This window comes from Cornus florida, unplaced genomic scaffold (genome assembly GCF_030987335.1).
Source record: "Cornus florida cultivar Cherokee Brave unplaced genomic scaffold, ASM3098733v1 CherokeeBrave_3.0.0_Hap2_Chr06, whole genome shotgun sequence".
NCBI classification, from domain to species: domain Eukaryota; kingdom Viridiplantae; phylum Streptophyta; class Magnoliopsida; order Cornales; family Cornaceae; genus Cornus; species Cornus florida.
Window position 1 is genome coordinate 47,444,670 of NW_026775576.1, and position 72,089 is coordinate 47,516,758.

At 36.0% G+C, this 72,089-nt stretch overlaps 1 long non-coding RNA gene and 1 pseudogene across 3 annotated transcripts; one reads left to right on the forward strand and one right to left on the reverse strand.

Annotated features, from left to right (window-relative positions):
* The first annotated feature begins 25,167 nt into the window (after positions 1-25,167).
* LOC132314048 (disease resistance protein Roq1-like) lies at positions 25,168-28,857 on the forward strand (annotated as a pseudogene).
* Positions 28,858-37,270: 8,413 nt separating this feature from the next.
* Positions 37,271-56,107, reverse strand: LOC132311435 (uncharacterized). 3 transcript variants are annotated; one of them, XR_009482999.1, is made up of 3 exons: positions 55,248-56,107; positions 50,234-50,441; positions 37,271-37,493 (listed from the first exon to the last, which is right to left on the reverse strand). It is a non-coding gene; the product is annotated as an uncharacterized LOC132311435 (long non-coding RNA). The 3 variants fall into 3 exon arrangements; XR_009482997.1 differs by having other exon boundaries at positions 50,234-50,436; positions 55,248-56,106; XR_009482998.1 differs by lacking the exon at positions 37,271-37,493 and adding an exon at positions 49,949-50,114 and having other exon boundaries at positions 50,234-50,436; positions 55,248-56,106.
* Between the last annotated feature and the right edge of the window lie 15,982 nt (positions 56,108-72,089).

Genomic DNA, 72,089 nt, shown 5'->3' on the forward strand with positions numbered 1-72,089 from the left:
AGGCAGTAGTGGCTCTCTTCTCTGCAGTGTCAATATCCTTTTCCAACTTCTTGATGGAGAGGGATTGAGCTTCAGCAGTGGCGCAGAGGGCCATGGTGTGGTATAGACTCTGTTTAACAGGGAAGCAAATATAAGCATAAATAGAAACACAAGCAAGCAAGAGTAACATAATTCTGAAGGTGCAATGCGAACCTCTATGGCCCGGACTTGGGCAGAGGGGAGTAGTTGCTCCAACCCCATTTGGCTGATGGCTTCCTCGTCCTTTGGGAGCCACATTCCTCGAGCCACCGCCAGTGCAGCTGAAGGGTCTGTAACCATAGAATCCCCTGAGTGTAGGACTGACCTGTCAGCCCTGGTGAAGGAAGAAGTCCAAGGAGCCCCAGTCTCAGCAAGAACAAAGGCCCTGAATTCATCTTCAGGTTCGGCCTCTCCAGCTTTTTTCCCTCTGCTTTTAGAGGGGACTTTGCCCTTGCCAGAGGAAGAGGGGTTGAGGCGAGATTTCTTCAATGGTGGTTCCTCAACCTCCACCTCATCCTCAGTTGATCCAATGACGACCAAGGGTTGGGCATCTCCGGCTTTCTTTTTTAAAGCCTCAGCCCGCCGTATCTCCTCCTCGGTCATAGGGAAGCTGTCAAAGGATGGTAAAGCCAGATCTATGAGGTCTGCAGCAACGGCACTAGAAGCAATGTCCTTGAGGTTGGAGGAAGTTAGCAGGTCCTCGATAGGCGAGGGGTCACTCCAGACTCGTTCCTCAAGAAAAGAAAGTCTGTTCCTTGCTGCGGAGGCTGGGAATGTAGCTGAAAAAACACCAAGAAATTCATAAATACGGCAAAATATTAAGACTTGGCAAGGAAAACAGCCAGAACACTTGGTATGAAGGGAGGTTAAATATTCTATACCTAATTTCCCGAATTTGCGCGGAATGGGAAGCGCAATTGATTGAGACACGAACCATTTTCCTTTAACTACAACCATCCTTTCTTTCCATTTCTTTTCGGATGAAGGAAGGTTCGTGCATATCCTTTGATGAAGGGGAGAGGTAAAAAAGAAGCGACCAGGCTCGGTCCCATACTTAGATATATTGTAAGTAAGCAGAAGGTCGGCAAGGGTCAAATCCAGAGCCTCTAATTTCCGGCGCACCAACAACGCCGAAAGGATGCGAAGAAATTGGGATTTACTTGAAGGGGGGCAAGACCTAGCTTATTGAAAACTAAATGATAGAAGGGATGAATAGGGAATCGGAGGGCGTTAAGGTGCCCTACCGAAAGAAGCAACTCATCCTCCTCAATTCCCTCGCCGGAGGTGAAATCGGCACCCTCGGGATATTCTGCAATGTCTACTCCTTCAGGAACATCAAATTCTTCCCTTACCGAAGCAATAGAGAATTTGATGCGGTGAATAGAGATGATTGCTTTCTTCTCTTCATGGGTAAGAACGTAATCAGAGCCTGAGGTGGATGTTTCGGTTGGAAGAGGGGAGGTACCTGATGGATTCAACGAAGGGCGATCTGTAGAAACCCTAGGAGGGGGAGCCCTAATGCGAATGGGGGAAGATGAAGGTGTGGATTCAGAATCCCCAAGGTATACACGTTCGGGAGTAGATGAAGTACTCATAATGAAAGATTGAAGAGAGAGATGCGAAACTAACCTGACAAAGCGATGGAAGCGATGGAATGAAGGACGCAGAAGTGCAGCAAGGGCAAATGTAACTCTTGCAAAGTCTTGTGTGACGGATTAATAATGAAAGACCATGAACAGTTTCTGAAGCAAAGTAAAAACCGGTTTCAATTCCCTCTTTAATAGGAGCCGTCACTCAATTAAAAATGGAATCTGGGGCAAAGTGTGGAGGGAAAAAAACTCCCTCCAATAAAAAGCGCACACGTCACCACTACCCATATCTACATTCCAAGGATATATAAGGCCCATCATGCTCAAGCCCAAATTGAGGGTATTTACAGCCCAAGACCATTGTTAGTTATCCTCCAACTTCCATCAAGGCCGAATCAAGAAGTCATAAGCCCAGCTTGTCGTCAGCCCAGCGTATGAGTATTTAACATCCGGCCTGTTACCCAAGCCCAGCCGGATCAAAATATATTCAGCCCAAGAATGCGCAAATCCTACCATTTGAAGGATTTACTGTAGAAGAAAAATTCGGATAGGAAGTTCTGTACAAGGCAATTTCTATGAATGGAAGATTCGACAATGGAAAGAACTCTATTAGAAAAGAATGGTAATATAGAAAGAATTGGAGGGCAAGTAACGCGAGTCCTACCATAATTTTGCAATATTTTGTATATAAATAGAGGCTAAGACCTCCAATAAAGGATCAAGCAATTCTACGCTTCTCTATACACTGTTCTTATTTATTTTTATTACTTTTTGAGTGAGTTGTTTTATTTTTCTCAATCATTATTGGTTGAGCGAAATTTTGCACCTACACACACACTAACATATTTGAAATGAATGTGTAAATTCCCTTAATTTGAAATGAATGCATGTTCTCCTTTTCCACAAAGATTGTAGCAAGAGAACGAGTCAACGATAAGAACCTTCAACCACCCACTAACAAATTTACCTTTTGACTAGGTAGAGGAAACTCTTTATTCGTTTTACACCCTTAGAGGTTCCTCTCTCCTTGTTTCAGACATTATTTAATTCATGTTTTTTTCGCGTGCGTTCTTTTTTTTCACAAAGACCTTAGTAAGATACAGAGTCAATGATGAGAACCTTCAATCACTCACTAACAAATTTACCTTTTGACTAGGTGGAGGAGACTCCTTTATTCGTTTTACACCTTTAGAGCTTCCTCCCTCCTCTCAGATATTATTTAATTCAAGTCTTTCACCATTTGAGCATAGACACATTATTGTTATTTCACCATTAGAGCACAGATGTTATTTCTAGGGCTGCAAATGAATCGAGCTGTTCATGCTGTTCATGAACAGCTCGGGCTTGGCTCGATAAAAGTTCAGTTCGGGCTCGTTCGTGAAGTAAATGAGCCGAGCTTGAACACATTTTTTAGGCTCGTTAGGTAAACGAGCCGAGCTTGAGTAACGCTAAGCTCGGCTCGTTAGGCTCGTGCAGGCTCGTTTAGTAAAATGATTAATTTTTATTTTATTTTATTTTATTTTATACTAATATATGTAGCCCATTTAATATAATGCCAATCAAAATATCTATTCATCAACCCAATTTCATTTAACTTAAGCCCAACTCACCTTAAGCCCAAATCTACTTAACCTATTACCCTATCATCATTATATATATATATATATATATATATATATATATATATATATATATATATATATATATATATTATCTATCTTTATATCAAGGGTTGGTCTTTACAGCAGCCACAACATCGCTTCTTCCTCTCTATCACGCCGTCGCAACATCGCTTATTCTCTCTCTCACGCTGTCACAACATCGCTTCCTCCTCTCTAACACACCATCGACTGTCTCCAACAAATCTCTGTAATATCTATTATTAAACCCTAAACAAATCTTGCAACATCATTGCTCTAATCCCATCCCTTTCAACATCAATACAGCATCACGGAGGGTGTCCAATAGATCTCTTTCTCAAAATCTCTTTTTGGGTCTTGATGTCTCAATTCCATTTTAATATAGGGAAGATCAGAAGAATGATCGGAGAGCTCTTTTGATCCATCGCCAAAACAGTACTAGATCTTAGATCTGAAGCTTTTCGTTTTTTTTTTGGGGGGGGGGGGGGGGGGGGCTTGAAGTCGAGCTCGAGCCGAGCCAAGCCTGAGCTTGCCAAAATATTGGCGAGCCGAGCCCAAGCCCGAGCCTAGTTTGGCCAAGCTAGCCCGAGCCTGAGCACCCTCCTGAAACTGACGAGCCGAGCAAGAGCAAGGTAAAGCTCGGCTCGGCTCATTTGCAACCCTAGTTATTTCACAATTAGAAGCAGATGGATGTTATTTCACCATTAGAGCGTAGACACATTATTGTTTCGATTCCGACATCGAGATTCACAATGAGACGCATAGGGCCTACATGGAACAAATTTTCAAACTTTTATTATGATTTATATGAAAGGAGTTCTCACGATACTCATTAGGTCACTTTCTTCACTGAGGGCCTACTAAGAGAGGAAAATTAACAACTACATGTTTATAAGTATTCTTGTTTGTCATTTCTTTTTTTAAAGATTTAACAATGATAGTAATAAAACACCTAAAATTAAAATCAGTCTACAGAAGATCTTACATAAAACCTGATAGAATCAAAACTTGCACATATACATGGAATAAAGGCTTATGCTTGATTCGTTTGGCCAATCGTGAGTGCAGGTTTGGTACACAAAACACGCCGAAGTTAAGAATCACTCACTCCAATTAACCTATTAGGACAAAATTAATGTGGATATGCAATGGCTAAAACTTTACCACTGAAATGTAAGTTGATCTCATATTCAACAAATTAAATTTATCCCCACATACCCATCAAAAAAAATATAAAAAAAGAAAAATGGAAATGAATAAGATATGCTAAAGTTACTAAGTGGACTGTTCATTAATGTTTAAAAGTGGATCAATTTCTATTTTTAAAAAAAAAGAACCAATGTCAAAATCTATACAAAATAATTGGACTTGAGTAAAAAAAAAACCAATCTTTATTTTTGGGAACAGGATGATAAAAGGCCACTAAACTAGTGTGACCCTATAAATTTAAGGTGTTGGGAAGAGTAAATTGAGTATAAATTTGACCTTTGATAGTAAGTATTTAAACATGATTTTCAGTATTAAATATATGCTCTCAAGTTAAATTTTATCACTGTACTAAACTGTAAAGCTTGTAAGAAACATTTTAAAAAAATAATAATGCTCTTCCTAAAACAAATACTCTGTACCCTGTATATACCAATTAATTTATAACAAATTCCTTTGCATGCATAAGCTTCTTAGAACGAAAACTAAAGATTGAACTAAGGTGAAGTTAATTACAAGGTCATCCTTTAGTACCTCATTATTTAATTATGAGTCACTTTTATTTTTAGTCGTGCCAAAAAATTTATTTTTGTTAAAATATATTATTACCAAGTTTTGTTATATAATATATTTGTTACTATTTATAGGTTTACCATGTAAGATTTAGGTTTTCTTGCTCTCTGTACATAATGTCTCCTATATAAACTCCTATATATTCTTATATTTTATACATCAATACAATATAAATTTTCTCTTTTTCTCTTTTCTATTTGCTACGTAAAAATTTTGAAATTTTCAAACCTTACCTACTAAACAACAATTATCACAATTTATTCCCCAAAAGCAAGCGCATAGAGATATTATTTACAATAAGGTAAAAAAATTATTTTCTTTAACAGAGGGCATCATGACCTACAAGGAGCAAATGTTCAAACAACTTTTTATCATGATATATGTGAAACATGTTCTCACACTTTCTTCACGGAGGACCTACTCACACAGGAAAATTCAAAGTTATTTGAATCTAAATTTTTGTTGGGGAAAATATCAAAGCAACAAATATATGTTTATTAGGGGTCTGTTTAGCGTACAATATGTGTTAGGAGTAATATATGTATATTTTCAAAACTTGCTATATAATAAATTATAGAATAAAATTGGTTCACTTGGCGAATCGTGATTGCAGATTTGGCCCACAAAACACACTGAAATTAAAAATTTGGCCCAAAAAACACGCTGAAGTTAAGAATCACTCACTCCTTTTCAACGTAACATCAATTCCAAGTAACATCATTAATATATATATATATATATATATATATATATATATATACACAACTTTTTATCATGATATATGTGAAACATGTTCTCACACTTTCTTCACGGAGGACCTACTCACACAGGAAAATTCAAAGTTATTTGAATCTAAATTTTTGTTGGGGAAAATATCAAAGCAACAAATATATGTTTATTAGGGGTTTGTTTAGCGTACAATATGTGTTAGGAGTAATATATATATTTTTTCAAAACTTGCTATATAATAAATTATAGAATAAAATTGGTTCACTTGGCCAATCGTGATTGCAGATTTGGCCCACAAAACACGCTGAAATTAAAAATTTGGCCCAAAAAGCACGCTAAAGTTAAGAATCACTCACTCCTTTTCAACGTAACATCAATTCCAAGTAACATCATATATATATATATATATATATATATATATATAACTTTTTCAAACAAATGTCTTTGTGGAAAAAAGACCACTCACACATTCAATTTCAAATAGAGGGAGGGCTTTATTATTATTATTATTATTATTTTGTAATATATATTGAGTGGTCTTTTTTCCACAAAGACATTTGTTTGAAAAAGTTAACAATGAAGAAGCTTCCACACCCTACTTCTTTCGGACATTTTTTTTCTTCCTACTATTTTGAAATTTCATGGTAATTAATTACCACCAACTTCCTTAATTTGTAACAGGTTTCATCATCAATTTCGCTTCCTTAATAATTGCTTAACATTGGATTTTTAGCTTTAGATGTTGGCTTACTTTCTAAAACTGACATCCAATCCTTCATTAAAAGTCCATGACCTTTCTTTGTTCACTTATGTTCTCTCTTCAAATCCCATATTTAAAATTATTTAGCTATATATTTGAGTGCATCGAATCAGCATATTGGAGTTGAGTCCACGCAAACTCAGGTTATACAACAAATTATAAGTGTCATTAGACCATCAGCTGGCACTCAAAAAACAGTGACCACCAACTTTGTTCAGTATTTCATATCACAAAGTGAACTTTGATGTGCTATTTCTTATGCAATCACTATTCCCACACAATAAATAAATAAATAAAAAGAAAAATAATGAATTTCATGTACATTATCATCAGATAAAAAAAACGAAAAAACTCCAAATGCCCCTCCTGCTGTCACTTTCTTGCCCAGCAATAATTCATTCAAAAAGTTGAAATGGAATGCGTGTTCCTTTTTTGGGCAAGGACCCATAGCAAGGGACCACAACATTGAAAACAATAACCTTCATTCCTTCAACGACCCACTAATTAATAGGTCATTTTTTTTTGGGTCCTCGCAAAGAATTTATTTTGCATTTTTCAAGCCTTGACTACTCGCTACTAGGAACAATGATGTATTGGCTATTTTGTGCAATTACTATTCACATTTTACGTGTTTAAAAAAATTCTTTGAATTTTTAAAAATTTATACTTGATGCCATTAACCATAAAAAAATGATGCTAAAGCATGAATTTATCTTTCCTTTTGATGTCAAATTTGCACGTCCCCCATCTAATTGGATTTAATTCCTCTAAAAATTAATAAAATATAATGATACATTCATTTTTTTAAAAAGTTAATGGTACTTTTTTTTTTTTTTTTTGTTACAAAATAAACGGTACTTGAATCATAAACAAATAAAAAATGTTCATATTAAAAAAATGAGTTGATACAAGTTATAATTTAAGCAAAAACTTATAATATATATATATATATATATATATATATATAATTATTTTTTCTTTAGAAAAGCCTATGAATGTTTTCGTATTTAGAGTTATTATATTTGACACATCACCTTCTTCTTTTTTTAAAAAAAAAAAAAAAGTAGATGACTCAATTATCTCTCATAAATGTTATATTTTTTTTCCGGAAGGTTAAATAATTGGTATATTTCATTATCTAATTCTTCAGTTTTTCTTATTCTTATTTTTAGTTTATTATTTAATGACCATATATATATTTTTTAAAATTGTAATTATATTATATTTAAATTTTAAGAATTTTAATGTCAAAATTTATATGTCGATGGTGTGAGGTTTGAAAGCTCTTCTAAAAAATTAATTGTGTAATCCATTTTTTATTTATTTATAATAAATAGTGTATAATTCGGTTAATTTTTTTTTTATTATGATCAATATTTCATTTATAACTTTTCGCTCAAAATAATAAATTGTACCATGTCATGATATCATTTGATATGTGTAGATCTCATTAGTTAGTTTTCTCAGTCCTTCATATTTTAGTTTAGTATATAAGTACAGTTTAATTTTTTTTCAAATTACTTTTTATAGAAAAATTTATTAGTATATGTTATTAATTTTTAGAGCAAGTAAATCTAATTACAAATAGCATATGCAAATTTGACATCAAAAGGTATATGAATTGACGCTTGTGGTTAGTGGCATCAATTGTAAATTCTGACTCTTTCAAAGGGTTTCTCTTAACTTGGAAAATACATGTATTTATTATTAAAAAATATTTGATTAGTCAATACATGGGTAAAAAAATAAAAAGTTCGGACTATATTCCGCCCTAAACAATATGACAAGAGTATAAACAATATGACAAGAGTATCATTACTCAAATTAAAATCAGTCTACTTAATATTTGATAGAATCAGAACTTGCATGTATCTCATCAAATTACAACCACAGCTATTAGTAGGCTGATGGCATTGAAACTGAAGAACAAGAATTATTAAGTAAATGAAGAATTCACAGCATATTTTTAATAAACTAATCCTAGGAATGAGAAGTATGACAAAAATTAGTTTCGAATTCAAGTGGTGGCCTTCTTTTGTTTAGTATTTTTTAATATTATTATCATTTATATTCAGTTTAAATTTTTTTTACTGTACAAAAATAGCTTCTTTTTTGTATAATATATTCATGAAAATTTTAATAAATTACTTAAATAAAATATTGCCTTTGGAGATTCCTCTCTCCTTCTTTCAGACATTATTTAGCATGACAAGAACCTTCAATCACTTATTAATAAATTTACACTTTGACTAATGGAAGTCTTTTTACCGAATAGGAGGAACAACCTCTTTTGGCCCACTTGTAACTTTCTCTTATCTTCTTTACTTCTAATCTAAGTCACATAAAGTGGGAGTGAGAGTCAAATCGATTTCTTGAACAAGAGCGGCAGAATTAAGTCATAAATAATGAAAATTTGAGCGAGAGCGCGCGTAAAGCGTGATAGCAACATCTGTTGAAAAAGATTGTGTGACTTAGCTTCTAATATCTTTTTTTTTTTTTTTTTTTAATATGAACTTTTGTTTGTCAGTAGTGGGGGCAAATACTGAAATTATACCATTATTAACCCACCAACCAACTTACCAGCCACTACTTAATTAATAGGTCATCTTTTATTGTAAGAATTGCCAAACATTAACAAAGAATAAGGTCGAGTCAATTATTGAGTTTTTGTGTGTGGAGCCAAACATAAACAAAGGGCAACCACAAGTCATGTGAGAAGTCCTTACCATATCAATTATTTGTGTCTATGGCCAAACATAAACAAAGACAACCACAAAGTCAAGTAATTATTTGAATTGATGGGGGAAACAAAACAGAGACAACTAGGACAATTAGAATATATTCATAAAAATTAATAAATTACCTAATAAAAAATAAATTATTTTTTATGCGATATATTCATAAAAAATTAAGAAATTACTTCAATTGTTCTAAAATAATTGACTTAAGATTTTTATTTAAAAAATTAGTTTCAAAAATTAAAAGTAAATTTATCCAAATTTAATGGAGAATATGTCATCAAATTAGTATTAATTTTTTGTTCATAATATATTTCAATAAGAAAAATAGATTAAGTGTAATTTAATAAGAAATGGTATTATGATCATTTAATAAAATATAGTTAAGGCATTAGGGCATTGTGCAACTAAATGTGATAGTTCAAGGGGTTTTACGCACAAAATATAGTTCGAGTGGATTATTTATAAATTTCATAGTTCAAGGAGAATTTTTACACTTTACCCTATTTTTTATATCATTGATAAGAAATTAATACACCCGTTTATCTCTACGAACTGCAATCTTGACTTGTGAAATACAGAATTTCCACTTATATTTTGAGAGGCAAAAGAGGTACATTAAGAACAATTTTTGATAAATTAATATGTAAAACTGATCCCCACTTGTATTTTGGGAGGTAAAAGAGGTACATTAACTACAGTGTTTGATAAATTAATACTCAAGTTCCATAAAATCTGTTATTGTAGAAATTGCGAAACATTAACAAAGACTAAGAGCAAGTCAATTATTGAGTTTTTGTGTGTGGTGCCAAACATAACTAAAGTGCTGCCACAAGTCATATGATGAGTCCTTACCATATCAATTATTTGTGTTTGTCGGCCAAACATAAATAAAGACGAGCACAAAGTCAAATAATTATTTGGATTGGTGGGGGAAACATAACATAGACTACTAGGACAATTAGAGCTACAATATATTCATAAAAAATTAATAAATTACCTAAATAAAAAATAAATTATCTTTTATGCGATATATTCATAAAAAATCAAAAAATTACTTAAATTGTTTTAAAATAATCTACTTAAGATTTTTATTTAAAAAATTAATTTCAAAAATTAAAAATAAATTTATCCAAATTTAATGGAGAATATGTCATCAAATTAGTATAAATTTTTTTTCATAATTTATTTTAATAAGAAAAATAGATTAAGTGTAATTTAATAAGAATGGTTATTATGATCATTTAATGAAATATAGTTAAGGCATTGGAGTTCAGGGGGTTTTATGTACAAAATATACTTCGAGTTGGTTATTTATAAATTTCAACATAGTTCAAGGAGAATTTTTACAATTTACCCTATTTTTTATTTCATTGATAACAAATTAATACATCCGTTTATCTCTACGGGACTACAATCTTGACTTGTGAAATACAGAATTCCCACTTATATTTTGAGAGGTAAAAGAAGTACATTAAAAATAGTTTTTAATAAATTAATATGTAAAAGAGAATCTTCAGTTGTATTTTGGGAGGTAAAAGAGGTACATTAACTACAGTTTTTGATAAATTAATACTCAAGTTCCATAAAATATATTAGGGTCGTGATAGATGGGCCGATGACTTTGGTAGAACACACCGGCACACATATGGCAATTGTCACAGGGGTAGATTCTAAACACAAATCTAGTGCCCTATGATGGCACTGAGCCAGAAATATGAACAACTTTTCTCTGAATTTCTAACTTAGCTCGGCCAACTCACACTTGCTGCCTAGAACACACAGCAAGTAAAAAACTCTCACGCACAAGTATAATTGCAAGAATGTAAGGACAATAACACCAACGAATTTTACAGAAGCACAAGACTTCTAACCTTTTACTATTATTCACAAAACAGTATAAGGAAATGCCTCAACCTGCAAAAGCATACAAGAGTCTCTCATAACACAACTCTGTGTCTCACTCTCAATCTGCCCTCTCTACGGAACCCACATTAACAATATATAGGCAAACTCTCAAAACCGCTCACAACTGCCCACTAAAGTGGTGGATGACACCCCCATCCACTCACAACTACCCACTAAAGTGGTGGATGACACCCCCATCCACCTAGGGTCATGTTGGCAACTACTAAGTGTGCCAACACTACATATGTAGTTGACAAGCCCAACTACTAACTTGCTGGCACGTTCTACTTATGCCACCTGTCCACACGAAGTTACACATTATCTGCCACCTTCTATATATCAGTATAATAGAAGAAAATCGACTCTAACCACTTGTGTGTTGTCCCCTCAGATCTGTGCCACATGCATGGGAGTTACTCAGCACACCCCACTCCCCATAATATATGCACATGAATGGGAAGTTGGAAAGTTACTCAGCACACTAGTGGGAAGTATTAGTAACTTCCCCCAACCACCTGAGCCCACTTAGCCATCTTATGTAACCATAAGCCATGTCTGAGTCCCCTGAGCCAACCTTGCACGCTAAGCTTTGCCTACGCCCACTGCTTTGTGCCCATGTCCCTGACTTGACTATGTCACTCGTCCATGACTTGTGTGGTCCATGCTTTAAGCAACATCTAAGCCAACCTTGTGAACTTAGCTTGTGCCAAGCTCACTAATCTGCACCCACATATAAATGTCTCAAAGTGCACGACATCTAAATCGAGTGCCGTCTACACCAACCATCTTCTATGGACTCAAGATACCTTCCATACAGATCCTGAACCAAAACTCCAAGTTTCACTTTTTCGCTATATTTACGAAAATGTCATTGGATACCCCCAGTGCACGCTGACAGCATCCTATGGTTGTCATGAGGCTTGTCAAGGTCCCAACCCCGTAACAACAATCCACTAGGCAATTTTAATAATTAAAAAAAAAAAGACAATTAAAAGAGAGAGAAAATGTACATGGGGCTGATTTTTTTCCCAAGTTCATCTTCCCCAAGTTTTTTTTTTCTCTCTAAAAATCTCTCTCTCTCTGTATTTCTAAATCGCATGTTCTCTCTGTTTTGTCTTCAAAGTTCAGATCTCAATTTTATTTTATTGTTTTTTTCTTCTTGAGATTTCATGGAGTCTTTGCTTTCTCTTTCTAAAATTCTTACTGTCTTTGAATTATCAATTGAAAGGCAAGCCAAAATGTCTTAAAATTGACCAACTTAATTCTTTTCACTGGTGTCGGTTCTCTAAATACAGATTCGATAACCACTATGAAAACTCTGACAAAACCCCTTAACCCTTGTTATGGAATCGGTGAACCTATCAAAAACGTTGGGTGAGACCGTGAGACAGCAATCGGAAGGCGACGAAAATATCGGACACTTTTGGTGTTGTCTTCGACGGATTGGTTTGGCCAAGAGCCGAAGAGGGTAACGAAACAAATTAGATTCGGTGATTTCTACACCAATCTGGTGGTTTGTCTCCTCACCTCTAAAGCATGGTTTTAGTAAGAACGACGAATGGCGAATACTTAAACTCTGATTTACCGTGAAATTAATTTGATGATTTTACACATTTTGGTGTGAATTGTGATCTTTCCCTTATTATTTTAACCAAATGGTTATATTGCAACCACAAATTGTCCACAATTCTGTTTCATTGTTTAGGGTTTCTTGGTTCTCTCTCGGTATGTTTCTTTTTTTTCTTTTCTGTACCAAAAGTTTTCAATTGTTACCGTGGAAGATGCCGGAGAAATTACTAAGAACAGTGGAGGACAAAATGGTATTTACGAAGAATGAGGAATCGTCGTACACAGTCGACCCACCTCTCTATCGACAAGGAATCGTCCAAAATTATCTAGAAAGCAAAATCAACGCCGACGTCCTCTCCACTGGTGACACCGACGTCGCCAATCCCCACCAAGAACAACACCGACGCCAGAACCTACGTTGATCGCACCACCGGTGCATGACTATCTGAAATTTCACGATTAAAAAAAAAAAAAATTCTAGATGTTGAAGAAGCCAACACATCGGGAACAACACCCCACCTCTTCACTGATTACCGCCGTTCAATCTTGCTTCTCGTCAGCGTCAACCTCGCGTGCTCTGGCCACCGTGAAATTAAAAGATCATCCAATAGTTCTTTGGACGAGAGATCTGTTGGGTGAAAGCTGGCGAGAGAAAGAGAGGAGAGGGGAAAAAGAAGACCCAAAAGAAGCACCTGTATCATACGTTGTCTTGTCTGGCCTGAGAGGTTAGAGAGAGCGTTGTTTGACCTGAGAGGCTAGAGACAGGGGGTGAATGGATCTGGCTTCAGAGGTTAGAGGACCGATGGATCAAGGCAGAATTCTTTTTGCCAGCTGTATTGACACCTAGGATTCAACCTGACAAATCGACCAAATCCATCTGCATGAATATCATTTTCCAATATATTATTGTAGGAATTGCCAAACATTAATAAAGACTAAGGACAAATTAATAAATAAAAGATTGTCACAAAATGTGATAAGTCCTTACTTACTGTATTAATTATTTGTGTACCTGGCGGAACATAAATAAAGACGACCACAAAATTAAGTAATTATTTGGATTGGTGAGAGAAACATAACAGAGACTACTATGATAATTATAGCTACAATATAGTCATAAAAAAATTAATAAATTACCTAAATATTCAAAAAAAATTAATAAATTACTTAAATTGTTTTAACATAATCTACTTAAGATTTTTATTTAAAAAATTAAAAGAAAATTTATCCAAATTTAATGGAGAATAAGTCATCAAATTAGTATTTTTTTTTTTCATAATTTATTTCAATAAAAAAAAAATTAAGTGTAATTTAATAAAATAAAAAAAGGGTATTATGATCATTTAATGAAATATAATTAAGGCATTGGGGTATTTTGCAACAAAATGTGATAGTTCAGGGAGTTTTATGCACAAAAAATAGTTCGAGTGAGTTATTTATAAATTTCAACATAGTTCAAGGAGAATTTGTACACTTTATCCTATTTTTTATTTCATTAATAAAAAATTAATACACCTGTTTATCTCTACGGGACTGCAATGACTTGTGAAATACAGAATTCTCACTTATATTTTGAGAGGTAAAAGAGATACATTAAGAACAGTTTTTGATAAATTAATATGTAAAATAGAATCCTCACTTGTGTTTTGGGATGTTAAAGAGGTACATTAACTATAATTTTTGATAAATTAATACTTAAGTTCCATAAATTATGTTATTGTAGGAATTGCCAAACATTAACAAAGACTAAGGACAAGTCAATTATTGAGTTATTGTGTGTGGAGCCAAACATCAATTGTTTATTATATTTAGTTTAATTTTTTTACTATACAAAAATAACTTCTTTTTTATATAATATATTCATAAAATTTTTAATAAATTACTTAAATAAAAAATGTCTTTGGAGCTTCCTCTCCCCTTCTTTTAGACATTATTCAGGATGATAACAACCTTCAGCCACCTACTAATAAATTTACATTTTGACTAATGAAAGTCTTTTTACCGAATAGGAGGAACAGCCTCTTTTGACCCACTTGTAATTTTCTTTGTTCTTCTTTACATCTAATATCTCATCTAATTTTTTTTCTTTTTTATAAGAACTCTTGTTTGTCAGTGGTGGGTGGCAAATACTGAAATTACACCATTATTAACCCACCAACAACCAATCACCCACCACCTAATTAATATGTCATCTTTTAATATATCATTTACCTTTTTATGAGTCACTTCTTTTTTTAATGAGCAAATCATCAAACCAAGTGAAATTAGGTGAATTGTTAGGTCACTTTCTTTAATGAAAGATAGGACCTACTCACAGATCAATTTTCAAAGAACTTTTTTGGTTTTTTTGTTTTTTTGTTTTTTTTTTTAATTTGCAATTTCAAAGAAATTTATTTGATTTTATATTTTTGTCGGGATTATTTGAAAAATATCAAAACAGCACATACATGTTTGTAAGTACTCTTGTTTGTCATTTTCTTTTCAAAGATTTAACAATGATAACAATAAACATCTAAAATTAAAATCAGCCCATACAAGATCTTACTTAATACAGAGTACTTGATAGAATCAAAACTTGCATGCATCGAATCAATTTAGTTTTAGCAATAATAACTTATTGCATTGAAACTGAAGAACAAGAATTGATAAGTAAATGAAGAAATGAGAAATATGACAAAAACTAGTTAAAATTAGTTTAATAAAAGATGGCAGAAAGAAATAGGCGGAGAGAAATAGACTTTGTTTAGGATTTTTTTTTTTTTTTCTAAGACTTTGTTTAGGATTCAAGTGGTGGCCATTCTTTGGTTCAGTATTTTTTAATATATATATATATATATATACCTTAACCCTTCTCCCCACTTTAAGGAAGGGGAGATTATTATTTCAGTGGGATATGCTTGTGAACCTTCCCTTTTCAATTCCCTTTTCAGTTTAAAATTTTTTACCGTACAAAAACAGCTTCTTTTTTATATAATATATTCATGAAAATTTTAATAAATTACTTAAATAAAAAATACCTTTTTTCAAGTGATATATTCATGAAAAATTAAGAAATTACTTGAATTGTTTTAATAAAATTCTACTTATATTTTTATTCAAATACTTAATTTTAAAAATTAAAGAAAAATTTTTACAAATTTAATGAAAAATATGTCATCAAATTAGTATCGATTTTTTTTCATAATTTATTTTAATAAGAAAAAAAAAAAATTACTACAATTCAATAAGAAATGGTATTATGGTCATTTAATGAAAATAGTATAGGCAGTGGGTATTTTGCAACAAAATGTGATTGTTTAGTGAGTACCATGCACAAAAGTATACTTCAAAATATGATTGCTATTTTTAAATTCTGACATAATTCAAAGGGAAATTTTTCCCAATTTACCTTAAAAAAATAAAATAAAAAAATGCCTCAGCTGCTATCATTTTCTTGTCTAACAGTAATTCATTCCCAAAAGGAAAACATCAGCAACCCTATGCCCTTTTTCCACAAAGACCTTCAATGACAAGAACCTTCAACCACTCACTAACAAATTTAACTTTTGACTAGGTGGAGAAAACTCCTTTATTCATTTTACACCTTTGAAGGTTCCTCTCTCCTTCTTTAAGACATTATTTAATTCAAGTCTTTTGTTTTAGTTCACTTGTGTAATTTTCTCTTCTTCTACTTTTCTTTTCACAACCAATACTTTCTTCCTACTTATGAATTTGAAGTTTCATGGTAAGTCACCACCAACTTCGTTAATTTCTCATTATTCTTGTATTATTCCCGTATGTATGAGTCAATCATAACGAGTCTATTGATATAATCATAATATATATGAATTAATCTTTATAAGTAAAAAATATATATAAAGAGATGATAAAGATAACAATGACATGAAGAACCTTACCACACACTAACAAATTTAGTCAAGGTGGAGGAGATTTATTCCTTTTACATTTTGGAGCTTCTTTCAGACATTATTTAGTGGAAGTCTTCTGTTTGGGCCCACTTTTAATTCTCTTTCTTCTTATAAACTTGAAAGGAAAGAAATATGGAAAAAAAAATTTCCTCTGTATTAACACACTATTCACAAGTTTACACAGGTTCTCTTTATAGGAAAGAATACACGTACATACCTAGCTGGCCTAATTAATAATTTCCTAATTTATAGTATTTGACAAATATTCTATTTACAGAAAATATCCTCCAAATATTATATTTACAGCTAATAATATTTGGTAGTATTACTACCGAATCTTTCCTTTTCAACACTCCCCCTCAAGTTGGTTTGAAGATATCCTCCATAGTCAACTTGCCAATTAGTCTGTCAAACTGTCTTGTAGGAAGTCCCTTTGTAAGCACAACTGCAACTTGCTCGGTAGTAGGAATGTACGGCATACAGATTAATCCGTTTTCAAGCTTTTCCTTGATGAAGTGTTTGTCTACCTCCACGTGCTTTGTTCTGTCATGAAGCACTGGATTGTGAGCGATCGAAATAGTAGCTTTATTGTCACAGTACAATTTCATAGGCAATAGATTAGAGACCTTTAATTCATTCAATAGTCTCTTAATCCATAACACCTCACAAATTCCATGAGCAACTGATCTAAACTTGGCCTCTGCGCTGCTTCTTGCTACTACATTCTGTTTTTTACTCCGCTAGGTGACAAGGTTACCTCCAACAAAGGTGCAATAGCCAAAAGTTGACCGTCTATCAATAGCACTCCCAGCCCAATCCGCATTAGTATAGGCTTCAACTTGCAAATGCCCATGATTTTTTAACAGTAGACAACTTCCAGGGGTCCCCTTTAGGTATTTGAGAATTTTGTAGACTGCATCAAAGTGTTCTCGTCCAGGTGAATGCATAAACTGACTAACCATGCTGACTGCAAAAGCTATATCTGGACGTGTATGTGACAAGTAGATCAGTCTTCCAACACGTATTTGATACTGCTCTCTATTCAAGACTTCTTCATCGTTAGAAGGCTGCAGCTTAAGGTTGGGCTCAATGGGTGTCTCGACTGGTTTACATCTTAGCAGACCTGTCTCACTTAGTAAATTGAGAACATATTTAGGTTGATTCACAAATATACCTTCTTTGGATCTAACAAACTCCATTCCAATAAAGTATTTTAATGCACCCAAATCCTTTATCTCAAAGTCAGCTGCAAGTCTCTTTTTCAGTCTCTCCAATTCTTCATTGTCATTACCTGTCAAGATTATGTCATCTATATAGACAATTAATACTACAACCTTGCCTTTTCTACTGTGTTTGTAGAACATGGTATGGTCAGCTTGGCTTTGACAGTAGCCACAATTCTTTACAGCTCTCCCAAATCTCTCAAACCAAGCTCTAGGGGACTGTTTGAGACCATATAAAGATTTCTTCAGTCGACAGACTTTATTAGGTCCCAATTTTCCCTCAAATCCAGGTGGTAGATTCATAAAGACCTCCTCTTCAAGATCTCCATTTAAAAAAGCATTTTTTACATCTAACAGGTGTAATGGCCAGCTGAAATTCACAGCCAAAGATAACAAAATTCTGATTGAGTTTATCTTGGCTACAGGAGCAAACATTTCCTAATAATCAATTCCATAGGTCTGGGTGAACCCTTTTGCTACTAGTCTTGCCTTGTACCTCTCTATGCTACCATCAGCTTTACATTTCACAGTAAATACCCACTTACAGCCTACTGTTCTTTTCTCCTTAGGTAAATCAACTATCTCCCAAGTACCACTTTTTCTAAGAGCATTCATCACTTCCATCACTGCTAACTTCCAATTTGGATCATCAAGAGCTTCCTGAATGTTTCTCGAGACAAACAAGTGTGAGATTTTTGAGGTAAAAGCCCTATGAGTATGAGAGAGTTTTTCATAAAAAAGGTATTTGGCAATGGGATATTTTGGATTTGGATATTTGATTCGAATACCTTTCCTAACAGCTATAGGAATATCAAGGTCTGAATGTTCTTAATTAAGAGAAGCAATAAGAACTGAAGATGAGTTAGGAACAGAATTACCTGTGATATCTGGAGGTCCAGTTCCCGGAGGTTGAGATTTATCAATTCCAAAAGGAATAGGCTAACTTTGACTCTTTTGATGAGGTATTCTCCGAGTATAAATCAGAGGCTCAGTATTGGGAACTTTTGTGCCCGGTTGTAATGATTCTTCCCCTGTTTCAGATACAGTAATGTTTGGCACTATATGACTAGGATTCTCTTCATTGTTTTCATTGGTTTTATCATATTGTTCCTGACTTTAAATTTCGGGAATAACAGTATGATGAGGCGAAGGTGTCAAAATCGCATTTGGTAAAGGAGTAGGAGATAAATCCCAAAAAATTTCCTCCATCACCTCATTCTCCCCCTGAAGAGAATATTTGGGAAAGCAGGATTTATTTTCAAAGAAAGAGATATCCATACTTACATAAAATTGTCTTGTTTGGAGATTATAGCACTTATATCCCTTTTAATTAGAAGCATACCCTATGAAAATACATTTTTCAGCTCGAGGATCAAGTTTGGACCGAGTATTATTGGGTATATGAACAAAAGCTATGCAGCCAAAAACCTTTAAAGGTAAATCTGAGTATATCCTTGATAATAGAAAAGTTCTTTTGAAACATTCTAATGGCATGCTATATTTTAAAACACGTGAAGACATTCTATTAATCAAATACGAAGCTATTAAAACAACTTCCCCCCAATGATATTTTAGAACATTCATTGAAAACATTATAGCACGAGCTAAATGCTTATTTTTTCTTTTAGCAATTCCGTCTTGTTGAGGGGTATCCACACATGTAAACTAATGATGAATACCCTTTTCTTTCAAAAAATTCCCCAAAATTTCATTAAAATACTCGGTACCATTATCGGTGTGAAAAATGTTAATTTTTGCTTAAAATTGAGTTTCAACCATTGTGTAAAAATCCTTAAAAAATTTTCCAACCTCAGACTTTTCATACATCAAATAAACCTAACATAAACGGGTATGATCATCTATAAAAGTAATAAACCATTTTTTCCTAGAGATAGCAGTGACTCTTGAAGATCCCCAAACATCACTATGTATTAAATAAAATGGTTTTGAAGAAGTATGAGGTTTTGGCAAATAAGTAGTACGATGACTCTTAGATAAGCAACAACTTTCACAATAGAACGATGAATAATCTAAACCTTTAAATAAAGTAGGAAACAAATGTTTAAGATATAGAAAGCTAGGATGTCCTAGTCTTAAATGCCAAAACATTATTTGTTCATAAACAGAGTTAGAACTAACACTACTAAAGCCCTGAGCCTTTTTATTATTGGAGAAGTCCCCATCAAAGTAGTAAAGTCCATCTATTATCTTAGCACTGCCAATCTTCTTCCCCAAGCTCCGGTCCTGAAATTCACAGTAAGAATCACAGAAAATTACACGACAATTAGATTATTTAGTTAGTTTACTCACAGACAAAAAGTTATAGGCTAGTTAAGGGACATGGAGAATAGATTTAAGATCTATATTCTCGGATAATTTTATCAAACCTTTTCCTAAAATAGGTGAGAAACTACCATCTACAATTCTAATTTTTTCAAGACCAGAATATGGTGAGTAAGTGCTAAAAAGATTGGAAAGGCTGGTCATATGATCAGAGGCTCCAGAATCGATGATCCATGGAGTATAATTTAAACAACAAGAAAGGGCATTAAGTGCACTACCTGTTTGTGCAAGAGAAACATTAGGAATACCAGATGAAGAATTAAATTTCAGCAACTTCAGAAGGTGATCCATCTGCTCCTTGCTTAAGGGACTTGTATCAGCTTCATTGGCAGTAGGAACCGCACGCTTATTTCTGTTACCAGGCTTGCTACTCTTCCAATTCGCTGGTTTTCCGTGGATTTTCAGCAGTTCTCCCGAGTATGGCGGTTTATTGCAGAAGTCGCACCAAACCCGTGGCTTCTCTTCAGGTTTTCACTGAAAATTGACTGCTTTATTAGCAGCAGTCTCGGCAACAACAAGGGCAGAACTCTCAACAGGTCCGCTAGTAGTCTTCTTCCCCAATATTACATGTCTGCAGCTCTCTTCTCTTCGAACCTCAGCAAACACTTCACCAATTGGAGGAAGTGGATTCCTGCCAATGATCCGTCCTCGTACTTCATCAAATTCCACATTAAGCCCAGCAAGGAATTTGTAAATACAATGAGCCTCCACAGACCGTATATAGTGATTGGCATCTTCAGTGGATTTCCATTCATAATCATTGAACAGATCCATGTCCTGCCAAAGACGCTTCAATGAATTAAAATACTTGCTGATCGAGTTTTCTCCCTGCCGAATCTCACCAAGTTTTAGAGTCAATTCGTAGATCAGAGACTGATTTCCCAAATCAGAGTACATCTGATTTACGTTGTCCCAGAGCTCCTTGGCCATGGAGTAGCACATATAGTTGGAGCTAATATCCTCGTCCATAGAGTTCACAAGCCAAGTCATCACCATTGAATTTTCTGCATCCTAGGTCACGTACGTTGGGTCCCCCGATACTAGTGCCTTCTTGTCTCCCGTCAGGTACCCGATCTTTCCCCGCCCTCTGATGTACATCCGAACAGACTGAGACCACCGTAAATAATTGTCACCATTAAGGCGAATATTGGTGATCTGAACCGAGTGAGAATCGGTACTGGGGGTTTGGGTTGTCGGATTTGTTGACTAGGTTGTGATAGGCGAGGATGACATGGATAAAACGTCAGACATGGCTGATCAGTGAAGAAATTGTGCAGAAAAGAATTTTTTTTTTTTTTTTTTTTTTTCTTAGGATGACTCTGATACCATATAAACTTGAAAGGAAAGAAATATGGAAAAACATTTTCCTCTGTATTAGCACACTATTCACAAGTTTACACAGGTTCTCTTTATAGGTGAGAATACCTAGCTGGCCTAATTAATAATTTCCTAATTTATAGTATTTGACAAATATTCTATTTACAGAAAATATCTTCCAAATATTATATTTACAGCTAATAATATTTGGTAGTATTACTACCGAATCTTTCCTTTTCAACACTTCTTCTTTTCACATTAACACATTTCTTCCTCAAAGTTTCACCGCCAACTTTCTGTGTCGACAGAGTCTTACAGGAAGGAAATTGCTTGGATATTATTACACATATACATCAACAGCCATATAATAAAGAGGAGAGAGATTTATTTTCAAGTACCAAAATTGCTTTCATTCATTTTGCACCAAAAAAAAAAAATTCACCAAGTGCTAATGGCTTCTTCTTCTTCTACTCCTCCTTCTTCTTCGCCTCGATGGAATTATGATGTCTTCATAAGTTTCAGAGGCAAAGATACTCGCACGAACTTTGTGGACCATCTCATTATATGTAATACCCCTAATTTTAAAAGGATAGTCTCGGCATTTATTTATTATTTTTATTGTATTTTTGCATGATTATTTGGTTTAATTATTTTATTTAATTGTTTACCTGTGTGACGTGTATTTAATTGGTATCTATTTCTTTGTTTAAATTGCATTCTATTTATTTAATTGATTATTCGTGTATTTAATTGGTATCTATTTATTTGTTTCAATTGCATTCTATTTATTTAATTGATTATTAAAGGTTTTAATTTAGGAAGTAATTTAGGAAGTATTTTAATTAACGATTTTTTCAAAATTGAGGGTTTAGTTTCTTTAGCCGACACAGGATTTAATTAAGTTCTATGGGCCGGTTAGGATTTAGTGAGGGCTTTAATTAATTTAGGGTTTTGGTATAACTCTATTTAGGGTTTTGGTATAACTCTATAAATATATGGGTATACGTCTGCTGAGGGTTTCTAAAACCCTATTCACCATATTCCCGTATACAGTAAAGAGAGAAGTTGAGAGAACAGAGCGTCGTAACGGTCTGTCAAGGAGAATAACAGAGAGGACCAAGGGAGGTGTTTGGTGGATTAGATCAGAACCAGAGGAGGCTAGAAGGTAGTCAGTGGTTGCCAGAAAGCTTAGAACAACGGCGTCAAGGTTCTGTTTATAAAACCGTACAGGCAAGTTCTTCTCTTTCTCCTTCCCTTTGGCTTGTGTTCTGTGCACCTAGACAGTCTCTAGGAGATTAATTGGCCTTAAACTGAACCATGCATGTTTGATATATGATTTGCTTGATCGTTTTATCTGTGCAAAATTTATTTACAAAATAATTATAGCGCGTATGTTTTCTTGACTCTGTTTTGGCATAACGTCCCACTATTCTAATTTTTATTTTGAATCTTACTGAAATCAACCAAGGTCTGACTGGATACAAGATGTAAATTAAGACTTCAAATTTAAATTGGAGAAAGAACAGAGGGGTTGGGATAAAACTGATCTTGCAATTTAGTTTCAGTGCCGTTCTTCAACAACGCTAGTTTAAATGGCTTGATTAAACTCTGTAATTACTTTCAAAACTATTGTAAACAATCTTGGGGAATGCTTCTAGACTAAATTACGAGTCCTAAGATTAGTTTTAGAGACTAACAGAGGGTTAGGAATAAGCCGGAGAAGGAGCACAAGAGCTGAAACGACGCACCGGGGACGAAGGCTCTCAAAGGAAGTGAGAGCCGGCTCCATGGAAGTGGGAGCCGGCTCCCACAACAAAGTGGAGCCGGCTTTAAGGAGTCCTAGAGCCGGCTCTAGGCTGGAAAAGAGCCTGCTCCAAATTCTGGAGCAGGCTCCCTTGGTATTTTTGATTTATTTTACGATTTTTTTTTTAATTTTCTACATACTATGTTCACTGTTGGAGCATGGAGACTGTTTGAATGAATTTGGAACTTTACAGAGGGATCAAGGAATGAATTTTGAGTGTTATTAAGACCCTAAATTGAGTAAAGTTTAATTCTAAGTTGTCGGGACAAACAGTGTAAAAATTAAGGCACTTAACAAATGGAAATTGAATAAATTGTTGAATTAAAATTCAGCAATTTGATGGAACATAGTGTGTTTATAAAACTTGTTTTAGAATGCATTCAAGTGCATGATAAGGTCATTTAATTATTAATTTTGATCTATGCATACTTAGGAGGCTAGTTGCTGAATTATTAAATTGTTTACTGCAACTATATGGTTAATGCTTGGATTTAAACTGCTGAAATATTTAAACAATCTTCTGAATTGTTTTAGCAATTTATTGGTTAATAATAGGATTATTTAACCTATTCACATGCATGATGGAGTCCCTGACATATTAAATTTGGTCTATGCATGCTCTGGATGTTAGTTGTTGATTTGTTAAATCGTCTCCTGCAACTATATGGTTAAATGCTTGGATTTAAATTGCTGAAGCTTTAAATATTTTTCTGCAATTGTTTGGATGGTAGTTTTGGTCTGTAAATTATTGAACTGTTATATATGTTGTAATTTATATGGATATGGAGGATGGTATGTACCGGTATGGGACGATGACATACTAGGGACGGTTTAACTCAAAACGCATAAACCTAACCTAATGGATTAATGGAATGGATTGAAAGATATCGAATCCTAATTGTGACTAAGTCAGATCAGCTGTAAACAAGTTGGATGACTTCCTAGATTAACGGTTGGTAGTTAAGTCATATCAACTGAATAAGTTGAATGACTAACTAGTTGGTTTATTGTATGACAGTTTAATAAACAGTTGAACTGCATACCCAGGATTTGGACGGACTTTATATATAAGGTTATGGTACCACGAGTTGAGCTTGAGTCTCAGACTCGTTGGTTAGGGTGCGTATATGCAGTAGATGCGTAGCTGGTTATAGTAGGTTGAGGTGTACCCTGTTAGGTCTAGGTACTCATGCCCACCTTTGGGTGCGTATTCGCATGTTGCCTTCTATTTAGGTTGAGACCCCTATTATAGACTGGTGAATGTCCCTTAGTGTGGATATATTTATACGTATGGACTAGATAGATATTGTGAAGTGTCTACGGTGTATCTGCGTATCGGGTCACTGTATGGATTGCAGTTAGATTAGAACTTGCTCGTGGGTCTGACCCACTCCTTTATTATTCTTTTCAGGTATAGGACGGTTACAGCCTTAGAGCTTGATCGTGCTTGTCGAGGACAGTCTCACCTTCATCTGATTACGTAGGACTTCTCTCGATATTTCTAGCATTATCTATTTTCAGTTTTCAGTTTCAGTTGAACCTTTGGTTAGGGGTCCATCAGTGGATTCCCAAGTTGTAACCTTGAAGTTTTGGAGGATTGGATTTTCAATTTTCAGTTATACATGGAGGATTTTATAATTAATGTTACTTTCAGTTTTATTCCATCACTTTTGTTTCATTTTGTCATCTGTGTTCGCTTTAAAATACTTTAATTGTTTAATATTCCCTCGGGTTTGGGCCTGGGCCTGATCAACCCGTGTCTCGGATTCGAGGGGTATCACATTATGGCTCTGACACACAGAGGAATTTACACTTTCAAAGATGATGAGAAACTCAAGAGAGGAAAATCGATTTCTCCTGAACTCCTCAAGGCTATTAAGGAGTCCAGAATTTCTATCATCGTGTTCTCGAAAAACTACGCATCCTCCTCATGGTGCTTAGATGAACTGGTGGAGATCATTGACTGTAAAAACACAGTGCGACAAACAGTTTTGCCGGTCTTCTACCAAGTGGATCCCAGACATACGGAAACAAAAGAGAAGTTTTGCAGAAGCTTTTGGGGACGACAAGGAAAAGGCGCAAAGGTGGAGGGCAGCTTTGGTTAAGGCCGCCAGCTTAAGCGGATGGGTTTCAAAAAATACTGAAAATGGGTAATTAATTACCAACAGAGTATTACTACATCAACTATCAGTATTCAGCTTTATTGTTTTATTTTCTACTATTTACCAACACACTTAGTTATATTAACGATTTTGTTGATTAAAGTTCATTTTGATTTTAGATTGAGTAGTTATGGCTATGAATTTTCATACTTTTTCCTTCTTTTAGGCCTGTATGAATCTTCAACTGAATATGCATGGATGTATTGTTCAACCATTGGTTATTTATATGTGCAGAAGTTCCTCGGCCACAATATGCACTATCATATAGTTATCAACATTTTTAACATGTATTATTCGATCTATTTCTATCAATTTGATTTGATTTATGAGTTAGTTGTTTATTACTATTGTCTCATATATTAGTTATAATTGACAGAAATATTCATTATAGTAACTTCAATATTAGTTATAATAGCTTTGGATGGGATTCAAACAACACCAACACAGACTATTACATTTGCTTCTATTGGTATTCAGCTTTATGGTTTTATTTTCTACTATTTATTGACAATTGACATGCACAAGTTATGAATTCTTCAATTTTTCCCTTCTTTTAGGCCTAGTAGTTGGACCACTTTTAACCTATATAAAAGATATTATGAATTTGGTTGTAAGTTTTCCCTTTTTATTTTATAACTATTATATGTTTATCAACATTATTAACTTGTATTAATCTATTTCTATAAATTTGATTTGTATACTGTTATTTATTATTATTGTCTCATATATTAGTTATAATTGACAGAAATATTCATTATAGTAACTTTAGTATTTATCTCTTATTAGAACAATCAAACTCACACAATTGATTTATTTATTTTTTAATATGTTTCGTACTTGATAGGCATGAGGCGCAATTAATTCAAATAATTGCTCAAGAGATTATGAAAATTTTGGGGAAGCATATACGGTTACATGTTGCCCAATACCCAGTGGGGATAGATTCTCGTGCAGACAAAGTGATCACTTTGCTAGACAATGGTTCAAAGGATGTGCGCATTGTAGGGATTTGTGGAGCTGGCGGAATGGGAAAAACAACAATTGCTAAAGCTGTTTTCAACCAAAAATTTGATCAATTTGAAAGTCATTGTTTCCTCACAAATGTTAGAGAAGAGTCAGAAAAATATGATCTAGCGCATCTCCAACAAAAACTCTTGAAGGAAATCCTAATGGAAGAAGATTTAAAGATATGGAATGTTCACCACGGGATCAATGTGATAAAGGAAAGACTCCAACACAAGAAGGTTCTTGTAGTTATCGATGATGTGAATAGTTTGGAGCAATTAGAAAGTTTAGCCGGGGAAAATGACTGGTTTGGTCTTGGAAGTGAGATCATCATAACAACTAGAGATAAACGTGTGTTGGAACAGCGTGGAGTTCTTGAAATCTACATGGTTGAGCTGTTGAATTACAATGAAGCTAGTCAACTCTTTAGTTGGCATGCCTTCAAGAAGAAGGATCCAGAAGTGAATTATTTTAAACTCTCACGGAGTGTAATTGATTGTGCTTTAGGGCTTCCATTAGCTCTTCAAGTTTTGGGTTCTCTTTTACTTAAAAGAAGCATAGAATATTGGGAAAAAGAACTGGAGAGATTGAAAAAATTCCAAATAAAAAAATTTACGAAGTTCTCAAGATAAGTTTTGATAGCCTTGAGGATACAAAGAAGGATCTATTCCTTGATATCGCTTGTTTCTTCAAAGGATATCATGAAGATGAAGTAAACAGTATATTGGGCAGTAGTGGGTTTCCCCCACGGATTGAAGTTCTAAGGGAACGGTCCTTGATAACTATCTCAGACAATCGTCTGTGGATGCATGATTTGATACAAGGAATGGGCTGGGAAATTGTTCGTCAAGAATCACCTGATAATCCCGGTGAACACAGTAGGTTGCACTCTCATAAAGATATCTATAAAGTACTCAAAGAAAATAAGGTACGTTTACCTACTTATAAGTTTCTTTCCAAGTGCAAGTAGTTCAAAACACACAGGTTTTGCTTTAACTTGATCCTTTCCTTTTTTCTTCATATAAGCATATAATCTAATCAGGTTTTGCTTTCCTCCAAAACTTGTATAATTAAAAAAAGATAGGTTGTGCTTTGCTTTAACATAATGTGGTAACTTACACCATGTTCTTGGTTATCAGGGGACAGAAAAAATTAAAGGCATCATGCTAAACATATCTCATCACCATCCACCAGAGGAGTTTCATGTAAATGTTGATGGTGATGTCTTTGTGAAGATGAAGAGACTTAAACTGCTCAAACTCAGTGGCGTACAGCGTCATGGACACCTTACACATCTTCCAAATGAATTATGCTATCTTCATTGGGAAGATTACCCGGAAAGATTTTTGCCATCCAATTTCCATCCAGAAAATCCTGTTCAACTTCACCTTCCTCGTTGCCAAATCCAACAAATTCCAATGGACATCAAGGTATGATGACAGTTTATTTACATATGAATTGTATTGTTGGTTGTATTGAAACTGATTTATTTCTTGCATTGCTTGTTTGCTTTAACAGTTTATAGGGATGTTAAAACATCTGAATTTCAGCTTCTCCCCATATTTGGAAAAAATTCCTGATCTGTCCAATTTCCCACTTCTTGAGGAATTAAATCTTCTATATTGTGAAAATCTAGTTGAGGTTCACCTTTCCAGTGGAGTCCATGAGAGGCTTGTTAGAGTGAATCTCTATGGATGTAAAAAACTTAGTCGTCTCCCAAGAAGCATCAAGTTGAAAATTTTGAAACATTTTGATCTATCATATTGCTGGAAACTTGAGAAATTTCCAGAGGTTGAGGAAGGTATGGATAGTTTGGAGGAGCTTCTTTTATGCTTCACTGCAATAAAAGATTTACCCTCATCAATGGAACATCTTACTGGGCTTAAAAGATTATATCTATGTGGCTGCCATAAGCTTAAAAGTATTCCAAACAACATTTTTTGGGGAATGAAGGATTTATGCTGGCTGATGATGAGTACTGGACCTGATATAAAACAGTTGCCATCATCCATTCTACACTTGAACAAGCTTACTACGCTCGCTTTACACCAGTGGAGAAGTTCATTGATGCCAAGTGGAGAAGTTCAGCTGGGAAAGAGAAAGAGAAAGAGAACATCGACCAATTAAAGATTTGCTCAGACTTGACGTCATTTTCATTCACAAAACCCAATATTACGACGTTGATAAAAAAAGTCCATCGACCAATTAAAGATTTGCTCAGACGAAGACCCATTAGCCTTCCCAATATTCCTAATGATGCCTCTTACATTCAGGCTTCAGTCTCCTACTACTCAAAAGAAAATATTGAGGTCAAGAAATTGGGTGTCCATCTAATTATGAAGGAGGAGCAAGCTGAGACGTCAGAGCAAGGTGTGTCACACGCAAGTATTCAATATTATTTATAATTTCATCTCTCTTCAAACTTAATTTTTCTATACTTAATTAAATACGAAATCGTCATGGTTTGAACCAGGATTCGCGCTTCACAAGTTAATATGTTGGTCTTCTTTCTATTTTATTGAATTTATAATTGAGTTGACACCTAATAAAAAAAAATATAGGTATGAAAATTTTAAAAGAAATTTATGTAGAATAACAAGTTTATTATTAAGGAAATTGAAGTTGCTCATTCTTTTTGCTTTTTCTTTATGTTGTATAGGCCATGTTAATTAGAGATCCTAAGGAGAGGTATTGCAGACCCAAGGCTCCATTTTAACAGAAATCCAAGAAGACGGTTCTATTTTTGTAAAACATGCAGCACAGAATCCTTTTAGAGATTTTTCTGTATGTTGTCAATTTCATTTTTGTTTTCTTATGTAATTAAGAATTTCAATTGTGATGGAAATGTGTTTTGTTTGTATTAAAATTTAGCTTTTTTATTTTTTCAATTGTGATTAAAATTTCGCTTTTTTATTTTTTCAATTGTGATGGAAATGTCCTTTTTTTAATTAAGAATTTCATTTTTGTTTTCTAATGTAATTAAGAATTTTTTTCAATTGCTTTATAATGTAATTAAGAATTTCAATTGTGATGGAAATGTGTTTTGTTTGGATTTATTCTTGTCATGCTTTCTTGTAAAAGACTTTTGCATGTGAATGTTTGTTTAATAAACTCAAATTGTTTTTATTTCAAATTCACTGGAGCCTTAAACTCACTGTATTTCACTTGAAAAAATGAGCACAAATAAGACGGAACTTTGTTTAATTTCATATCATAATGTGAACTTTGGTACTATACATACAATCACTATTGCCAAAAAAAGAAACTAAAACGAAAAAGAATGAACTTCATGTACAGGAATGCATTCTATAACACTTTTTTTAAATCCAATAAAATCCAATATACAAAAAGAACAAATAACGGAATAAGAGATGTTAGAGCGTAAAAACAGCCAAATTGTGAGGAGTTTTACCAATAGGGCATTGACTATTGAAAACTACTTATTTATAATAATAAATAATTAGTCAATTAATTAATAAACCCTACATATATAAGTTATATCATCAAAAATAACCAAATAATTCATTCATAAATGTTACTTTCTTCCAAAAGGACCCGTTCAAAGCACCACCCACTGACAATATATTAAATACCTTTTACCAAACAATACACAGCTTAAAAAAAAAAAATTAAAAATAATAATAAAAAATAATCAGAATTTGTAAATAAAATCTTTTGATGCAATAATTGAGTTGCATAATATATAGAGAGAGAGTTCAGATGTATCTCTCCTATAATCAAGCAAGAGGTACAAATACCTTTGAATCAAACTCATTCATTTATCAAAATGGAGCCTTAAACTCATTGTACACTGCTTAAAAAAGTGAGCACAACAAGAAGGAACTCTGTTCAGTATTTCATATCACAAAGTGAACTTTCGCACATTACTAATAAACAGAAAGAAAATTAACGAATTTCATGTATGATTATACATTCATTAACCACATTTTCTTACAATAATTAATTCTTGAACACATTTACTCATGAAAGCACCTTCACTTTCTCAACTAGATTTCGAAACTGACATCCAAAGTCGCACATTTTTTTGGAGTCTCTCAAATTTATCATAACCTCAGTTTGTTTTCATAACAACATCAATATCAAGGTAGTTCTGCAACTACAAGGTTGGACAATCAAAACCCCTCAGAATAAAATGTGGGAGTAAAATGTGGCCCTCAGAGAGTTCAACGGATTCATTGATGATTGTTTAAGAATAAAGGGGCGGCAAGCCCTCATGTACTCTCCTCACTACGAAAAAGAATTCTTCGAATGCTTCCACCAAATCCAACAGACCTACCAAGTTTAATGATGAATTTAAACTATATTCTGCTTCTATTATCATTTTCGTTTTAGTTTCTATTATTTTTTCATTGTTTAGCATACTGGTAAATGGTAATAATCGAACTGACAAGAGTGAGGTGTTGGCTCCAGACCTTCCAGTATGAGAGCACCGACTTTGTGAAAGAATTTTAAGGGTCAGATCTCTCTTATCCGATTTCTTTTGTGATACTACGAGGAATCGGATGGCTAGCTCTCTAATTAAAAATAACCAAGAACCATTTACGATGAGTGAAAGAAAACTGATGAGCATGAAGGACAAAATGATGGACATCCAAAATGCTTAAAAGAACAAAATAGGTAATAGCATATGACAGACAAAAAAATGGAGACAACAACTCCATCTTAAGAACTCAAAATATCATTCAAAATCATCAACGACTACTTCCTAATACTTGAGTAGGAGCTTAAAAAGAGTAGGTGGAATGGAACAATCCTCCAGCCATTGATAGATTTCCAAAACCAACTACACAAAGACCGGGCAAAGAAAATGAAAAGATACAAGACTTGGTTCACTCACAACTAACTAGACTTGGTTAAAACTTACGGACTTGAAAGTTCACCAAAAGAAGTCCAAATTAAAACTTGGTTCAGTCGTAGATACTAGTGGTATTATATATGTGCAAATACTCAATTAAAATATGTATGAAATGATTAATAATTAACTAGGCATATCTCAGTTTATTTAAATAGGTTTAAAAAAATAAAAACATACCAGAAGAAATGATTCCAAATTTTACTCAAAGTTAAAAACCAGATGGAAATTAAGGAAAATATAAAACACTAAGATTTTAGGGGGGAATTTAATAACATTCAATCTTTCGTAAAGATCATTTTGCTTACTGAACAATAATTGCAAATTAGTCATCCTATTAGATACTCTAAAACAAGTTGGCAACTCAGTTAAGAGTGAAATCCTCAGAATTTCTGTTATAAATAAGCGTGTTTCAATTTAGGTGGTCCTGCAATTGCTTGAATATATTTTAATTTCTAGAATGTATTTCATTCTTCGTATTCTCCATCAAACTGGAATGACTAGAATCAATTCTTTATAACGTTGATTCTTTCTTTAAAAAAAAAAAACTTTTTGTCATTACCAGATTTGAAATTATATGTTCTAATAGATAGGTATATTGAGCTTAATAACATCTGTCAATTTTTTTTTTTTTTTTTTTGGGTGCTTGGGAGGGGGGAACCTATTCATCTGTAATCATATTGGCATTACTTTATTTATATTTTTAGTAAACGTCCCTATCTCATTAGTAGAATCTTGTAATATACTAACTTGAAATGGATTATAGAAGATTAGACTCAAATTATGGTTGCAAAACTCGTTTCTCTATTTTGCTGGACTCAAAGTAGAAATAATAATATTTATAGTTTTGACGTGCACTTTAATTATAGATTAACCAGTTGTATGAATTCTTCATTTTTTTCCCCTCCTAGGCTTACATTCAATTTCAAACGGCTGAAGTTGCATCCATGGAAGATAAAACAAGAGAAAAATCAATTAAGAGAAAATTGGTTGGCCATGCAGAGAGAAAACCAATAGTAGCATCAATAACAAAGAGTGATGTGGTCCATATCGAGAAAGAAGCAAAATATTAAAACTAATACGTAAGTTACAGCCTTAATAGATCTAAACAGTGAAAAAGGAAACATTCAGCTAAACCCCAAATAGTTTGGGAATGTTTTGTCGAATTAAGTTGATCTTGTGCATTTGGTGTATTTTCTAGATTTTTCTCCTCAGTATAACTAGAACTGTATATAAGTTTTCTTTAGGCGGGAAAAAAGGAAAAGGTAGATTGTTTCTTACTCCTCCAAGTTGCTAGATTTCCTCCTATGAAGGTGCAGTAGCCCGTGGTGGACCGCCAATCAGAAGGAGAACCGGCCCAATGTGTATCTGTGTATCCCTCAATCCGAAGATGTCCAGAAGATCGATAAAGCAGACCACATCCCAGAGCACCCGTGAGATACTTCAAGATGCGTACAACTGCCTCCATGTGAGGTACCCAAGGACAATCATGAACTGGCTCACAACACTGACTGCATAGTCTCCATGGGTGTAGCTACAGGTTTCGAACCAAGATATCCAATATCCTGTAAGAGATCAAGAGTAAAATTCCACTGAGAAAGACTAATGCCTTGCTTCGACCGAGCCACCTCAATTCCTAGAAAATACCGAAGTTTGCCCAAATCCTTAGTAAGGAAGCTAGAACTCAAGTGATGGATTAGAACTTCTATCCCATCTTTGTCACTGTCGGTGATAACGATAACATCTACATACACCACAAGAATCACAATACCACGTTTAGTTTTCTTAAAAAAGAGAGAGTGGTCAGCCTGGCTTCTAGTCATACCATGAGCTACCACTGCTTTACTGAACTTATCAAACCATGCACGAGGGGACTGTTTAAGGCCATAGATAGACTTCTTAAGATGACACACACACTCCCCCTTATACTCAAACCCATATGGTTGAGTCATATAGACTATCTCGGTAAGGTCACCGTGCAGAAAGGCATTTTTAACATCAAGTTGATGAAGTGGCCAGTCTAGATTAGCTGCAAACACGAACATAATTCAGTTTGGACACAGGAGAGAACGTCTCAGTATAATCAAAGCCATAAGTCTGAGTGTAGCCTTTAGTAACAAGTCGAGCTTTGAGATGGTCAACAGTACAATCAGGCTTCTGTTTAACAGTAAAAACCCAACGACAACCAACAACCTTCAGCAAACTTAGGAACAAGGTCCCAAGTTTGATTCAATTTTAAAGCGTTTATTTCTTCTTCCATAGCTTTCCTCCACCCTGGATGAGAAAGTGCCTCCTTATAGGACTTAAGAAGAGCAATATAGAATAATGACAAAGAAAAAACTTGAAAGGAGGAGGACAATTTATTATACGATACAAAATTGGAGATAGGGTGATTGGTACAAGACCGTTTACCTTTCCGAACAGCAATAGGAATCCGCAAAGATGGGAGAATCTCCAGGCGTTGAGGCGACTGGTGGAAGTGGCAAGGCTGGGTTTACTACTTCAGTCATTGGAACATGATTAACTAATCTTTTTTGGCGACGAGCAAAGACACGAAGAGTTGTTGGGATGTCAAAATCAAAAATTGGAGTTGGAAGAACATACTCTTGAAGAACAGAGTCCTCCAAACGACTGCCTGGGAATAATAAGGAACATCCTCAAAGAAAGTTACATCTGCACACACAAATTGTTTACGAAGAGTTGGACTGTAACATTTATATCCCTTTTGAGTGCGAGAATTAAGTAAGAAAATACATTTGTGAGCACGAGGATCAAGTTTGTCTCGTTCCGGACTTAGATTATGAACAAAACAAACACACCCAAACACCTTTGTAGGAATGGAAAAAGGGTTTTTGTCAGAAAGCATCATTTGGAAGGGTGATTTTCCATGAAGAACCCTAGAAGGCATGCGGTTTAAAAGATGAGCAGCAACCAGAACTGCATCTGCCCAAAAATGTTTTGGAACATGCATTTGAATTATTAAGGCACAAGCGATAGCTAGGAGTGGGCCATTCTTTCGTTTAGCAACTCCATTTTGTTGCAGGGTATCAACACAATATGTTTGATGGATAATGCCCCTCGACTCAAGAAACTTTTGAAAAACATCTAAGTTTATATTCAAGGGCATTGTCAATTCTAAGAATAAGTAATTTTGCATCAAACTGATTTTGAATTTCAGCATAAAAGGATTGAAAAACAGAGAATACTTGAGATCTATCTTTAAGAATATAAACCCAAGTTACACGTGAATAATCATCAATAAATGACACAAAATAACGAGCACCAAATAAACCAATAGTACGAGCTGGTCCCCAAACATCTAAATGTACTAACTCAAAAGGTTTTAAACTTCTATTATCAAAACGTGACTTAAAAGTAGCCCGAAAATATTTACTAAGTTCGCAAGTAGTACAATTACACTTAGAAAAATCAACTAAATAAGGGACCAAGGCTCGAAGACTATTTGAAGAGGAAAGTCCAAGGCGGCAATGCCACTGGTAAGCTGAAGAGGAGGTGGAATGTAGTGTGTGCCACTGGTAAGCTGAAGAGGAGGTGGAATGTAGAGTTGTCGGAGCAGTAGTTGGTTAGAAGTAGTAAAGACCATCCTTCTCAAACCCTCCACCAATCGTCTTCTTTGTCTTGAGATCCTGAAAAACACAACGAGAAGAAGAAAAAGTAACTGAGCAATTTAAACCTGATATGATTTTGCGAACTAACAAGAAATTGAATGAAAATTGAGGGATATATAAAACTAATGAAAAAGTGAGACGCAAAGTGCAGAAGGTACCAATTCCATGAACAGGTGATTTGGCACCATTCATTATAGTAACAATCGATGGTGGTAAAACATGAGAAGTGTCATAAAGAAGAGATGGGTTACCTGTTATGTGATCGGATACCTCTGAATCAATGATCCAAGGTATAGAAGATGAAGCATGGAAACACGTATTACCTGAAGTAATGATAATAGCGGTGGAGGAGGGCTGATTTACACGCTCACGCTTTACCAGAGAATCATATTCGGCTTTGGAGAGAACGACTTGTTCATTCGCAAGAGTGGGTATAGTCTCCTCCGAAACCAAAGCTTGATTAGCGCAAGCTAGCTTGCCATGAAGAGCCCAACAGAAGTCAACTGAGTGATTGTTTCGGCCACAATGAGTCCATTTCTGGCTGTCGCGACCACCTCGAGTACCACAGCCTTGGTTGGAAGGACCTCTACCCCCTCGTCCTCCACGGAAAGTATCATATCGCTCAGCAGGAACAACAAGAGCAGAGTGGTTGTCCTTCTCAATCACAAGGGCATGAATATATGCTCTTCGAACTCAAGCAAAAGTCTCACCTGCTGTGAGTATCTCTTTGCCGGACAAAATTTACGAACTGATCAGAACGAGTTCGGGTTTAAGTCTAGATAAGAATTTTGCCACCTGAAACTCCTCCCTATGTCGTTTTTGTTGCTCTATGTCTATAGTCAATGGTTGGTAGATATTCAATTCTTCCCACATGCCCTTCAGTCCTAAGTAATAATCTTTAACAAAACGATCTCCCTGCTGGAGATCAAAAATATCCTAATACAACTAATAAATACGAGAAATATTCATCTCTGAAGAATACATGTCCCTGCGGTTTTCCCAGATATCTTTGGTAGATTCTAGAAATGACACGTTGAAGATCTCAAGCTCCAAGTTGTTCCATAACCAAGTCATAACCTGAGCATCTTCTTTCTCCCAAGCCTCAATAATCTTTTCATCACTGGTGGGTTTGGTTGATTTAAGATGGGACAATTTTCCTCAAGCCTGTAAGAACACCTCTACGGCTCGAGACCATTAAAGGTACTTCGAGCCTTTCAGTTTGGTGATGGTGATTGACCCAAGAAGATGGGATTCCTTATTATCCATCACAAGAGCGGCCGAACAAATGAGGTATAGTAGCGAGCGGGAGCCGAGATAAAAGAACCAATATCTAACCGAGATGAACCCGAGAGAAATTATCAAATAGGGATCCAAGAGAGATTGCCGATATGAGAATTGAGATCGTCGAGAAGAGATTGCTGAGAGAAAGTCGAGATGGAATCAAGATAGGAGAGTCTGAATAAGACTTGAAAAAATAAATTAAGAGGGATCGATTTCCGCTCTGATTCCATGTCAAAAGAGAGAGAAAGAAAGAGAATATATGAAAACATATATGTTATTGAGTAAGTAATACAATAATACAATGGTGTTTATATAGGAGAAGCTACGGGAGTGAGTGAGTGGAGAATAAGTAAACCCTATACATGATAATTCTATGTATGGTAATGAGAGGTAGGTGACTAACTCATACAATACTACTTGTACACGTGTGACAACTCATATAATACTGTACAACGTGACAACTCATACAATACTGTATAACATAGAGTATATCTAAAATTATTTTTTCTTTTCTTAATAAACTATTACTCAACCCCAAGGGGTTGGCCTAGTTGGAAAAGACTTGGGCACTAGTGCCTCATGAAACATCAGGTTTTAGGATCGACTCCTGCTATGTGCAAACAATTCTTTGGAGGGGGGGTGTGCGAGTACCAACTACGAAAAAAAATTAATAAACTATTATTTAGTTAAAAAATTTAACCTTTTTTTCTACCTAAAGATTTGTTTTTCTAAATATTTTCTGAAAGTACTTACAAGATTTTTTGTTCATGAATTATTTACTACTACATTTCATTAAACATACTTTAAACGTTATCCGACTATTATACACCTAGTAATGAAAAGATATCAACTGAATAGGGAAAATGAACAGGAATAAGATAAAATCATTCAACGGTCTCAAACAATTGGACATGGCTACAGAGAGAATATAAATACATACAAATTTATATATATATATATATATATATATATATATAGCTAGAGAAGGGAGAAAGAAAAGAGTCAAAAGCTACGATGTTTATTATATTAAAGATAGAAAACAAAATGTATAAGATAGATCAACAATGACCATACTTTTGACTCCTTTGCTAGCAGCATGCATGCTTGAACAGTATGAGTACAAGATCATGCATGCTTGAACAATTTCATACTCAGCCAGTGAAAATATACAGCAACCACAAGAATTGGAGAGTCAAGGGCACCAAAAGGCTATAATACCTGTCCTAAAAAACAAAACTAATCAGGGAAATATGAATAATAGAACATTATAAAGTAATTACTGGAAACCATTAAAAATCCCCAATACATACAACAACGACAAACATTCACACACGCAATCCATGTAAAGCCGAAACATTGGCATTTTGAACCCACTCCCATGCACAAAATTGAACTGAAATTCTACTACAAAGCTCAAGCTGTAAATGGAAAAGGCAAATGCCAATCCAACCTAAGGTAGGAATGGATTGCAATTGGGTTGAAAAATATTGAGATACAATCTTCCGCAACCTAACTCAACTCAAACGTGGCATACTGCATCCATAGACAAATGTAGCACATACTATAATTGCATTTATATGAAAAGCATACAAGTTACAGGATAAAACTAAAGAATAAGAGCAGCTGAATATATAAGACCTGCAAAGTGCTTCTTATATATAAAAGTTATTCTATATGACTTCCAACAATATTATGTGATAAAATGTTCAAACTTAAAGTAGTTCCAAAATGATTTTGCACTATAGGATTAACATCATAGAAAAGTAAATGTATATTGATATATTAAACATGAAAGAAAAAACATTGTTCAGGCATATAAACGCACCTAATGTCTATAGTGCATTTTTTATATAATACTTCAGAAGTTCGTAACAGCATATATTTTCGTAATTAAAAAAATTTTAAAAATCAGTCTCTGTAAGCACCTATTTTTAAACAAAATAAAAAGTAAATTAAATCAGAACAAGAATCATTTTCAAAATAATTAAATAAATAAAATTCCCCATTTATGTTACATCCTTTCTCCTATACTTCTTCTAAAATTTCATTCCAAACTTTCACATTTTGAAATCTCAAGTCAAAGTTGCTTAAGATATATTATTTAAAAATTTAGTCTTAACTTTCTCATTTTGTTACTCAAATTTATTTGTTTCAAATATTAAGTATTGTTGCCAAAATGAAATGGATTAAGTCTCATTTATGACAATTTTTTTACAAGAACAAAAGAATGGCCACCGCTTTAAACAACATTTATCTTCCATGTGTGATCTGACATTGATTCTCAATTTTCTTCTGACAAGCTACACTTTTTAGTTTCATTATAGTGTGTTATTACTAGCATTTAACAATTTAAGGATGTGGCTAAACATAAATTAATCTCATGCATTTTATGATATTCCATAAAAATCACATTCATTGACACTCTGAGACAAGACTTTCAACTCTAAAGACAGGAAAGACTCAACCTCAACTCTTCCGCACCATTATAGTACCTTTTTAATGAATTAATGGCCATTCAACCTAGTGTCAATTACTTATGCTTCATCGTTTACGTTTTTCATTCATTTAAATTTTTATGTGGTTATAGTTCCCTCGATATAAAGTTGTGTACATCATCCACCACAATCACTATTCAGGACATGAAATAAGAATTTCCTTTTCCATCACATATTATGTTCAAGTTGCATTTTAAGTGATCACTTCTACCAAGGCGCTATTGGTCCTTTGGAGCCTAGGCGCGAGCCTGACTAAAGCGAGATGCACAATTGAAAAATTTATTACTATTAAAACATATTCATATTCCATTATAAAGGTGCAAATGTTGTCAAAGGCGCTCCTGGGCACACAACAGGCGCAAGTGTTGTGCTTGTATAATCCTGCTGTTACAAGTGGGACTTGTCCCATAGTGGATCCTGATGGGAAATGTAATGAGTATAAATGGTTTGGGTATTAGCCCCACCTAATAGCTTAAGCATTTGGGTCTGATCCCGAAGCACCCACCCATTACAGTTGGTATCAAAGTTAGACCCAGTCCATGATCCGGTGCCAAGCCAAGTCAAGCGCCCGGCTCGGATGTGTCCGGGTCACCCCGGGTAGGCAGGGTGACCCTATTGCACAAAGTGCAAGTTCGAGTGGGGGAGATGTTACAAATGGGACTTGTCCCACATCGAATCCGGATATGAAATGTAATGGGTATAATTTGTATAAATGGGTTGGGTGTTAACCCCACATAATAGCTTAAGCTTTTGGTTCAGATCGCGAAGAACCCACCCGTTACACCTGGAGACTAGACATGCCTTTAACAACACTACTCGCCCCACCCCTCCCCCCAAATATGTTTTCTTATAATTTGCTTTAAAGCAGATGACACTTTAGACCATTTTTTTAACACCAATTCCTGGAATCAATGACCGCATGCCAACCTACTTCAAAGTTTGAACTTTAACTTGTGTACTGGGCACAGGCTTCTACATAATACATCAAAATACATTCTATCAAGGCCTTAGGCGCGAGCATTACATACTTGTATCCTTCCATGCTCCAACCCATTTTCAGTTCAACAAGTTGCCCCGCCTTAAATTGACAATCAGTTTTTTAAGGGAAAAAGGCCAAAGATATGATTTCACAGGTTTAAAACATTTTATTATACAAGCATTTAAAGGAGTATGGCTTCCAGAACTTTAAACTGTTTTTTTCTTGAGCATAACAATGAGTAAATAAAAAATAAAAGAATTTGTGAGATACTACCTTATTCCAAGAGATTCTTTCGAAGATTATGAAACAATTCAGTAATCAAGCAAATATTATGGTGCTTGTGAATGTAACATACTACATTCTTTCAAAAAAAAAAAAAATTGAAGATTAAAATGGTGATTTTGAGATGTAGGAACCAAGACATGCTCCCTCACAAACTTTAAGGTGGACCTATTTGAACTTCTCAAATAACTTGGCCTTTAATATATGAGCTATGAGAAATAACTTTGACATATTGAGAGATACATTAACATAGTTCTTGTGATCTGTAATAAATTATAATGGAGCTATAATGGCCATCAACGACTATGCTTTCGTAGAAGGGAAGGAAGCCTACGAATCTGTTATTTCTAGGCATGTTAACCCAGCTAATTGTGCAGTTAAGGACGCGCCTGAGGGGGTTACGGTCTACTTAGGGAGAGATCTCCATTTTCAGTTGTCTAAGGATGAGGCTATGGCTCTGTTCAAATAGTTTCATTTGTGTGTAGCCTTGAAAGGCCTTAATTGCTTGCCACTTGCAGGGGTTGAGGAGAACGAGTCTGCTAAATTTGTGTGTAATGGAATGGGCGACTACGCTACAGATTCGGATATGATGCTTGAGAATGGAAGACATTGAAGGGGAGGTGAATGATGACCTGGGTTCCATCCAACAAGTTTGCTCTAATGAGCTTGCCCCTTGGCTGGAGAATGATTCTGACGTGTTAGTGGAGGAACCACTGGCTGTTGTGCGACCTGGCTGTTGTGCGGCTGCTAATATGGGAAAGGATTGGGTAGTCGATAATATAAGAGTCACTAGTGAGCTGTTGGGTGTCTCATCAGAGGGTAATAACGACCAGACATTATCCATCCTTCAAGCAATAGTGGAAGGAAGAGAGGTTGTAGTGACTAATGAAGTCGTGAACACGAGGCCCTTATCGTCCTGGAAAGGGGCGCAGGAGGTCAAGAATCTTATCTCTTATGTCAATTATGAAGGGAAGAGATGGGTGGTGAGGGTGAGGGGAAGGACCAAAAGCAAGATTATAAAGGGGGAGGGGAAATAATCTTATCTGGTTTTTAATGAAGCTACGAATCATTACATAGAATGCTCGTGGTCTCAACGACCCGAACAAGAGGAGGGTGGTAAAGGTAACTTTAAGGAAGTGGGGGGCCCAGGTTGTTTGTTTGCAAGATACCAAGTTGGCATCTATTTCTGATGGGGTGGTTGGAGTTTGTGGGGTGGAAGGTTTGTGGAATGGGAAGCCTTGAATGCTATAGGTACTTCGGACGGAATTTTAGTTATGTGGAATAGTAGATGGCTGTCGAGGATGGACGTGTGGATGGGGAGATTCTTCGTTTCCTGTGAGTTTCAAATGGAAGAGGACAATTTCAGATGGATTTTTTCGGGGGTTTATGGACCGGTTGTTGATAATGATCGACCTATTTTCTGGGAGGAGCTTTGCCATGTTCAAAGATTGTGGTCTCTTCCTTGGTGTCTGGGTGGGGATTTCAATTCTATTAGATCCCGTAAGAGAGGTCTACAGGGGGAAGGAGGTCTTCAAATATGGATAAGTTTTCTGACTTTATTGATGAGAATTTTCTCATTAATTTACCAATGGAAGGTGCAGCCTATACCTGATCAAATGGCAGGGACCCAGCACTTTTTCAAGGCTGGATCGATTTTTTATTTCTGGGGAGTGGGAAGAGAAATTCTCGGATGTCGTTCAGGCAGTTTTTGCAAGGGTCACCTCTGATCATGTTCCTTTGGTTTTGGATTGCAGGGGTTTGTATTCTCGAAGATCCCCGTTTCGGCTTGAGAATATGTGACTGAGGGTGGAGGACTTCCAAGGGAAAGTTCGGTCTTGGTGGGAGGGAGCATTAGTTACAGGTTTGCCCAGCTTCATGTTAACAAAGAAGTTAAGAGCTCTCAAATTCGATACTAAGAAATGGAATAAGGATGTTTTTGGGAATCTTGAATGGAGGAAGAATAGAGTCCTTGCCGAATTTTTTGAGATTGATCGTTTTGAAGAGGCGAGCGGGGATGTGTAGGAATTACGTTCTAGGAGAGCCTCCTGTCAGGCAGTTTTTGCTGAGATTGCTAGTATAGAGGAGAGCTCGTGGAGACAAAAATCCCGGGCTCTTTGGCAAAAGGAGGGAGATCGGAACACAATTTTTACACAGACTCGCTAATGCTCACAGAAGGAGTAATCACATATGACGAATTTGGGTGGAAGGTGTGGAGTTGTGGAGAGGTGCGCAATGGGATCGTTTCCTTTTACCAGAAGCTTTACTGCAAGCCGTTAGCTTAGAGACCCAAACTTGATGGTCTCCATTTTGAGGCTATTTCTGAGTTGGATAGAGATAAGCTTGAGATTCCTTTTACTAAAGACGAAGTTCTAAAGGCTTTATCCAGTTGTAATGGGGACAAAGCTCTAGGGCCTAATGGGTTTACTATGCGGTTTCTAATGAAAAGTTGGGCGGTAGTGAGAAACTAGGTGATGGGTACATTTCAGGAGTTTCATTCTACTGGCGTCTTTGAGAAATCACTAAATGCCTCATTCATTGCCCTTATCCCTAAGAAGGGAGGCGCTTCTGACATTAAAGGTTTAGACCAATTAACCTAGTGTGTTATATTTACAAACTCATGACTAAGGTTCTTGCCCTTGGGATGAGGAAAGTAATGGATGGGATTATTTCGGATTCCCATAACACTTTTGTTAGAGGACGGCAAATTCTAGATTTAGTTCTTATTGCAGGCGAATGTGTGGATTCCAGATTCAAAGTGGTGTCCCCGAAGTCCTATGCAAACTTGACATTGAGAAAGCATATGATCATGTGAATTGGAATTTCCTTCTATATTTGCTAAAGAGAATGGGATTTGGAAGTCGATGGAGGGAATGGATTGAGACATGTCTTTCGTCTGTCAAATTCTCTGTTCTTGTGAACGGATCTCCTGCTGGTTTCTTTAGGTGTACCCGAGGTTTAAAACAAGGAGATCCTTTGTCGTCTTTCCTTTTTCTAATTGTTATGGAGGGCTTAAGCAGACTTATGCGAAGGGCAATCCTCGGGTGTAGGGTGAGTTCTTTCCCTATTCCTTATTTGGGTTTGCCCTTAGGGGTTTCCTCCAGGAGAGTGAAGAGTTAGGACCTGTGATTGATAGGTATACAAAGAGATTGGCAGGATGGAAGAAGCAATACTTGTCTAAGGGGGGTAAAGTTACTCTTATAAAGAGCACTTTATCGAGCCTTCCCAAATATTTTTTATCCATGTTTCAAATTCCATGCTCCGTTGCTGATAGGATCAAAAAAATTCAAAGGGATTTCCTTTGGAGCGGAAGGGGCGAAGAGTTTAAGTATCACATTGTCAGATTGGATCAAGTTTGCAAGCCCATGAAGTTAGGTGGTCTTAATATTAGAAGATTGGTTCCTTTTAATCAAGCTCTCTTGGATAAATGGTTATGGAGATACGGGAGGGAAAGACATCACCCTTGGCGAAGGCTAGTTTCATGTCGGTTTGGGGAAGAGAATGGTGGCTGGTCTACCCGTCCGGTTCCTCTTGTGGGAGGAGTTGGGGTGTGAAAATCCATCCGGAAGGGATGGGATGTCTTTTCTTCTCACATCAGATTCGAAGTTCGTAATAGCAGAAGCGTTTGTTTCTGGGAGGATCTTTGGTGGGGTGACCAGCCATTATCTCGTGCATTTCCCAGATTATACAGTATTGCAGTTGATAGACATGCCTATGTAGCTAAGTGTTATCGGCTTAATAGTAATGGGATTACGTGGGACGTGCACTTCAGGCGTTCCTTTTAGGATTAAGAGTTGGACGAGGTATGTGTTCTTCTGGATTTGTTGTATCAGCAGGAGGCAGTTGACAGAGGTAGTGACGATCTAATATGGATTCCCTCTTCCCATAGCCGCTTCGAAGTGCGATCTTTATTCTTATGTCTATCTAATTTTGTTAGCCTTGACTTTCTGTGGAAGACTATTTGGCGTTCTATGACTCCAACTAGGGTGGCATTCTTTGTATGGACCGCTGTATGGGGTAAAATCCTGAAGATTGTTAATTTGAGGAAGAGGGATAACTGTTTTGTTAATTGGTGTTGCCTATGCAAGCAAGATGGTGAGTCAGTTGATCATATCCTCATGCATTGTCCTGTGGCGTACGATTGTTGGAATCTTATTCTTAGGTTGTTTGGCATGTGTTGGGTAATGCCACGTTCTTCTAAGGATTTGATTCATGCTTGGAGAGGATGTCCTATGAGAAGTGGTGTACGCGATTACTGGAGAATTGTCCCACATTGCGTTTGGTGGTGCATCTAGAAGGAGAGGAATAGCAGAATGTTCGAAGAAAATGAGTTGTCTACAGCGACACTAAAACTTTATATTATTCGCTCTCTTTTCAGTTATGTGAAGAGGAGTTCTTGTTCCTCTTTCGATGATTTAATCATTATTTTGGATTCTTTAGGGCCTTGGTCCCCGGTTCCACTTTTGTATAAGGGACGCATTCCCCTTTTGAACGCCTTTTTATTTAATTTTTACTTATCAAAAAAAAAGAAGACATATTTCGTAATTTGGTTCCAAATAAACCATTAGGGCTAGTGTAACAAGGGTCATTTGTCCCGCATTGGATCCGGATGGAAAAGTGAATGGGTATAAATGGATGGATATGCAGCACTACCCAATAGTTCGAGCTTTTGGGTAAATAGGCAAGGGCCCACCCGTTACAGTTGGTATCAGAGCCAGACCCAGTCCTTAATCCGATGTCACGCTAAGGGCCCGACCCGGAAGGCGTCCGAGTGAGCCAGCCCGGGTAGGCAGAGTGGCCCGAGCCGCAACAAAGGCGTTACGAGTTTGGGTAGGGGAGAATGTAACAAGGGTCATTTGTCCCACATCAGATTCAGATGGAAAAGTGAATGGGTATAAATAGGGGGGGTATGCAGCACTACCCAATAATTCAAGTTTTTGGGTAAATGGGCAAGCGCCCACCCGTTATAGCTAGCCTAATGCACAAGGCTCCCACCATTGCAGGATTTGGGAAGGGTCGGATGTACACAGTCTTACCTTCGCAAGAGGAGAGGCTATTTCCTTCTTTTGAAATCGTGACCTCCAGATCATGATGGAGCAACTTTACCGTTGTGCCAAGGCCCACCCTCGTCCTAAACAAATCATTCTACTATTTAATTGAAGTCTAAGTGATGTAGGAATGGTAGTGAGCCCTGATACCAACTGATGTAGAAGAGGGTAGTGTAAGTAATTTAGAACCATAAGAGAAAAGGAGAGTGATAAGAAGATATAGAAGAGAAAGGAAATAAGAGAGGAAGGAAGAAGAATCTGAGGGAGAAGAAATCTGCAATCAATACTCAATTTCAATATTCATAAAAGGTGATCAATACAATACATATGCCTATGTATATACAGGCAATACAAAGAACCTTAAGGTCCACAATAGCAGCTGCAAACATACAGATTCAAAAATGGCTGCTATGCTAGTGAAACATATAGCCAGCCTATGTTTGGAGCTACAAAATAGCTCTGTTCAGTCCAACCAAGCTGCAGACCTTATTCATAGGCAAATTTAGTCCTAATACTAATTAAAGGAATTATTGTAAAGCTAATTCTTATTTATTATAATTCCTAAAATATATAGCAAAACTACAAAATCTATCTGTCCTTGCCCATTTTCCAAACATAGGTGAGAGTTGTGTTCAATTCATGGTTCGAGGTCCTGATCTCCATCAATTCTCCCCGGTTGAACAACTCTTCTCCGAAGAGTAAAGTTGGTAGTACAGCTCTAAGAAGTCCGAGTCAATAGGGCAAAACTCATCATCAATACTCCATGCAATATGAGAATCTAAAAAACCTCTCCATTGAACAAGATAGTACTGACTATTTTCCAGATGAGAAGCATCCTTGTGATGGCCAAGATTATCTTTGATCCAATCCATATAACATGACGGAAATGGCGGGAGAACAACGGTGTGTGCGAGAGAAAATGTAACTCCACGTGTAGGAACACAAGCTAACAAAACAGGAGGCTTAAAGGTGCCTCGGTTAGGTGATAAATACTCCACATGAAAAGCTGGACTAACACTATTATCTGATGGTAAGTCAAATAAATATATATTAGGTTTGGATTTATTAATGATGTGGAAATGTCCATTGAAGGAGTTCTGAGGCAGAATTGTGGATGCACATAAACACAATCTCCTTCAATGAATGCATGATTACTATTGTGAGCATCCGCAACAAGTTCCTAATTCTTATAATTCAAGACAATTTCTTGTCGCATATAGGCATGAAAATGATGGACAAGCTGAACAAAGGAATCCACAAATTTAAGCGAGTACAAATATGGAGACGATGGAATATGATCAATCGACCGGTATGGCAAAGAATTGTAGATAATTTCGAAAGAGCAAGTGCCAGTAAACTCAGTGGTCAAACTAGTATAAGCATACTCCATGATAGGCAAAAATAAGTCCCACGCATTGAGGCAGTTTACCACAAGACACTCAATCAAACATCCTAGACTTCGATTGATAACCTCGGTCTATTAATTTGACGATGAAAGGTTGAGGGAAATTTCAAATTTGCTCCTAAAAATGTCCCCAGTGTTCTCCAAAAATTGTTATTATACTTGACATCCCTATTTGACACAATAGAAGAGTGGAATTCGTGAATTCGAATATTTTCTTCAAGATGATCTTGAATGAATTCTTCTTGTAAAGATCCATTCACTTCTTGTTCAGGTCCAACTTGTTCCTTAGTTAACCGTGATCCTGGAACCAAGTCGACAGAGCTGATTTTCCATTATAGGTGACAACTTAATTTGAGGTTCCTCTAGAGGTACATCTTAAAATGCATGCTCCTTAATGATTTTAGGTGGTGAAGATTCCAACAACTTGTCAAATGGATAATGGAAAACAAACTTAGGCATTTCTTTTGTGTTTCTTGCCAGAATGCATTTGTCATCACAAGATTGATGAGAAGGCCTACATGGTGCTTTATCAAGATTTATAGGTCTTAGCATGATATTTTACCATAATACTTGAAACTATAATGATTATTTGTGCTGTGGTGAGTCACATCTAAATCATAAATCCAAGGGCAACCAAGTAGCACGTGGGCTACAGGCAAAGCAAAGTAAGCACCCATTTGAACAGGAACTAAGCACCTTTCTGTGATGGACAAGAAAGTTTCATCAATCCAGGTCATTCTATATGGCTTTGGGTGAGGTTCAAGCTCTAATTTCATTCTTGCAATTCCTCATTTTGACACTGCATTTATTGAACTTCTTCCATCAATAATGAATGCACTTCTTCCATCAATAATGATCTTGCAGACCTTTTCTCTTAAATTGAGAAAGGTGCGGAAAATGTCAGCGTGTGTCCTTTCATCTTTTCTTATGAAGACATCTGGGATGCGCATTACATCATTATTGAAAGTGTCATAGTCAGATAATGATCCAACCTTGTCCAAGCCACCTAAATACTTGGAAAAATTTATATGTTCAGATACTTGACATGGTTGGACAACTGGAGCCCTCTTAGTAGGATTCTGGATCTGACTTTCCCTAAAGTTGATTTGTCTCATGTAAGGCTCTCGGGATGGTCTTGGACTAGAGACAAAGTCATGATGGTGGTATAGTGACTTGACATGAGTAGGGTGATGAATGTTCCTAATGCCCTGTCTAAGTCTTTGAGAAACAGATTTATCACACCTGATGTACTCATACAGGTTAAGGACAATCATGGTGGTCTCAAGGAAATGGAATTGGCATGAGAATGGTTAAGGACATTCGCCAATATAGGACTGAAATTGAATTAAATAAACAAAACTATGAACAACCACAATGCAAAAGCAAGAAATTGAAATGAAGTGAAGGTGAAGGTGAAGGTGAAGCTACGAAAGTGATAGCAAGATATGGTGGTCTAGTGCAGATGAATGAACAAGCAAAAATTGGTTTAACATATCACTAGCAATGTTCAACTAAAGCTTGCAGAATTTTATAAGACTTACCAAAACAGATAAAAGTATTGAAACCAATTTTCAAGGGAGTATGTGTACTTTACCAAATCTTGATGTGCGAGGAAACTGTTCCAATGCAGCTCTCCAAGTTGAGGCAGATGAATTCCACTGTGAAAATAATTTTTTTTAAACGGTGTTACCAAACTAGTTCAGTTCTGGTCCAGTTTCAAAACTGGACTAGTTCTGAACTCGTAACCAAACAGGTGCAAGCCTAGTGCTGGATATGGATTGAGCCAGATTCAGGTTTGGGCTGGTTGAGTCTAGCTCTTGGGTCATGAGTTTTAAAGGGCTGGGCTGTTAATGAAATGGACACATTATAGACTCAAATAAAAATGAACTGCACCAACGGGCCAGTCGCCTAGCGGTGTCAAGCTCTTACTTTCCAAAGAAAGGTCAGGGGTTCAAGCCTCAATGGAAGCATGTGTGTGTGAGTACCAAGAAAAAAAAATAAAAATAAATATGAACTGCTGGGCTTAAATAAAAATTGTCTGCTGCGCTAAAGTAAAAAAAAAGGGCCTGGATCTTAAAGTGGGTCAAATATGGGTAAAGTGGATACAGGTAAGATCTGGGATATTAATATCCCACTGCCATTTTTGCCTCTTGCAAATAAACACTAGCGATCTGGAGTGTGAAGGCAAGAGTTCGCGTGAAGAAACCGGTGACAGCAGCAACACTTCGATGATGAAATATCGACGTCAAAGAAGTCAGCGAGAAGAGGCCGATGTTAAGAAGAAACTTCGTCTGAAGTCCCAGTGAGTTGTTCATCGCTGATCGACTTCTTCTTCTTCTTCCTTTATTTTTTTTTTGGGGTCAGTGAAGGTCTGCTTAGGGTTATAGGGACTGTGGGACTGATCGATGGTCGGGTTTTGCAATGGGGCTGTGGTTGGCCTGGATTATTGTGTGGGGGTTTGTGGTGTTGACGGTTTTTGTGAGGGTGTAGCAGTGGGTGAAATTGATGGTATGAGTTGTGATTAGTGGCAACAATTGAGGGTTGTTTGGGTGGTGTTCTTCGGTTATTTGGGGGTTTAAATGGGTTTGGTTGGTTGCAGTGAAGATGTTATGGGTAATGGTTGTGGATGAAGATGGTGAGCTGGATGGGGTTTCACAACAGAGGGGTTGGGGTTGTTCTGTTGGAATTGTTTGAGGCTTTGATATTGGGTTTAGGTGAAAGAGACTGATAATGTTTGTGGCTTACAGGGTGTAGTTAACAGTGACAAAGAGTGCTATGGATCCTTTTGCTCTGATACCAATTGATGCAGGAAGAATAGTGAGCTCTGATACCAACTGATGTAGAAGAGGGCGCAAGTGATTTAGAACCAGAAGAGAGAAGGAGAGTGATAAGAAGAGATAGAAGAGAAAGGGAATAAGAGACGAAGGAAGAGGAATCTGAGGGAGAAGAAATCTGCAATCAATACTCAATTTCAATATTCATAAAAGGTGATCAATACAACACATATGCCTATGTATATATAGGCAATATAAAGAACTTTAAGGTCCACAATAGCTGCTGCAAACATACATATTCAAAAATGGCTGTTATGCTAGTGAAACATATAGCCGGCCTATGTTTGGATCTGTAAAATAGCTCTGTTCAGTCCAACCAAGCTGCAGACCTTATTCATAGGCAAACTTAATCCTAATACAAATTAAAAGAAATATTGTAAAGCTAACTCTTATGTATTGTAATTCCTAAAATATAAAGGAAAACTATAAAAATCTATCTGTCCTTGCCCATTTTCCAAACATAGGTGAGTGTTGTGTGCAATTCATGTGTTCGAGCCATGTCCTGATCTCCATCACTAAGACATAGCAAAAAGAATTAGACGTCTATCTAATATTTACTTGGTGAACTTAAATCACAATTTTTTTAATCGTATGTATACTTGTATCTCGAATTTTGTGTAACTTTGAGCACCATAAACAACCCTAAAGATACTCCATTAATTGAATGCAATGCACCCCAATATACAATAACCAGGAGAAAGTATATGATTTCAATATTGAGAAGCGTGACAATACAGTGCTACAATAATAATTCAAAACTAGCTAATTTGCCGAACATTGAGCGAAACACATCATTCCCCTGGGTAAACAATAGTTTAGAAAATTAGAAGAATATTATATTGTTTAATATAGGAATCAGCAATGTCAAAATTTTCAATTATTTGTCTAGAGATGGAACTCAGTGCAACAGAATTTTACCTGTTATTTTGTATGGCAGATAAGATAACATTCTCTGATGGTGGAAGAAACTTTGACATAATTGCTGTGTAGAAGAAACATAGAAAGAATATAGAGCCAAATACGAGAGAAGAACCAGCCCAGAACACATTGCCATTGGAGGCAACAAACTGAGATAAGGACGGCATGCTCGTTCCTTGATCTTGGTAACAGAATGACCATATCTGCACTAATGAGTCAAGGGAGATATAATATATACTTGATATTCCAATTGTTATTACAAGAATCTGGGAAAGTAATAAAACAAAACAAGTGCCCATGGGTAATTTAAACTTTATTAAGTTCAAAACATACTCCGCAAAAAACAATAAAATAACATATTGAAATAGATTAACTTTTCTAAAGTATCTTGTTTCAAGGTCTGAGGGCGGGCCTTGGCGCAACGGTAAGGTTGCTCCAATTTGAGCTGGAAGTTGCGGGTTTGAAAAAGGAAACAGCCTCTCCACGTGCGGAGGTAAGGCCATGTACATCTAATCCACCCTAGAGCCCAAAGTAGCAGGAGCCTCATGCACTGAGCTACCCCTTTTTCTATCTCGTTTCAAGGTCTAACAGGTTACCACATAATTCAAAATGAAAGCTTTCCTGAAAAATTCCTCATAACAAATTTTAAACTCAACTCAACCAAACAAAGCCTTTCCAAACTACTTCTTAACTCAAGCCTCTTTTAGTTTTAATTAGAAAGGTTAAGAGTTTGATTTCTACAAAAAGTGAAAAAGTTATATCATCGCAGATTGATAACGTAAAAAGTTGGAATTGGCCTCCAATCTACAATAAAATGAAATAGAATCTGTCTCCAAACTACCAAGAAATGAAACAGTAGGCATTCATGTTCTTTATAATATAAACGGCAATAATCCTCAAAGCAGTATTAGTTACAATAAAATTCATCAAATCCTGAAGCTATGTTTTAATTGAACATGAAATGTTTCACAAGATATATTTTTTGCACGACCCATGTCTGTTTGGATTGAGATTTTTCTGAGAAATTAATTTCTTTCCAGATGAACCCATTAGATAGACAGTTTAAGTGAGCGTTTCGGGAATATTCATCAACCACTCGAATTAAAGATTAAGAAAACAGCATCACTTATAAAACACCAGCCAATGTAAATGGATTCCGAACATTAATATTTCAACAAATTACTTGGAAGAACCATTCTAATTCAAAACAAACAGAGGAAACATGTCAAAGATCCAAAATGGCAATGTGACCATTCCAGAGTTGATGTAGTGAGATTTATGCAATAAATCTAGCTAGGGTTTATATAAAAACGATAATATACAAAACATTACGAAAGATGACAATACATGAATGATCTACTATGTTTTCGAACAATTGAATCTTCTAATTCAATCACAACAATGAGCACTGATTTCTAGGGTATGAATTACCTTAAGACGTTGGCACTTCTTATGTTACGCAGAAGTACAATTTATAAGACACCACTTCAGACACTCAAGGAAATATCTTCAAAAGATGTCGTTTTGAGTGCCAGATTCATCAACGCCATTACGAATGGCCAAACACATTCTCTCTCTTTGCATTTGTTTTTTTCTTGCACTGCTAAACCCTTTCTCTCTCTCTAAGCCTCCCCTTCTTTTCTCTTTCACAGCTGGAACCATTGTATCTCTATGCCTTCCCCTCTCTATTCGATCAATGCTTTTAGTTTGGCACAACCCATCAACACGACTCAAACCCAAATTCGAAATTAGTGGGTTTGTGTTGGCCTTTGATCTTAAAGCCCAAAATGAAATAATAATAATAATAATAATGTCTTTCTCATCCAATAAAAAAGTCAAGTTTTTCTCATCCAAAGGAAAGACAAGAAATGGAAAGGGAGGATGGAAAAAAAAAGAGGGGTAGAAGGAAAAATAAAAGGAAAGAGAGGACGTTTCAGAATATTACCATGTCCTATTTCCAGTAATGAAAGTTCGTAGTGCAATGCATTCTCCCATTCTCTTACTTTTCTATGTCCTACTCGGGTTAGGCCATTAGGGTTAGGAAGTCTATCTCTCTACTGTTTATTTTCTATGTAATATATTTAATTTTGCATTTTATTGAAAAAAACCTATGTATTTGCAGCACTATTAGTTGTATTCATTTCGTCTCTAGTTGTAGGGTTACTGGCTTGTGTTTACGGTATGTATTTCTTTTAATAATTAGGCTTTAGATAATTTGTGTTTTCTTTTACTTTTTTCTATAACAACCATTTCTTTTAGTTTAATCAAATGACAATTACTACAAAAAGTATATGGTTTACTTTAAAACAATCATCCCAATTTTTCAAGCCTTGTCAATATATATATATATATATATATATATATACACACACTATAATTTATGACGTTCAAGTTCTTATAATCCGAAAGCAATATTTAAGAAATTGAACGAATGCTAAGTTGACAAATCGAATGCTTAACCATGTATTGTAAATGTGTAAATTTCAAGTTCTTAAGACCTAATAAGCTATTATCAGCTTCAAATGCAAACTGAGGTCAGGTAAAGTATATTTCAATATTGCGCTCCAGTTAAAAAAGCTCGCATTGGTTTCCCTCATTGCTTCGATGTTGATGAACTGCTTATAGTAGCAAAAGCTCGTATGGGATCTAATAGAAGTATTTCAAATTGTCTTGACAGGTTCAAAAAATTATCTGGGCTTGCTGTGAATATGGAAAAGAGTCAAGTTTATTTCTCCAACTCAGTGAGAAGGAAGTGAAGAATTATTATAATGATAAACATGAGAATGGGTACTCTCCCCATCATATACTTGGGTTTACCTATGACAGACAAACGGATTACAAATGGGGATTGCAAACCTTTAATATAAAAAGCTCCAAAACTGAATAGCTGGAGTTCTTTAAATGTTTCCTTGGCTGGTAGAGTAGAATTATTGAAAACAGTAGCTTCATGCTTTCAAATTGCCAATGGCTGCTATAGGGCAAACTGAGAAGCTGTTTAAATATCAGACAACTTCATTTGAAGAAATGGATGATGTTACCAGACCAAAAGCTGAAGGGGGAATTGGGATAAGGAAGGTTGCAGATATAAACAAGAATGCAAAGTGTACACTGCTTTCGGATTTTATACAAAACAAAGACAGACTGTGGATAGCTTGGATCAAAGCTATGAATCTACATAAACCATCTGTTTGGTATTGTGTTCCAAAAAATCATCATTCTAGAAACTGGAAATGTTTAATTGAGGTTATACAGATTTTAATTGCAGACTCAGAATTCAAAATTGGTGATGATAAATCATTAAATCTGTTTCTTGACCCTTAGTGGAAAGGCTCATCTCTAATTCAAATATTTGGGCATTATATTGTGAGGCAATTTGATATCCATAAAGATGCTGATCAGTGTAGTATTCTTCAAGCCGGCAGGTGGGTGAGGCCTAAGTCCTAGATTCAGCTTCAGAACTCATAAGGGATCAGATTTCTTCTACTGAGATTCACCATGGCTGAGGCTTGATCTCTTTGAAAAAAAGTAACTGTTCCTTTAAAGCCTTTTGAAATTGCTGCAGTTTTCCTTACTCAAAAAAAGGTTGGTATCTCTTGATCTGGAATAGATGCAGACCTGCTGCTAGTATTACAACTTGTTTAATGATTCAAAATAAATTTCCTTCCTTATTGAACCTTAAAAGGAGATGAATGATTGTAGTACCTGTATGTTTTAACTGCATGCGCGATGGTGACTCAATAGACCATCTGTTTGTCAAATGTTCTTATGCTCGGCAAGTTTGGATAGGAATGTTTGAATTTCTAAATTGGCAATAGAGGCAATTTGAAGCTGTTGATCAAGTTATGCAATGGTTCATGATAGGGGCAGTCCAAAGAAAAAATGGAAGGTTACATAGTGGAATTTCTCAAAATACTTCAAAATCAATTATTTTTTAGGTCTGTGACACCATGGGGATTGGCTTATCTGATCTAAAGAAGAGCATGGGAGGATAGTATTTGGATGCTTGGACCTGATAGTTCTAGCTGGTAATTTCCTGGTTTGATGCATGTCTATATTATAGATATTCCCTGTTGCTGGACTACTGAATGTCTTTTTCTTTTGAATTATTCTCCGTTCTTTTATACCCTGTTTTTGTTAGAAGGGTTTTGGAAATGGTTTTTTTTAAGCTGCCTGCTTCTGGAGAGCATGCAACATTGTTAGCTGGCTTGGTGTTCTTGTTGGTCGAATAAAAATTGGATTAGGAAAAAAATAAAAATAAAATATCAATTAATTGTAGTGTAAAGATGCTACAATCTTTTCTTTTTCTTTTTTTACTTCAAACACTCCTACACGCAATTGAATAGGTACCTATTTTGATATTTGGTATATGTTTAGAACAAGGACAATAGTCAATAGGACTTCAAATCCAATTTGATTACTAAGGTAAAAGAAATGGAATGAACTTTAACTTTTAACAGTGTATCTAAGATTGTGCTCTCTATGTGTAGCAGGTGGCTGGAATGGATGTTGTTACTTGATCCTCCTAATGCTCCAACTTTACACAATCTACTGCAACTTGTTATCGACAATCCGTTTGCTCCACACAATGTACTTGATCCAGTCTACATGTTCCGTCACAAAGCATACTTTACAACTGACCCTCTTAATTTATCCACCACCGTTTGGTCCATACACTATTGCAATTTGGTCTCAACTCCATGAAAGTCAAAACGCCTTAGGTGATAATACTAATTAATTAGCACAATTCTACTACATGTTACAGAGTAGAAAATGGCTTATAGAGTACAGGGGGGATGATAGCCGTTTCATTATTTTATGTTATTGCTTCCAACAATCTTCAATTTCAAATAAAATGTCTTCATTCAGATCAATCCAAAACCATTTAAGCAATTTTACCTTGTGAAACACTTTGTGATGTATATCAGTTCAACATGCAAGCAATTTAAAATTTAAAAATAAATAAATAAATCAATTATGTTTCTAGCAGTAAAACGATTTCGCAAATGAAACGTACCTAGAAGTGAAAGAAGACCCTTAGGAGTGCCACCGCCGGCTATGGTGGCGATGTGGCGGTGGAGGCGGCAAACCCGACTAATGCCGACGAACTCAAAATGCGGACTCCAATTGAAAACCTTGGGACTCTCTCACGCACAATCTCTTTCTATTCACAACAATCAAAACCCAAGAAAAATATGGGTACAGAGAATTGAATCGATTTGGGTCTCTGAGATTTAAAATGAGTGCATTGACAAAATTTAGGCTCAGTTTGGTAGAGTAGAAATGGGAGGAAAGGGAAGGGAAGGTGATGGAGGGTAACTAAAAAACTGTGTTAGGGTAAAATGGGTGGAAGGGAAGGAAAGGGAAGGTTTGGAGGGTTATGCATAGCCTTCTACAGTGATTTGTTTAACCTCCCAAAAGTGGGAGGAAATGAAAGGAAAGGGAAGGTAATGGTTGATGATGCCAATTTTACTCTCAAATCAATATACATACAAGATAGCAGTTGCAGAAAGAATGGAGAGACGGCGGGCAACGGCGAACCCGAACTGGAACAGCGGCGATGGCGAACCCGAACTGGAATAGTGACGATGGAAACTTGAAAGATATGGGTTTTGATTTTCTGAACAATCGGATATACTGATACGGGTTTTGAATTTTTGATTCTTGCAGACAGAAAGATAAACTGAAATATATGGGTTTGGGTTTTGAACTTCTGAATCTTGTAGAGAGAGAGAGTTGAGAACGATAATAGAGATGGAGGCCGAGATTGGGAAGGCTGAAATGATTTGCCCTGGATCGGAACCTTCAAGAACGAAGGTGCTACAGCCGGATCTGGATCGCCCTTGTTCAAGAAAGAAATTTTTATAATGGGGATGGAGGCGAGAATGGGGAGCTGTAATGATTTGCTTTTTTTTTTTGCAGGTATACTATATATATATATATATATATATATATATATATATATATATATATATAATAAGGGTATAATAGTAAATTTATTATTATCCTTCTCTTTTCTTTCTTCTCCCAAACATAATTATTATCCTTTCCTTTCTTTTTCTTCATTGACTAACCAAACACAATGAAGGGTTAAAATAATCCTTCCCTTTCCTTTCCTTCCCTTTCCCTCGTAACTAATCTTATCCTTCCCTTCAAATCCACCGTACCAAGCATACCCTTAGAGGTTTTGAATGGGGGAGGCTTAGCTAGAACATTGGAGTGAGAAGGAAATCGAGGAGAGAGATGCACTTTGTAACACGTGTTAATTACCTTCTTCTTCTTTTTTCCTTTGAATGACATAATTTTTTTTTTTTTTTTTCGGAATTTTAAGGCCATATTAATGTTATTAATTCAACGAAAATAGAGGATTCAGTGTCGTTAAAACAGTGTGGTCTGACCAAATTTCGAACCAACAATATATTTAACCCAAGTTCAAGGTCTCCTAAAAAAAAAACAAGAAAAAAGTAAGCATGTCCTTTTTTTTTCCTTTTTTTTTTTTGAATTCAAAGGATAATTACACTTATTGTTTTTTTTTAAATTGTCTAAATAACAAAATCTCTCATCTTGGTCACGCCGGTTTAATGCTGACTTCCTTTTATCATAAAATCTAATACTCTTATCTGCTCATATGATGCTCAATATTTACTTAACAGCCTTAGAAAGCTTTGAAATGCTATTTTGTTCGTGAAGAAAAGTATAGTAGGTATAGTAGTCATTCAACACCTTATAGTCAAAGTCAACGAACTCAACACTGAATCAGTAGGTAAACAACATTGAATTAGTATAATATAATAAGTGTTATATTTGAAACTATATGAGAGTTTCCGTTATTAATTTTAGGTAATATACAAGGAAGGTAAGTCTAAAAATTAAAATAGGGATTGCCCATCCGAGTAGAACCCCTTTTTTATTATTATTTACTTCTTATCGCTTCTAATCTGCAGAGGCGCCTTCTTCCTAATTCCTGGGTAACCCATGTTGCCAGAAAAAAAGAGCAACAGCTTATTTCCATCACTATTGGGAACAAAATCACGAAGCAAAACCAGCTGGAAAAGGGGCAGTCTCACAAATGCTATTTGAAAAGATGGATTCGAACATAGCATATAGGTGTTTCTTCGCTCCTCCCACTCGACGAACATGATCGGGTCTGCTCGCTGCCCATTCGCCGACGTCGAAATGCTCTCGCCGCTTGAAATCCCCTTCAGCCTCGCCTCCATTGATGTGAGATTTTTTTTTTTTTTTTTATGATTATATCCCCTCTCTTTATAGTTCATCTACAACAATGTTAGGGTTCCTACAACCCAATCCTTGCATTCCCCTATTTTCAGGCATCTTTATCTTTCTATTAATTGTTATCTTCATCTACAACTACAAGTAGTTATTCAGGTTTATCATTCTATTATCACTTAGTTAGGTAAGATATGATTCCCTCCATAGAGTGGGGAATTTGAGTTAATAAATTCAGAACTTGTAAGCCCAATTGGGGCATCTGAGAAAAGTAATAAGAATGTTCTTTGTGGGAGACAACCCAACAAATTCGTCTTTGTTTTTGAGGTTCTGAACCTACCATTTGGTATCAGAGATAGTACAATCATGGAAAAAAGGCTAGGCTATCCCAAGAGGTTCCCGAGAAGGCCGGGCAATCCCAAGAGTTCCAGAGTGTTGAATTAGACCTTCAAGCTCACAAGGAAGACACAACTGTTCACCTTAATGAGATACGAGATTCCCTGCAATAAATTACCATAAAGCAACAAGAAGTCCAACAGCTACGCGTTGGGCCAAAGCAGCCTTCGTACCTAGGCGAATCTTCAGCGACTGCCACCCTTATGTCAATTCTCATTCCATGGGCATTCTACCCATTAAGCTGTATTTTTCCACATTTAACGGATCACAACCATTGGATTGGATTTCTCGGGCAGAGTGATATTTTTGTTATCATGGTGTGCCAGATGATCAACGGGTTGAGATATCGTCCTTTCATTTGGAGGGAGATGTAACCCCTTAGATGGACTGGATTGAATCAAAGCACACTACCATCTAATAGGCAACCTTCCTTGATGCTCTGATAGCTCACTCTGGGCCCTCAATGCATACTGATTTTCATGGAGCACTGTTAAAATTACAGCAAGAAGAGTCTGTCAAAGATTATCAAACTGAGGTTGAACGGTTGTTGTAACAACCCGGTCATTTGCCTTCCTTTCTTTTTTTCTGAAATTTTACGAATGAATTTTTTTCGTTTAATTTTCTTTTCTGAGCTCTGTTTCGTGTCGCTTAGTGTCATCTCGAGTGCTCGGAATTGGTTCCTGAGACTCTATTCCATGGATTGATAACTTCCTTTGAGGATCGAGTCATTTCTGCATTTTCACTTTTCGGACACTAAGTGACTTTCATCATTTTTTCTGTTTCGTCTTTTTCCCTTTTCTGTCTTTTCCCCATTTGTTACATTGTTGGCACAACCTCACTTCTCATACTCGGAGTTGGTTTTTGACTTCACATGCCTTCATCTTGAGTGGTTTTCTCGAAATACGTATCTTTACTTTTACAAGAAAGTACTCCGGTTACTCCCGGTGTCCATAGGGGCATGGATGCAAAGTTCTTTGAAATTATTTTCTTTTCTTGGGGTGTTTTTCGTAAATATTTTTTGAAGATATTTTATTTCAGGAGTTTTTAAGAAAATATTTTTGGAAGATATTTTTATTTAGGGTCATAAGTGCAGTTTTCACTTTTTGGAGGGGCCATTGTGCAATTAATGAAAGTTATTGCAAAATGTCTTGTTTTGAGCCTGGATCCTCGTACGGGATTCATTTTCACATTTCGTCGAGTTGTGTACTCTTGGAATTTCCTCCTGGTCGATATTTTCCAGCTTCAGGGTTTTTGGCCCTAGTTTGTGCCAAACTTGTTTTGGGCATAACTTTCTGCTCGGGACTCGGTTTTCAACGCTGTTTCTTCTGTTATTCATATTTTATCATTTTAAATCTTTTTCGTTCACAAAGTTTTGCCATTTGAGCTCGTCTGCTCAAATTTTACTTTTTCGGACCCGGCGGGGCATGTTCGGGGCACTTTTTGAGATTTCTATAAAAGGGGGGTGAGATATTTCATTTTTCATCTTCTCCCCTCTTCATGCACGACCTGGAGCTCCCATGGCAGCCCAAGGGGTGCTGTCATCTTCTCTCTCCTCTTTTGGTTCACTTTTCCTTGATGGAAAGTCTTCGGCCTTAACGTTTGTTGTTCCCCTCACCGTGCTCTACCTTTCCTCCTTATTAGAATTCAGTTTTGACCATTTCTTGAGCTTAGTTTTGAGGTCAAGTTATGATTTTGATGGGGCTTTCATGGGGGTTATGTTCACGGCGTTGTCCCCGACAAAACCTAGTAGTTTCGTCGGATTCGGAACCGTTCCATTTTGATGGCATTTGAGATTTTCATCTCAAATTGAGGTAGGAGATGTTCTAGGTTTAAATTTTTGTTATATAGCATGCTTGTGATGCTTATAATACTTGTTTGCATGGTTAAATATAAAATTTAGAGATTTTATTATTTATTTTTCTTGTACGGGATCTAATTTTCACGGTTGCTCATGACTTGGTTTAAACATGTAGCATGATTTTATATTGCCCCTTGATATGCTCATTGTCGTGTATTAAAATTGGAACATTTGAATAAGTATTAAAGATTTTATTTCATATTTATCTTAGGTGAAAGATTAATTCACATGGCCTTAACTAGCTTGAAATTAATATGTGTTAGCATATTATATTAGGCCTTAGCATGCTCTTAAACATAGTTGAATTTGAAAGTAATTGGAGGTGTTTTGAAAATTAGTAATTATTAATTAATTTGCCCCGAGTGCACTATTCACTCCATTTGAATTCTGACTTGATATTCTTGATCTACATGCCATATAATTTCACATATATTTGATTTAGAATATTCGGTGAGATTTTGAAACCTTTCATTTAATTAATTTCCTTGTTTAAGATTTAATCCTCATGGTGATATACAACTTGGAATTGAATTGTAGCATGCTACAAAATTAAGTTTTAGTGTGGTTGTTCACATATATTAAATTGGGATTAATTGCATGAGAATTGCAACCTTTATTTTATATTTAACTTTAGTGAAAGTTTAATTTACATAGGTATAACTTGCATAAAATAAGCTTGTAATGTGATATTACATTAGTCCTTGACATGTTCTCTAAGATATGTTAAATTGAGAGCATTTGGTTAAATTTGAAAATCTAGAGATTTTAATTAAAAAAATTAATTAAAATCTATTTTGTGGTCCCATTAGCTTAATTAAGATTTTAACTTGATATTTGTATTGGCCACGACTTGTTTACTAGTATATATTAATTGTGGACCATTTGAAGTTGCTTTAGAACCTTGGTAATTAAATTAACATGATTTAATTAGGGTTCTACTTTGTTATTCCAATAACCTAATTGAGTTTTAGAATGGATATAGGTGATGACCATGCCATATTCTTTAATATGTATTAATTTGAGGTTATTTGGAATTGAATTAGAATCTAGGGAATTTAATTATTTTTATTTAATTAAATTCTATCGAATTGAGCCATGGATTTAATTGTGTTTGAAAGTCATTTCTATATCAAAATCCTGGACATGGACTTGTTGTATATTCATTTGGTTATGTTTTGAGGATTGGATAACATAGTTGTTATGTTTATACTCATGAGAATATGTTTTCCTTATTGAATATATTGTTGCCTTGTGTAATGATTTGCACATTTCGTATTTAACATCATTCATGCATAGCGTGCAACGAATCGCACACTGAAGATTCGACATTCATCACATCATATTAGTTGTGGACTTAGAGCATGTATTGTATAAGTTTCCAAATTTGGTTGTACTTGGTAGATAGTTGATTATCTTGCATATTCCTGTTGATATATACGTTGTTGCACAACTTGTTGATTTTGGAAACTTGAGGATGTCGTTGTTTGACTATGGCTAGGACGTGATTCTAGTTCGGGGGATAGTCCCTTTATATAGTCTAGTGCGCACATAGGGAGGTTACCCATGGGCTAGTAGCCCTAAAGTAACTATGTTGTCGGTCTGATCCGGCGTGACGTCCGAGTATCCACTTTGTTTGTTTTCGCATTTCATTTTCAAGTTGATAACTAGATGATATTGTAACTTGTTGTTTCTTATTTGTCGTTCCATTTTAAGTTATAGGATGTTAACTTTGCGAAATTGTGCTTTATGCGTTGTATTGGAAGTTCCAATGTTGGTTAAATTGCATCGATATTGAAATCGTGTTTTGACGTTCTAATAAAGCTTATGATTGATTTTATTGATTCATTTATAACATAGACGCTAGGTGGCATAAACCACTACTGTTATTTTAGATTCTAAGTTGATGGCTTTGAGAACTTAAACCTTGTTGCATTGTATAACATGCTCTTTTGTTGTTGAATTGCAATGTGATTCTTGTTAACTTGTATTCAAATATGCTTTTGTCATGTTGTATGAATTATTTTAGACCTAGTTCAATTGTATTGAAAATGCAATTCATGTTAATCTATGCTCAAGCATTCTTCTTGTCGTGTTCTTTGGATTATCCCAACCATGATTCGTTTCATACACGTACGTATATCATGATTCTTGTTGCTTAGACTCTAAGGTAGCTTAGGATGCTCCCCGAGTCTTACTTGGACATAGACGTTAGGTGGCATGAGCCCTTTTGACATGTTTCACCTTAAGGTGATAAATTTGTAAAATGTTAGGTCGATGCATGCTCATCTCCTACGAGTATCTTTATGTTACTCACCCCTACGATACTAGGGCATATTTCAGGTACGAAGACTTGGTTCGTGACGCCTAACATTCCTTGGATGTTGTGTAGCTTTCAAGTTTCCATTTTCATGCAAATGTTAGTATGAAATGTCATTTTGTAGACTTGTATGTCAAAATATGTATATTTGATTCCATGTATGTAATGTGTACTTAAGTACACTCCTTTCAATGTATTTGATATGTATGAGATGAGGCCAGAGGCCAATGACCATTATATTGTATTCTATGTACTTTTTAACTTCATGAAATATTGTGAAAATCTTGAAAAATTGCAAGTCATTGCTTCACCATGGTTGCATCGAGTGTGGGAATTCCGTTTTCATTCTTTCATAGGGTCTTATAAATCATGTTTGAAGTGTGGCCAAGGGCCAAACGGTCATTTGATCCCGTTTTGTATTTTTGGATTCCGAGTTTTCATTCCAAGTTCCATTTTTGCCTTTTTGCCGTTGGGGGGTCGGATTTTGTATCGGTGGTATATTTAAGTTATGGACCATTGTACCACGTCCAAATAGGTAAGTTACGTTTGCGTGCATGGTCGTTTCCGGGCAAAACCTTATCGTTTGTGTTTTGAGCCTCTTGTGAATTCATTTCGCATTTTTTTTTGCATATTTTGATCTAGGGGCATTATGGACCTTCACGGTGGTTTTATTTTCTTCTTTCAACATAGTTGAATAGAAAACATGATTTTAGAGGGGGTTTCTTTTCCGTGTTTTTCCAGAAAATGTCGTCTTAATATCGGAAATCGCTTACGAAGTTCAGCTCTCAGTTTTTCAATTTAGCAGCTTTTTGGACCTCCATGACCAGATTTCATGGAGGGGAATTTCGGGTATTCTATATTTCATTTTTTTTTTAATTCTCTTACGAGTCACGTAGAAAATTCAATTTTGTGGGGGGTTTCTTCTTTGTATTTTTCCAGAAAAATTCATTTTCTAGCCCCTTTTTGCTCTCAGTTGCAGACAGTCACTGTAGCGACTTTTAATCCTCTTATTCAGTTCTGATCTAGGGGCATTTTGGGGATTTCACAGTGAATTTTTTTCGATTCCGTCCGCAAAATCGGATAGAAAACTCGATTTTAGGGGGGGTTTCTTCTTTGTGTTTTTCCAGAAAAACTCGTCTTGAGCTCTGTTTCAAGCCTCAGTTCTGGGCAGATCAAAAAAAATGTAGCAGCAACCAAGGGCTGCCACCAACCATGTCTTTGGGCGCCGGCATGGGTGCCGTGTGCGCCATGGCCTTCGTCGGGCCGCCGCGACGTCAATTCTTCTTTTGGGCTTTTCTCCTTCGTCCAGACTCCGATTCAAGTGAATTTTTTTTTTAACTTGACTAATTTTTCGTTGTCTTTCCAACGATGTGCTCGATTGCACCTGGTTCTTCCTGGATAATTACCAGTTTACCCTTTTGCCTTAAGTGCTTGTTTTTCTTCGTCATGTCGTTTCTCCTTCGTTCGGACTCCGAATCATGCGATTCTTGAGTCCATCTTGATTAGTTTTTCGTTGTCCTTCCAGCGGTGTGCTCGGTGGTACCCGAATCTACAGTTTTTAGAAATGACTATTTTGCCCCTGGGGGCTTATTTGTCATATTTTTTATCTTTTGCTTCTGCATTTGTTCTTGTTGAGTTCCACGACCTCATGGAAGGTCACTTTGACTTCTTAGAGTTTTGTTTTCTGTTTTCGCTTCCGCATTTGGATCTGTTATCGAATCATCCTTACGGTTCATCACAGGACACGCTGGCCTAAAAATCAGGGTCGTCGCAGTTGTCTTGTAGAGCACATGACTGGACAGAGGACCAACTCAAAGGATGTTTCATTAGTGGCCTCAAGGATGAACTTCGTTGTGAAGTACAATCCTTTTGACCCACTTCCTTATCCGAAGCCATTGGTCTTGCTAGAATTAAAGAAGAAAAGCTGAACTTGCGAGGTACCACCTCACGTTGGAGTGTCAACCGATCTAATCAACCTACTGCCCAAAAAATTGTAGCCGTACCACCTTCTTCTATAACCAAAAATACAGTTATTCCACCCTCTTCTTCTCCCTTTCCAGTACGTCGAATTTCACCCAGTGAGATTCAAAAGCGTTGTGCTAAGAATCTTTGTTTTTCATACGATGAACCCTTCCAGCCTGGTCACAAATGCCAAAAAACTCAACTGCTTCTCATGGAAGATGATTACTCAGTTGAATCAAGCCCAGTCAAGACCAGCAATGTTGAAGTTGATCAACACAGGGAGGTTAAAGTTGAACCAGCCATTTCCATCCATACCTTGACTGGAACTCTAAAACCTGAAACCATGCGTTTATATGGTAGCATTGGCAGGACTCCAATCACCGTTCTTATTGATTCAGGGTCCACTCATAATTTATTGAATCTAAACATTGCTCGTCTAACCGGATGCCTTATTGAGCATACGACTCCTTCCATGTTTTAGTAGCCGACGAGACACTAATTTCAGCAAAAGGGCAAGCAAGAGGCATTCCTATGGACCTCCATGGTTACACTGTGATATTAGATTTTTTACTCCTTACAGTTACTGGATGTGATGTCGTTCTTGGTGCGCAAATACTACAGTCATTAGGAGACATGTAAGTTATTATAACGCTCTCTGTTGCAAGAAAAATGAGGCAGTTATGCCCAACTTTTGGTGTTGGCAGCGAAGACTAGTACTGCAGAGACATACCCAGATTTGCTTGCTCTATTGCAGCAATATGAGGATGTATTTGAGCAGCCCCGTGGTCTTCCTCCAATCAAACACCATGATCATTGGATCACCTTATTTCCCTGCACACCACCCATTAATGTCCGCCCTTACAGGTATCCTCATTTTCAAAAAGCTGAAACTGAAAAACTCATTCAAGAAATGTTATCAACAGGTGTCATTCGACCGAGTATTAGCCAATAATCTTCACCGGTTCTTCTTATGAAGAAAAAAGATGGAAGTTGGCGTATGTATGTTGATTACCGAGCATTGAATGCAGCCACTGTAAAGGATCGCTTCCCAATTCCTGTTATAGATGAGCTATTAGATAAGTTGCATGGTGCTACAATTTTCTCTAAGCTTGACTTGCGTACTGGCTATCATCAAATTCGTGTATGTGAAGAGGATATCGCTAAGACAGCTTTTCGCACACATGAAAGGCACTATGAATTCCTTGTTATGCCTTTCGGGTATGCAACGTACCGTCCACTTTTCAGTCATTAATGAATGAGGTATTTCGGCCTTATCTTCGAATGTGCGTCCTTATATTTTTGATGACATACTTATCTATAGTTAATCTCTACATAATCACTTACAACATCTTGCCATTGTGTTTGACATTTTGAGGCAGCACGAATTATTGGTTAAGGAATCCAAATGTGTGTTTTAGGCAGCACTCTATTGAATATTTGGGTCACGTCATTTCTTATCAAGGTGTTTCAGTTGACCCAACCAAGATAGAAGGGGTTTTTCAATGGCCCAGGCCTAAAACTACAAAAGCCCTTCACGGATTTTTAGGGCTTACCAGTTACTATCGTAAGTTTGTTACTGGGTATGGGAAGATCTCTAAGCCGCTTACTGACGTGCTAAAAAAGGATGGATTCCATTGGTCGTTCGTAGTTGAAGAAGCCTTTAATCAACTGAAAGTTACAATATCTTCCACTCCTATATTGGCTCTCTCGGACTTCACTAAACCTTTTACAATTGAGTATGATGCTTCAGGGTGCGAAATTGGTGTTGTCCTCTTTCAAGAAAATCATCCTATTACTTTCTTAAGCAAGGCGCTTTCAGGCCGCAATTTTGCCTTGCCAATTTATGATAAAGAGATGCTTGCAGTAGTTTTTGTTATACAAAAATGGAGGCCGCATTTATTGGGTCAACATTTCAAAAAAAAAAAAAACTGATCATCACACATTACAGCATATTTTGGACTAGCGAATCACTACTCCAACTCAATAAAAATGGTTGGTTAAGTTATTAGGTTATGACTACACCATCTCTTATAGGTTATTATGTTGGTAAAGTTATTAGGTTATGGTGGCAGATGTACTTTCTCAGAAGTCTGAACATACCAGACTCATGGCACTTTCTCGACCAGTCTTTGACTCCGTAGAAGAAATCTGACAAGCTTGCTTCAATAATAAAGACTTGGAACCCATTCTACAACAGTTGTAAGCTGAGCTTACTAGATTCGGCCCCTATTCCTTACAAAATGGCTCTATTATTTATAAGGGCAGATATTTTGTTCCTAAATCCTCTCCATGACTGTAATACCCTTAATTTTAAAAGGATAGTCCTGGTATTTAATTAATTATTTAATTTCATTTTTATTGGTTTAATTGTTTAATTAATTGTTTATTTGGCTGTTTATGTGAATTAATTGTTAAATTGTTTTATTTAAATGTATTGTTTTATTGAATTGTATTTACTTGAATTAATTAATGAATTGTTTTGTTTAGTTGTATTTTGGTTTTTCTTTAATTAAATTAATTGTAATTATATTACTGGTTTCCTTAATTGAAGTAATTGGTTAGTAATTAAAATACGTGAATTAGTTTACATTAGGGTTTGGTTAATGTTTAATTTAGGTTTTTATTTTCTTTCAGGATTCACGTGGTGGCCAACAGGGGTAATTAGGGTTAGCTGTCTCTAATTATAAGTGAACTAGGATTTATTAGTCTATATATATGCTATCATATGATGTCTGTCTAGGGTTTACGACATAAACCACAAATAGAGAGTATTGAAAGGCATAGAGGGAAATTTGAGAGATAAATAGAGAGGTTCAAGGAGGACGGGACGGAGTGCTTCTGGGTTGAACCAAGAGCAACGGAGGAGTGCAACGGCAGTCTAGGAAGTGGTCGGAAAACTTAGAGACGGAGGTTTAAGATTTCTAAACTGAAATTAAAGGCAAGTCTCTATTCTGTCTCTTTCCCTTAAACCTGTGTTCTGCGCATGCCTAGGTAGACTCCAGGGGTTTAATTAATGCTAAAACATATCTGTGATGCATGTTTAAACTGTTTTTAGCTTCATTGAATTAAACTGGTCTGAGAAATCTGAAAGCTTTTAATTGTAACTTACTGTCTTTAAGTTTAAGCTTGGTTTAATGATACCGTTGATGCATGCCGATGTCTTATAAATATTCTGGGACATTGATTAAACATTGAAACATGTATTAAAAGATTTACAGAGGGCTTGGGTATCGCCGAAGGCGAGGAAGATGAAGAAAAAAACGCAGAACGGCTTCAGAGAGTGAGAGAGCAGGCTCCCAAAAAGAGGGAGCCAGTTCCCTCATCAATGGAGCCGGCTCCAAGGAGTGTGAAGCTGGCTCCTAGCTCCATAGAGCCTTCTCCCAAAGTTAGGGAGCCGGCTCCCATGCTAATGGAGCAGGCTCTCAATTTGTGAGAGCCCGCTCTCCTTTGGAAATTACGTATTTGATGTTTTAGGGCGCTGTTTGGACTGTGCAGGGTATTTTTACTTCGTTAAAACTGTGTTAAATGATGTTTATGATTGTCATAGACTTGTAAAAATATAGGGGAACAATAATTCATAAATGGATTAAGGACTGGACAAGGTGAACTAAGGGAAAAATCCTGCATGTTGTGCTTTGATTGTTAACCAACTTACATACTGGAACTTGGAGATTATTTAATATATAATTTAAAACTGTTTAACCATATTTAAATAGGGTTGTAAGCATAGTGAATCACTTGAAATTAGCTATGCTTGATTTGGAATAAATTGATACTTATTTGCTATTAACTGCATCAATTTATGGACAATTTGGAGGAGAACAACAACTATTGTCCAGTTATCCATCCTAGGCGATATACGCACCCTAACCAGGGTCCTGAGACTCAAGCTCATACCATGGCACCATAGCATAAATATATAAAGTCTGTCTACTCCTAATACAAAATATCATCCATCTGGTATAATTGATTGATATATGTATAACAATCCATCTAGAAACCAAAGTATGTCATTCAATTATTTTATTGACATGACACAAATATGAGTAGGATTTGACCTTTATGGTTAATCCATACTTCAATCCAGAATATGTAGAACTTAGTGTTTGAATTAATCCATCCCTAGTATGCCACCGTCCCATACCAGTGCATACAATCCTCCAAATAGCATAGTTGATAAAACAACACGAGGTATTCATCAACCATTCTCCAAAATATGCATCAATATGAATTAATACATATATATCAATATTAGGTATTCATTATAGAACCTAAAAATCATATTCCAACTATGTAAATTGCTAAAATAAATCTAAGCATTTACATCCTCCAAATTGTCGATAAATTGATGCAGTTACTAGCAAATAAGTATCAATTTATTCCAAATCAAGCATATCTAATTTAAAGCCATTCACTATGCTTACAACCCTGTTTAAATATGATTAAATAGTATTAAATTATGTATCAAATAATCTCTAAGTTCCAGTATGTAAGTTGGTTAACAATCAAAGCGCAACATATAGGATTTTTCCCTAAGTTCACCCTGTCCAGTCCTTAATCCATTTATGAATTATTGTTCCCCTATATTTTTACAAGTCTATGACAATCATAAATATCATTTAACACAGCTAAAACAAAGTAAAAATACCCTGCATAGTCCAAACAACGACCTAAAATCCAACAGTACACAATTATGGGCGAGAGCAGGCTCTCACAAATTGAGAGCCTGCTCCATTGGCATGGGAGCAGGCTCTATGGAGCTAGGAACCGGCTCCACACCCCTTGGATCTGGCTCCATTGGTGAGGGAGCTGGCTCCTTCCTTTTGAGAGCCCTCTCTCTCACTCCCTGAAGTCGTTCGGCGATTTCTGTTTCGTCTTTCTAGCCTTCGGCGATACCTAGGCCCTCTATAATTCTTCTAATACTTGTTCCAGTGTTTAATCAATGTCCCAGACCATTTATAAGGCATCGACATGCATCAACAATATCAATTAAACTAAGCTTAAATGCAAATACAGCATGAACCAGACAACAGAACTGTAAGAAATTGCAAACCAGTTTAATTCAGGGAGATTAAATATAGTTGAAACATGGATAAACAACTTGTTTTAACATTAATTAAACAACTGGAGTCTACCTAGGCATGCACAAAACACAGGTTTAGGGGAAAGAGTTAGAATAGAGACTTGTCTTTAGGTTTTCGTTCAAAACCTTAAACCTCCGTCTCTGAGTTTTCCGACCACCTTCTAAACTTCCGTTCCACACCTCCGTTGCTCTTGATTCAACCCAGAAGCACTCCGTCCCATCCTCCTTGAGCCTCTCTGTTTATCTCTTAAGTTTCACTCTCAAATCTCTGTATTTCGTCGCCTCCACTGTTACGTGTTTAAGGTTCTAAAACCCTTGGCAACCTCATACTCATAAATATATATAGGCTTTGTTTTATGAAAACCTAATTCTAATTCCCCAATAATCCTAAGTCGGCTATACTAAATCCCATGACTTCATAAATAAATACCAAACCCTAATGTAATCCAACTAATGCAGTTATATAATTAAAACAATACTTAAATAATGAAATTAAACAATTAACAACTCATTCAAATCAACAATTAAATTAAACAATTCATTTAAATGAACCATTAAATTAAACAACTCATTTAAACAACATATTAACTTAACAATTCATTTAAATAACATAATTCACCATTAATTTAAATAAACATGCAAATACACAATTAAACAATTAATTAAATACCAGGACTATCCTTTTAAAATTAGGGGTATTACGTTCATCCCCCCTAACAAAAGGGATTCCATCCTCGGAATTCGTTCTTACCTTCTTCCAATATTGCAGGAAACTGCGAGCAAATGATATCATTCCGTTCCCAAGTTGTGATACCCCTCGGATCCGAGACACGGGTTGATCAGGCCCAGACTCAAACCCGAGGAAATATCAAACAATTAAGTATTTTATAACGAACACGGAATACAAAATGAAATAAGAATAACTATTAAAGGCTGAAAAGAATATTAATATAAAATCCTCAACTAAAAACACTTAGCAAAATCCAACTGTCAAAACCTCCATGATTACAACTCGGGAATCCAACTAGTGGACCCCTAAAGAAAATCTCAACTGAACTGAAAACTGAAAATAAATAAGCTGGAATCATCGAGAGAAGTCCTACATAAACAGATGAATATGAGACTGTCCTTGACCAGCACGATCAAGCTCTAAGGCTAGAACCATCCTGTACCTGAAAAGAATAATAGAAGAGTGGGTCAGACCCACAAGTAAGTTCTAATCTAACTGCAATCCATACAGTGACCCGATACGCAGATACACCCTAGATACCTCACAATATCTATTTAGTCTATACATATATATATATCCACACTAAAGGACATTCACTGGACTATAATAGGGGTCTCAACCTGAATAGAAGGTAACATGCGAAAATGTACCCAAATGTGGGCATGAGTACCTAGACCTAACAGGGTACACCTACCTACTATATCCAGTTACGCATCCACTGCATATATGCACCCTAACCAACGAGCCTGAGACTCAAGCTCATCTCGTGGTACCATAATCATATATCTAAAGTCCGTCCAAATCCAGAATATGTCATTCAATTATTCATTGAGGTGACATACAAAACACAGTCCAGTTAGTCGTTCAACTTATTCAACTGATATGACTTAACACAATTTAGGATTCAATATTTTACAATCCATTCCTTTAATCTGATAGGTTAGGTCTTAGCGTTTTGAGCTACACCATCCTTAGTATGCCACCGTCCCATACCGGTGCATACAATCCTCCATATCCATATAAGTTACAAAACCAAGATAACAGTTCAGCAACATAAATCCAAATTCATAATCCAGTTACCAACCATAACTCAAATAATTACAGAATATGGTATAACATTTCAGCAAGTTCAGTTAAAAACATACTCCAGTTAATTGCAAAATAAGATTTAATAATTCAACAATTAAGTTTCACAACCATTATCCAGTCCAAATCCAAAGTCGCGTTAATTGCAAAGTAATGTGTGACATTACAGTAATTAAATCCAAAGTAAAAATCCAGTTTAAAGGAAACCAAGTAAACTACAAAATTATGAACCGTAGTTTAGCAACCAAAATCTAAAAACATGCATAGGTCAAAACTAATCAATACTTGACCCTATCATGCATTTAAAACAATTTTATAAACATATTAGATCCCAATGGAATGCCAAAAATAACCTTAATCAATTAAGTCTTCATCCATCCTTTACCCGTATACAATGTGCACAAATTTTACACGGTTTATTCCATTAATTTAGAGGTAATATTTAATCAATTAAAAGTCTTATTAACACCCAAGATTAACTTCTTAATCACTCTGGAAAGTCCCATAATTTTCCAAAACAGTTCAGACACTCAACCGTTTCAAAAAAAATGCGTCAAAAACTATTACAAGAAGCCATTTTGGGGTGGAGCCTGCTCCAAAACTTTGGGAGCAGGCTCCAATTAGCCTGGAGCTGGCTCCACTACTCTTGGAGCTAGATCAACATGTGTGGGAGCCGGCTCCCACTTTTATGGAGCCGGCTCTCACCTCCTTGAGAGCCGTCTTCAACCGTTGCAACTCCTGTGACCTTCTGCATCGTCTCCGGTCACCCCCAAGCTACCTATTTGGTTTTAAAATAGTTCCTAAGGGTCCTAACTGTGTTCAGTATAATCCCCACGATGTGTTTATAGCAGTTGAAATTAAATACAAAAACTACCAGTTATACAGACTAAGCATGCTTTAAGAATACCACTGAAAAACAGACATGCACGAACTGTATTTTAACAGATTACCACACATATACATATCATCAATATGGCATATAATATACATGTAAACTTAGTTACTCATTAATTAAATCCTAGAGACTATCTAGGTGCACAAAACACAAGCCACAGGGAAGGAGGAAGAAAAGATTTTGCCTGTGATTTCAATTATGAAATCTTGGCGTCGTGTCCACTGTTCCGGCAACACTAAACTATTGGCTATCCTCCTCTTACGTCTGCTCTTCCCTTCTCCTAGGTCCGACCTTGAAACCTCAAT